This window comes from Pinus tabuliformis, chromosome X (genome assembly GCF_031772625.1).
Source record: "Pinus tabuliformis cultivar Carrire ecotype Pingquan chromosome X, CPIR1, whole genome shotgun sequence".
Taxonomy (NCBI): domain Eukaryota; kingdom Viridiplantae; phylum Streptophyta; class Pinopsida; order Pinales; family Pinaceae; genus Pinus; species Pinus tabuliformis.
This window is the reverse complement of record NC_142308.1, coordinates 56,573,243-56,645,331: the sequence shown is the minus strand read 5'-3', so window position 1 is coordinate 56,645,331 and position 72,089 is coordinate 56,573,243. Positions and strand designations below refer to the sequence as shown.

The 72,089-nt window shown below is 38.2% G+C and overlaps 1 long non-coding RNA gene across 2 annotated transcripts; it reads left to right on the top strand.

Moving 5' to 3' along the window:
• Positions 1–15,299: 15,299 nt before the first annotated feature.
• Positions 15,300–41,929, top strand: LOC149138313 (uncharacterized). 2 transcript variants are annotated; one of them, XR_016264516.1, is made up of 5 exons: positions 15,300–15,445; positions 40,819–40,943; positions 41,135–41,221; positions 41,315–41,407; positions 41,580–41,719. It is a non-coding gene; the product is annotated as an uncharacterized LOC149138313 (long non-coding RNA). The 2 variants fall into 2 exon arrangements; XR_016264515.1 differs by lacking the exon at positions 15,300–15,445 and having other exon boundaries at positions 40,428–40,943; positions 41,580–41,929.
• Positions 41,930–72,089: the final 30,160 nt, after the last annotated feature.

Below are 72,089 nucleotides of genomic sequence, written 5' to 3'. Positions count from 1 at the left end.
ACCCTGTGGTCAGTCATAAATTGGTCGTTCATTTATCTCGAGTGGTCCTTTTATGGTTTGTTTGCAGGTCTTATGTGGAAATGCCTCCTCGACGATGGCCCCCCAGTCGCAGGGATGATGGTATGGGGGCATCCTCTTCCATACATTGATGGCTATTTGGTTGGGAATCGGTGGGAAACTTTTTCGATTCGGCTCCCTTGGAGGTTAGAAAGAAGATTTTGCATTTAGAAGCAAGGGATTTTGGGGATCACACATATCATTTTCATTCATAAATTGGTGGTAGAAACCTCAAATGGGTTCTGGATCCAGGGAAGTTTAGGAAGAGAACACTGTATTTCCTCCACTCTATAACATTACATTATCAAATATAAATGCTAATCAACATGGTAATTTGTGACAAACACGTTGAAAACTATAAGATCTTTATAGGAAATAAGGGGATTAAGAGAATATCGAGAGAAATTAGGTATGATTTGGATGATATAGTGGTCAGATTAGATCGAGTGGAATGTTTCATGGTCTCAGACTTAGAGACAGACTCCAATTACCATCAAAACACGGTTGTAGTAATCAATGTCCCACCTCTTATCATTGCACATGCAAACTCTTCTCCTCACTCATCAGTTATCATTTTGTACAAACACGTACACCTTGTATGCTTTCTAGTTCTAGTTGTTGGATGCTACTCGATGTTTTTGTAACCACTATTTGTTAGTAATGTTAATGGTTCCTGGGTCTTCATTTTGTTGAAAATGCAACAAGATGATGGAGCTTAGTGAAAAGAAGTCGCCTTCACTAAGTGGGCCCGCAGGCTATTTTTGGCGCAAAGTCTATTTTTAGACTACGTCTATTTTTAGACATATGGACCATGGTCTATGAGTTGCAGGATGCTATTTATGGATGATTGGTCATGTTGGTAAAAATAGATGGACTTCTATTTTTAGACATATGGGCGGAGTCTATTTTTAGACTGCCAGTCTAAAAATAGAGCAGTCGAATATTATTAGCTCTTAATAATATTTGGACTATAAACATTATCTTATCCTCTTGCAACACTTCAGTTCAAGCTACGGATGTGGCACATGCAACTACCAGAAGGAAATACGCTTTTCCTATGGGTTATTTGAGCTATTGCATGATGGACTTCAGTTAGAACTCAAGTGATTGAGTTTGGTGGAGTTGATTGAGGAGTTGATGGAGTTGTGTTCAGTTTGACTTAGTTGAACTAGTTGTATTTAGTGTAACTACCAAATACACTAGTGATGAGTGATGTGAATTAATTATTAATTAATTCACTAGTTATTAACTCATAAATCAACTAAAGAATACATCAGTTAACTCAGTGCATGGACATTTCAGTGGAGACAAGTGTTAGAGGTGGGTGAAAGGGTGAGACTACTATCAGTTGTTACTATAGTTGTGCATGAGATTTGCACAATCATTGATTGAGATTGCCAATGAGGATTGCACAGTACAAGCCAAGGGAATTCGAACTTGGATCTGATCTATTCTCAACTTGGATTGCGCAGTAGAGGCAGGCAAATAGTGGAGGAGATTTGAACCCGTGACTTGTTCAGATCTGAGCTAGTTTGTGTGTAGCAGGTGGAGATAGTACTGAGTACTTGTGAGGAGTATTGTACTATGTATTGTTACATGTTCTCTATCATTATAATATACAGATAATGGGGGGTTTTCAGCTGTATGCTTTCCCCATTACATACTGTGTTGATATGTGTGATTGATGTTTCAATGTGGGCATGCGATTGTTTTTAATTCCGAAAATTGATGATCAACGTAGAGGAGGTTATGTATTATGCATACATTCCGCATATAGTGTATAATCAGTATAATCTCTGTGAATAAGTGTTATATTATTCAAAATTTCTACATGGTATCAGAGCAAAGTTGATCATCAAATCTATTATTCAAAAAGTGATTACATTTTATTTCTTCAGGCAGAGTCTGTAATCGGGCCAGGTAGGCTCTGGATTCATCCTTCTTTTGGAAGGTGAGATATCTGTTAAATGCCGATACAACCAATCTATGTACGTGAAATACTTTGTTCTCGCGAATTTTAGATCAGAAGTGGTTGAGTTTTGAGCTGGTGGAATTCGAATTTGCAGCAGTGTTTTCTTGGTGTCGAAGTTGAAATGTCTGTCAACGGATTGCGATTGGAGTATGCCCTTGAAGGCAGCTCGAATTATATTGCATGGAAAGATAGGATGGAGGCGGTGTTAGATGACAATGGGTTGAAGGATTTCATAGATGCTGAGGTCCCAAAGAATACTGATGCTGCTCACGTTGAGGCTTGGCAAAAGAAGACAACAAAGTGTCGAAGGATTCTGTTGGAGGGCGTGAAAGATCACATTGTATCCACCCTGCATGGAAAGGCTTCTCCATACTTGATGTGGAAAGAGTTGACAGATTTATTCCAAAGCAAGAGCGACCAGAGGAAGTTGGCGCTTAAGGATAAACTCAGAAACATTAAGTGTGAGAAAGGAGACAGTATGCCCAAGTATCTCACGAAGTTCACCCAATGCCGGGACGAGTTGGGAAGTGTGGGGGTGACTGTCGATGATGAGGACTTGGTGAGCTTTGCTCTCCTTGGTCTTCCAAAGAGTTTTCATTCCTATTAGGACTCTGTCAATGGTCGGGATAAATTTCTAGGATGGGAGAGACTTTGGTCAGATCTTGTGCAAGAGGAGATCAGGTGGAATACTAGGGATGGATCTTCATCAAAGGCATCTGATGAAGAAAATTGTGCTTTGGCTACCAAAGCAAAGAAGGGGAAGAACAAGAAAGCTTCTCATTCCGGTGCGAAAGGCAAGAAGCAGGACATGTCCAAAGTGAAGTTATTTCACTGTCACCAGCACGGACATTATGCCACAAACTGTCCGCAAAAGAAGAAAAATAAGCAAGCTGCTGGATCTGCAGCGGGAGAGGCCTTAGCCTCGCAGTTTGAGCTGGAATTTTTGCTGATTGCATGCTTGGTTGGTTCGAAACGCGTCGACAAAAGATTGGTTATGTGATTTTTCCGAAGACTATCTTAACAATGCATGCTTGGTATCAAGTGTGATGGGATCGGTATGGTTCTTGTACAGTGGTTCGTCTTTTCACATGACAGGAGATCGAGATTTTTTTTCTGATCTGGACGAGAAAGATCTTGGAGTGCACATCGAGATGGGTGATGATGGTAGATACAGTGCGACTAGTGTCGGTACCATTTCCTTTGAGAGGGAGTCTGGTAAACCCTTCGTATTGAAGGAAGTGATGCATGTTCCAAGATTGAAGAAGAATCTTATCTCTGTGGCGATGTTAGAAGACAAGGGATATAATGTTGTCTTCAGTGAGGGAAAGGCTTTCCTGCGTAGTAAGACAACTGGAGAAACCCGGAAGATAGGGGTTCGAGTCAAGAACCTTTATCAATTGCATATAGATGGCTGCGCAGCAATGACATGCAAGGTAGGAGGATTGGTGAGCCGGGATGATGGTGAGCTGTGGCACTGGAGATTGGTCCACCTTCACCATGGAGCCTTGAATATACTGCAGCAGATTTCTATTGGGCTTCCTAAAGGCACTATTGCGCAGTCAGATCAGTGCAAGGGGTGTACTTTGGGAAAATTTGTGAAAGCCACCTTTCACGAGAAGGATAGTCACGCCACGACGATCATTGAGAGAATTCACATAGACGTGTGTGGACCTTTCTCAGTAGCTTCGATAGCAAAGCACAAGTATTATGTGATCTTTTTTGATGATTTCTCTTGAAAGTGCTGGATCTTCTTCATGCAGAAGAAGAGCGAGACATACTCAAAGTTCTGTGAGTTCAAAGCACTGGTCGAGAAGGAATCGGGGAAGAAGGTGAAGGCTCTTAGGAGTGACAATGGTGGTGAATTCATCTCTGGCGACTCCAAGGACTTCTGTAGCGTAGAAGGGATTCGAAGAGAACTCATAGCTCCCCATAACCCACAGCAAAACGGGGTTGCTGAGCGGAAGAATAGAACGATCGTGTGTGCTACACGGGCGATGTTGCATGATCAGGGTCTACCCCTTCACTTGTGGGCAGAGGCATGCAATACTGCAGTATATGTGCAGAACCATTGTCCTCACAAGATACTTGGCATGTGTACACCCAAGGAGGCTTATTCTGGTAAGAGGTATGATATTTCCCATTTGAGGATTTTTGGTTCTCCTGTTTACATGCATGTGACGAAGGATGCCAGGAAGAAGCTAGAGCCGACCGCAGAGGTTGGGATATTTGTGGGGTACATTGATATGCCCCACAACTATCGTGTGTATTTGCCAGACAGTCACAAGACTGTTGTGCGACGGGATATCAAATTTCAGGAGGAGAAAGCCATGAAGTGTTCGCTTGAGAGGGAGCCACACTTGCATGCAGATGAGGAGCTATTAGTTCCTAAGGATGAGCTTCAGAACGTGGATCAGCCACAAGATGAAGTTCATGGAGTGGAAGAGACCACTCATGCAGCACCAACCATCAGAGGGCGAAAGCGCACTACAAAAGCTGAGCGATTGGCTCAAGATGCAGAGAAGGTTGTAGGACCACCTACAACACAACACATATAGAGACAGTCACCTGATTGGTACACTGGATACATGGCTCTTGTGAGAAAATGTGTCATGACTGAGCCATCCTCTTTCAAGGAAGTTGTGGAGGATCCCGCATGGGTAGATGCCATGGTGGAAGAGTATGATTCGATTGTTAGAAACAATGCATGGGAGATTGTCCCAAGATCGGAGGGGAAATCAGTGGTGGGTTCGAGATGGATCTACAAAGTGAAGCAGGCAGCTGACAGGAGTGTGGAGAAGTACAAGGCAAGATTTGTTGCCCGAGGCTTCTCACAGATAGAGGGGATCGATTATGAGGAGACCTTTGCACTTGTCACAAGGTAGTCTTCCATACGGACGATTCTTGCTCTCTCAGCGCAGATGCAGTGGCACATTCATCAGATGGATGTGAAGACTGCATTCCTTAATGAAGTCATTGAGGAGGAGGTGTACATAGAGCAGCCCAAAGGTTTCGAGATCTTTAGCAGCGAGTTGCATGTGTGTAGGCTCAAGAGAGCGCTGTATGGGTTGAAACAAGCACCTCGTGCTTGGTACACACGGATAGACAATTATTTCCCTAGACTTGGATTCTCCAAGAGTGAGGCGGATCCTAACCTATACCAGATTGTGGTGGAGGGTAAGTTGCTGATCATTGTACATTATGTAAATGATTTGATTTTGACGGGAGATGAGTTGTTGATACTTTCATGCAAGGAGGATCTTGCTAGAGAGTTTGAGATGAATGACTTGGGCCTCATTCATTATTTCTTGGGATTGGAAATTTGGCAGTGCAGTGATGGACTATTTGTTTCTCAGGGTAAGTATGCCCGGGAGATACTGGAGAAGTTCAACATGCGTGGCTGCAAGCTTGTTGATACTCCTCTTCTTGGAGGTTGGAGGAAGGAGGATGCCACTTCAACGGAGGTAGTGGATGCCACTGTTTATCAACAGTTGGTGGGGTCGCTTATGTATCTGGTCAATACACAACCCGATATATGTTATGCTGTTAACCAGCTTTCACAAGATATGGTTAAGCCAACCAAGCTATTCTGGAAGGCAGGCAAGCATGTATTGCGTTATCTCAGAGGCACATCGGGATATGGATTGTGGTACAGACAAGAGGATGAGGTGAAGCTATGTGGCTTCACGGATGCAGATTGGATAGGGAGCCCAACAGAAAGAAAGAGCACATCTGGAGGGATCTTCAGTATCGGGTCGACAACAGTTTCTTGGTACAGCAGGAAGTAGAGATCCATGGCACTCAGTTCAGCAGAGGCCGAGTATATGGCAGCAAGTTTGGCTGCATGCGAGGCTATATGGATGAAGAAGATCCTGGTCGGGTTGTTTAGGTCACACTTGGAGCCTACTGTGATTTATTGTCATAACCAAAGTTGCATTAAACTCTCAGCTAATCCAGTATTTCATGATAGATCCAAGCACATCGACATCAAGTACCATCATATCAGAGATTGTGTGCAGTGTAGAATCATGTTACTTTCATACATTCCCACGGAGGATCAGGATGCTGATATCTTGACGAAGGCGCTCACCAGGAGAAAATTCGAATACCACAGAGGCAGGATAGGGGTTGCAGATAATCCATATCTTGTTGAGAGGGAGTGTTGAAAATGCAACAAGATGATGGAGCTTAGTGAAAAGAAGTCGCCTTCACTAAGTGGGCCCGCAGGCTATTTTTGGCGCAAAGTCTATTTTTAGACTATGTCTATTTTTAGACATATGGATCATGGTCTATGAGTTGCAGGATGCTATTTATGGATGATTGGTCATGTTGGTAAAAATAGATGGACTTCTATTTTTAGACATATTGGTGGAGTCTATTTTTAGACTGCCAGTCTAAAAATAGAACAGTCGAATATTATTAGCTCTTAATAATATTTGGACTATAAACATTATCTTCTTCTCTTGCAGCACTTCAGTTCAAGCTACAGATGTGGCACATGCAACTACCAGAAGGAAATACGCTTTTCCTATGGGTTAGTTGAGCTATTGCATGATGGACTTCAGTTAGAACTCAAGTGATTGAGTTTGGTGGAGTTGATTGAGGAGTTGATTGAGGAGTTGATGGAGTTGTGTTCAGTTTGACTTAGTTGAACTAGTTGTATTTTAGTCTAACTGCCAAATACACTAGTGATGAGTGATGTGAATTAATTATTAATTAATTCACTAGTTATTAACTCATAAATCAACTAAATAATACATCAGTTAACTCAGTGCATGGACAGTTCAATGGAGACAAGTGTTAGAGGTGGGTGAAAGGGTGAGACTACTATCAATTGTGACTATAGCTCTGCATGAGATTTGCACAATCATTGATTGAGATTGCCAATGAGGATTGCACAGTACAAGCCAAGGGAATCCGAACCTGGATCTAATCTATTCTCAACTTGGATTGTGCAGTAGAGGCAGGAAAACAGTGGAGGAGATTTGAACCCGTGACTTGTTCAGATCTGAGCTAGTTTGTGTATAGCAGGTGGAGATAGTATTGAGTACTTTTGAGGAGTATTGTACTATGTATTGTTACATGTTCTCTATCATTATAATATACATATAGTTGGGGGTTTTCAGCTGTATGCTTTCCCCATTACATACTGTGTTGATATGTGCGATTGATTTTTCAATGTGCACATGCGATTGTTTTTAATTCCGCAAATTGATGATCAACGTAGAGGAGGTTATGTATTATGCATGCATTCTGTAGATAGTGTATAATCAGGATAATCTCTGTGAATAAGTGTTATATTATTCAAAATTTCTACACATTTTGTTATGTCAATTATAGTACGCTGTTTACTTTAGTCAAGCAAAGGTATTTACATATGTAATCCTTTGGCTATGTGTGGTCTCAATGTTGTTTTGATCAATTTTGTTTTGGCTATCCTGGAAGGTAGTCCTGATCCTCCAGGTGTGTTGTGGGCATGCAAGATTACCAATATAATATTTTTTATATCAATAAAAATCAATTGACGAAATTTACAAAAAAAAGAGCTTGAAGTTAACCCAAAATTCATGTTGAAGGCTTTTTAAAGTTTATATCAATCTTTATGTTGAACTCTTAGTGAAATTAAATTTTAGAGTAAGTCAAATAATTAGGAAACTAAACCTTAGATTTTTTGTTAGAAGTTTTAGTTCTATCCATTTTCCTTATGATTTTTTATTATTTTAAAAATAAACTACTAAACATTTTGACAAAAATAATAAATTAAAACATAACTTTTCTTTAAAAAATCAAATTTATCCACTTTTCACTTAATACTCAAACATTACCTCAATATTCATGAAAAAACTTTAATATTAAAACTATGTTAAAATTTCCATGGACTGTTATGTGCATTCTTATTGCAATTAATATTTATAAAATTCATGTTGGATCCTCATAGAAATTTATATCAAATTTATATTGATAAATTTTATCTCAAATCCTATGTCAAAGTTTTATTGCAAACAAAACTTACCCCAAAATCCATAATATAATTAATCTAAAAAATTATATTTATAGTTGAGTTTTTATTGCAATTGATATTTATCTTAATATTTATATTGGAATTTTATATAAATTTACAGTAAACTTTATTTCAAATTTTATATCAAATTATTATAATTAAAATCTATACCAAATTTTATAATAAATTTATTTTTAAAATTCATACTAAATTCCCTGATGGGTTGAACCGCAACCGTAAGCCTGTGAAAAATGGCATGATTTCAATGCCAAGCTAGAGACTGGTGTGAGGGTTTGTAGTCACAGATCGCAAGACTATTCCTACCACTTGGCCCTTTAAGATTCCCATGTGGTGACTATCGGGAACCAAGGTTACAGGACTCTCAAAGGAGTCTATTTATTATAAATGCAGACAGATGGTTGCTGTTATGGTGGTGTACAATAACACATTTCACCTCAGGTTTTCTTATGAAATTGTAGGTATGTCTTGTATCCTATTGGATCGATTGGTGGATCATCCAAGAACTCCTGACATCACAATTTTTGAGCTCATTGAACAACACATGATGTCTGTGTGGTTTGGAGGTTTTGAAGGGTGTGTCAATATGCCAAATTTCCCTTCTGTGACCCCACAACCACTAGTAACATCTTTCAGGTGCTAGTATTTGTATTATCACTAGGCCTTTACATCGACATGAGGTATTCTTGCGGGTGGAGAAACCTTTATGTCAGTTGGGGTGGAAAAGAGGGTCTCACCAAATTCTGTGACCCCTAGTATACACCTTTCCCCTACTTCATTTCAATGGGTATCTTGCTTTCTTATGGTGCATCTTTGGTTTTTATGTTTTATGGTTCTGGTACGCTTACTCTCTCCTGGACCTCAACTCTTTGCTCCAAAAATATACTGGTGGGTCAATGTTTTTCGTGCTTTTTCTCCATAACATTGGAATGGGTCCTTCCTTTGAAGTGGTTATAGTCTTGTCATAATTTTCGCTCCAAGGCTTAGACCCTAAAAATATATCCAACATTTGTATGGTCGTGGTATGTGGGGTTTGGTACCAAGGTTCATTTTATATCTGGTTTTAATAAGGTGAGTTGGTCGTTGGCCCTAGTTGGATCTAGTGATACCCATACCACCTTCTTTCTTAGTCTATTTCTCAAATTATAATCAGGTTTTCTAAAAAGTCTGTGGAGGTGTTGAGTTTTAGGGGTCCCTTATGGTTCTAGTCGATTGTCATATATTTATGGTCAATTACCCTCGCTTTTTCTTTTTTCTTGTTGGATGACACCTTTGTAGTTGGGTTCTCGGTCCCTGACTATTTCACTGGTGGTAAACCTTGGCTTGGTTCGTATCATTTCTGGTTTCATTCCTCTAGTCAGTTTTACGTTTTCACATCCCCTCGTATGGCTCCTAAACAACAAATGCCAAGTCTTAGAGGAGGAATGACAAGCTCTTCCTCCTCTCCATATCGACTCTTTCACTACAACAAAACCAGCGATTAGCGTCCCTTTTTACTTCTTTTTTTGCATCTAGAGCCCATTTTTGGTGCTATTTTCATCCATTTATCAAATATGGTGCAAAACTTGACACAAAATTTGCATCAAGTTTTGCACCAAATCTTACACCAAGTTTAGCACCAGGTATTGCAATAGGTTTTGCACCACGTTTTGCACCAAATTTTATGCCAAGTTTTGTTTCATCCTTTACACCAGGTTTTGTTCCAGGTTTTGCATCAAGTTTGGCACCTAATTTTGTTTGACATAATTTTGCATCCTCATTTGCATCCACTTTTTGCACCTACACTTGCATCAACTTTTGCATCGACTTTTGCATCCTTTTTTGCATCCTTTTTTAAATCATTTTTTGCATCCATTTGTGCATCCCTTTTGCGCCAAGTTTTACATCGTGTTTTGTGTCTAGTTTTTCATAAAATGTTGCATCTACTTTTGTTGCATCCACTTTTCCCTCTTGTTTGGCATCCATATTTACATCCTCTTTTGCATCTATTATTGTACCCACTATTGCATCTAATATTTTTGTGCCACAATTAGCGCCTAGTTTGGCACCTCCTTTTGCACCCACTTTTGATTATAATTTTGCATCCATGTTTGCATCCTCATTTGCGTCTAGGTTTTCATCAACTACTACATCTATTTTTGCATCCCTTTTTGTATCCAATTTTGGACCGGGATTTGCATCGGGTTTTGTGTCTCGTTTTGCATCTACTTTTGCATCGACTTCTATTGCATCCACTTTTGCACACAATTTTGCATCCACTGTTGCACCCATTTTAAATTTCACTTTTTTCATCCCTTTTTACATCTTCATTTGCATCATACTTTGATTCTTTTTTTGCATCTATCATTACATCCACTTTTGTTATGCCACAATTTGCACCATGTTTTGCACTCACTGTTGTATCCACGTTTGCTTCCAATTTTGCATCCATGTTCACATCCTCTTTTGCATCAAATATTGCATCTATTTTTGCATCCACCTTTATGTCAGGTTTATGCATTGGGTTTTGCATCTCGTTTTGTATCTACTTTTGCATCTACTTACATTATATCCATTTTTTGCATCCAATTTTGTTTTGCTTGTTGCATCAATGTTTGCTTCCACTTTTACATCCATTTTTGCATCTTATTTTGCATATTTTTTGTCTATTGTTACATCCACTTTTGTTGCACCATATCTTGCGCCTACCATTGCAACCACATTTGCTTCCATGTTTGCATCCCCTATTGCATCCACTTTTGTTTCATCCATTTTTGCATATACTTTTGTTTCCGTTGTTGCATCCACATTTGTTTCACCACAATTTGTGCCAAGTTTTACACCTACCATTGGACCCATGTTTGCTTCCACTTTTTCCTTCATGTTTGCATCCAAGTTTGCATTGACAATTGCATCCACTTTTGTGTCAGGTTTTTCATGTTGTTGTGCATCTACTTATGTTGTATCCACTTTTCATCCAATTTTACTTCTATTGTTGCCCCCATTTCTATGTTCGCTTTTGCATCCCTTTTCCAACACTCATCATATTTTCTGCATTGATGATATTCCTTATGGCATTGACAATTATGAACAATTGATGACAATGTCAATAATATTGACAATGATGAAAATGAAGATGATGGTGATGACATGAATTGTGATTATGATGATAAAGATGATAATGGTTACAATGACAATGATGATGATGGCAATGATTATGATGATGACGATGCTAATGACGTTGGCGAATCTTCCCAATTTTAGATGTTGTCATTGTCATAATCATAAGCATTATCTTTGTGTCATGATCATCATTTTCATCTAGGTCATCATCAAAAACAATAATGGCATGAATGATGATGATGCATGATTACAACAATGTCGATAGAAATTACATTAATGATGATGATGGGGATGATAAAAATGACAATGACAATGATAATGGTGGTGATGATGATCATCATCGATCATCTGTCAAAAATAGAGTTGTTATTTCTCTTACGTATATCAATGTGTCCTAAACAACCCTTTTCTAGCACTGATCACATTTTTTGGGTTGATGATATTTCTTACAACATCTACAATTATGAACAATTGCAAACAATGTCCATAATGATGATGATGATGGCATGAATGGTGATTATGATGATAATGTAATGATGGCAATAACAATGACAAGGATGATGGTGATGACGATGACAATGATTATGATAATGAGAATGACCTTACAATCTTATGGATTCGTGAACAATTACTAGTTTCAATACCATCTTCTGGATATGTATTACTATCATACTTTTTAAATTTTCTGTCTCTCTTGAGGTATCTTACTATAATGGTGTTGTCAACACTAGAAAGATATCTTGTTGTAATGGTGGTTCTAATGTTAGCACTAGCAAAGTTTAGTAGGGAGGATGCTACTACAAGAGGAATTCCTTCTAAGTGACTATGGCATTCAAAATGAGGCTTTATGGGCTGCTTGTTAACACATGTTCTCATGCTCATATAAAATTAATGTGAAAAGTTGCTTTAATTGGTTCCCATGCATAATTGATATTGATAATGGGGTGGTATAAAATTGTAATGGGCATATCCGTTAGTTAGTTATGATGGGTCAACAACATTGAAACCATCCAAGTGACATTTCACCTTGGAACAATCGCCGCTCGTGCGAAAACACGAAGTTTATGTAAATTAAAGTTGTGATTGTAGTGGAATTAAAACCATCGAGAAATATCAAAGAAGACGCTGCCTACCAGTTTTGAAAGACAACCAAGGCATTGAACAACTATTTGCGTTACGATGTAGTGAGGGAATCGAAGGAAATTTGGCAGCCCTAAGTTGCCATTACTATTGCCAATCACACATTCAATAGTAACCATAAAAGGTAGCCACATATAAACAGAACCTCGAGGTGTTGACAGTCAGAATCTATTGTAATAGCTTTGACGTATATATATTTTTGTGTTTAGATGAGAATGAAGTGGGCTTCATCCAGGGTTCGGCTCAATCCTCGTCCATTCCATGCAGTGGTGTTTAATTCGCCAAGCAAGAGAATATTACGTGAGTGTTCAGAGTTAAATCAACAGAAATCAAGGACGTGTGATTGTCAAATTATTGCTCCTCCCTTATGATTGAGCGCTTGATGCGATGGTCATTATCCTTTGGTGATACTTTTATTCCCCATTTTCTATTGAAAAAGTAGTGTTTTTCTGTTCGATTATGATAGGATTGGATGAACGCCGGTTTGGGTGGATGTAGACCCATGTTTTTTGTGGTGATCTTCAAATGTCTTGAGGATAAGAAAAAAATCCTTGACCAAGGTCCATGGTTTTGGGGATGAGTTGGTCTTCTAGTGAAGCCATGGTTTCCCAACTTCAATCCTCTCACTATGTTGCCGATGACTACTCTAGTATGGGTAAGATTCCCAGTTTTCCCATTCACTTTAACCATCTAGATCTCTTAGAAAAAGTGGGCAATTTTATTGGAAGATTCGTCAAAGTAGACAGGGAAAGACTTTTGAAAGGCATTTTCACCTATGTTTGCATATGTGTTTAGGTAGATCCCAATGAAGTTTTGCGAGATAAAATTGAGCTCAAGTGGATGGGAATTGTGTATTCCCAACCCCTGGACTATGAAAATACAACTTATAGATACACGTATAGATACACCAATAAATTTCAACCACAAACCTGTAAATTTCATTTTCCTTCACACCATGCATCTAATTTGTATTCTGTATGAGAATTAACAAAGGAATGATGCTCTTTTTCCTATATTTTGACTCCCAGAGAATACTATGATAAACGTGGATAGACATAGGGTCCTGTATGGTCCATTTACATCCCATGGATGGGAAATCAGAAGTAAATAAAATAACATCCATTACATAGGCACTCATGTAAAATGGGGGAACAATGTTTTCTAGAATAAAAAAACTACAGTTCTTCCTATAATCTAGGATTTGGATACTTAAATTATTAGATAGAACAGTCCCCCAGTCCATAACATAGCTGCATCAATCAAGGGTACCCACTGGTCTGAAAATTTTGGGTATTGACATAACCAAATAATCTACATATCATAGTGGCAACATAACAATATGGACCGACAAGAGAAGCTATAGAATGCATACCCATATTTTCTCGCTTGTGCTTGCTGGCATCTCTTCTCCATCCTTTGATGACTTCAGATTGATCATGATTTTCCTTCATGAATTTCTCAATGAAGTCATTATCATATTTCTTCTGAGCTGTTGACAACTGGTACATTCGAGTCGAATCTTTGTTGGTGAAAGAGCCGATGATTGTGTTCCTCTTGGTCATAAAGTTTTTGTCAGCGATGTTTAGATGGTCAACAACACATGTGATCATATCCATGTAAGGAAGGATGTTCAGCTGAGCAACAATTCTGTGGAGGAATGAATTGGCCAGATCACTATATGTAGTATCAGAAACCAGGTATGAATCTTCGGCTATGACTACTCTTTCTGTGACTCTCGGCTCTTCATCTTCGAAAAGTTGATATGTGGCCTCCCAGGTAGATGTTCCAGTGTTTGAGGTGCATGTGGTATCGGTAAATAATGCAAGCAATTCTGCAAACTCAGAGGGAAGAGCAACTGATTGTTGTTGAACAACAGGTTTCTTCATGGGTTTGGTCGACCAAGACATTTTTGTTGAATTATGCTTGTTGGGACTGACTTGTCAAGAGAAACACAAGGGTGAGAGTAACTAACATTCAGAGCGAATAACTTAGCAAATAATCGATTACATAATAATCCAAGACTTTTATGAGCGAAATCTCAAGAAACCGTTAGTAATAATGAATGTGTTTATTCTATCGAAAACCATTAATTCTCCACATTTGGCCATTAATATCGCATCCGCCATATCTCAACTTTTGAAGCCTTGTCACTTTGAAACCTCCGATTGCAATACGTGTTGCAGACTCGACTGCTCCATCATAGCACACCTTAATATAATATCACAGTTGCCATGTCACGCCTTTCATATCACAAGTTTTAAAGACGTGTGTCTGGTCATGGACATTAAAAGTTGCAATGGTTATGGTGTAAATAATTAAATTGAATGGATATGGTGTAAATAAAGTCGCAAGTTAGAGGCTTCGGAAGTTTGGTCATGGACAATAAAACAAAAACGCCACTCGCGAGATCCCAATATGCAACGTGGCAGTTTTATGGAGTCGACATCTTTATTACTATTTACATATATATGTCGGCTTTTATTATATTTATGCTTTAAACCTTTAAAATTTATTTGGAAAAGGTTTTAATCGCCATTTTTCTTAAAAGACTTTTTAGGATGTTCTAATATAATCCTTTCGCATTGAGGCTTTAGAATTAAACCTAAAATTTATCGCTCTTTTTAATTAATTTTTTTTTTTATCTTAAAACTAATATTTCCTCTCAATTTTTTTTTTATAATTATATCCTAAATTTTAAAATAATAACCCTTCTCTATTAATTCTTTTATTAATTATATAATAAAATTATTAATTCATACAACACATATTTAACATTTTACTAAAATATTACTTTTACTTACTTCCATATCCCACTACTTCTATGACGTTGCACCGGTTTGTGCAAATGCTAGTTCTATATACGATGTAGGGTTTCAGGGTCGGCGACAATGCTCTTTAACTTTTTAAAACATTTATATCTTAAAATGGGTTGTTATATCAGATGCAGGGTTTCAGGTCCGCAGATATATCCTTCTCCGAGGGGTTTCAGGAGGGCCTCTTATTCCGTGCCCCCTTTTCAGGTAGACGCATTTGCAAATATTTGCATTGTGCTATTTTTCTTTCCAGGCGGCGGATTGACTTGATCGGTGCATGGACAAAGGTGCATTTTTGGATAACCGATGCGGCTGGTTCAGATCCTCATATGCAATCGGATAGAGGTGAGTCTAAGCCTTGATTTCTTTTGTCCCTCTCAACCCATATTCTCTTATCACGATGTCTTTTTTGTTTTGTATTTCCGCTTCACATTTTCCAGAAGAGGTGCTGCTTATATTTGCTTTCACAGACTCACAGCAGGCATATTTTTTCAATCTGTGTTTTTTTTGGCAGATTTATTGGCTTACATATCGATTGATATTGATATATTTTCCCTCAATTTTTCTAATCTTTTATTTCATCCGAGTATAAAGAGATACATTCTGTAAATGCTTTAAGCTTCGAGAAATATCAGAACGAAAATATACATTCTTTGCTAAGCCTGAAGAAGGCATTGATATTGATTGAAGGGTCTTGTATCTTCTCTAAAATTCAGAATTCTTCTTTTGAGGCACTTGGATCATCTTCAGAATACTGACTGTCATAAGAATCCCCATTCGAGGATGCAGAAATATGTTCGTGTAAGATATGACAATCCTTGATTTCACTTCATAACCTTGAACCCTCAGCCAACTGTAGTCCTTCCTTCCTCAAGGTGTCTGCTTCACCATTTAATTCTTTGTAGACATGTTCAAAGCACTCTGAAATAAAAACGGACAGAACGTTTGATTTCATCTTCTACTACTGCCATTCATCCAATTAATTACTAATAACTGATGAATTTAGTAACACTTGTTTAACAGATTCTTCTCCTACAGGAAAGTAGCACAGTCTGAATTTAAAGGCTAATCGAAACTGTAATCTGAATGTCGTTTGAGCCTATAAACGGACACAGTTAGAAAACATGCACAGAACATGTAGATCACTGTCGAGAACCCCTGTTAATGCTATTCCATTATCATTGAATAAAAAGCTGCATCACTAACATATCTCAGTGCAAAATGCACTGCCCCCTTCCAAGTATTAGAACTTGTGTTTTGTGGCAACCTGATGAACTTGCCTAGGCTGCACCATGTACTGAAAGTGTCGACTGCAAAACAAATGTTAGGCCTTGTGTTAACTAAGTACATGAGGAAACCTATCAATTCCCTTTATACATATGTTCATCAAATCTGAATTAGAATCAGCAAAGTACAATGGATTTACTACCACAGGGGAGTAGCCATGGGTTTGCAGTACATCATTTGAAATCTCATCAGAATTTCAATTGCATACACTGGAGTAGCCATGGGTTTGCAGTCCATCATTTGAAATCTTCTAAGAATTTCAATTACATACTTTTTTTGTCCAAGGAACACTTCACCTGCACTTTGCTACACCCCTAGAGCCAGCAAGTAGTGCTTCAAGTCATGACAAATTCTCTTGTCAATTTTTCCCTGCACCAGTTTGTGGATTCCTTTTAACTTCCTGTGAGTGTAAGATTGTCTACATATGGGACTAAAACAAGCAGATTAGAATGATCTACCAAATTGTAAAAATTAGAATCTGCATCTGTCTTAGTGAAACCCAAATCTGAAAGTTACTCATCGATATTGGAGTGCCATGCAAATGGTGCCTGTTTCAACTCATAAAGGGCCTACTTCAACTTGTAAACATGGGTCTCAAGCCTATTCACCTAAAAGCCTCTTGGTTGGTTTATTCATATAACTCCTTAATCAACCTATTAAGAAATGTTGTCTTTACATAAATTTGATATAAAATCCAATGGAAGATTGTTGTGAAAGACATAGTAAATCTGATAGAGGTATATTTAGTAACAAGAGCAAAAGTCTCCTCATAGTCAACTCCTTTTTAATGGGAGAACCGTCCAGCCATAAACTGAGCTTTGCAGTTTTATATGCTGCTATCTGGTGCATGCTTAACCATGCATGATTGTTGTAAGAAAAACTAGAGTCAAATATTGACTTCTCCACTATTCTAGGCACTATCTCCTACCCATCATTCTTTAGGAGGAGATGTATTCCTCCATCATGGCATTTTGCAGTACTTGCTTCCTTACTGCCGTTACTAGAAGGTTTTGTTTCAATAATGAAAGATATCAGTGCAACATAACTAGGGAACTTTTTAGGAGGGTCTCTTATTTGAAGGGAAGTAGTTGGAGCACCAACTTACTCTGTTGCCTCTTTTAATGTCTAGATTAGCCATCTAGGCTTTCTAGCTGAACTTGAAGGTAAAGAGGCACCCCTTGCACTTCCAAAAGCTTGCTGATCTAAGTATGCGTTTCATGATCTTTTTGATTTCTGCAGATCTGTTTTTGGGATACCAAGCTCTTCTGCCTCCATTGTCACTATTGGAGGTTCTTGAGACTTAGAGGACCATGCATTTTCTTCAAACTTGGTATCTCTGCTCACAACTACTTTATGTTGAGATGGAATGTATATTCTATAAGCTTTTGAGGTTTCACTCTAACCTACAAAAATGCCCTTCAAACTAGAAGGTTCCAACTTGGTCCTTTTCCCATCTGGAATATGAATGTAGATAGGACAACTGAAAAACTCAAAGATGTGTTGCTTGAGGCTTTTGAATTCCTCCAGTCTTATCCTTCAAAATTTTGTGAGGATACCTATTCAAAATATAGACAATGATGAGACATGTTTATACACAGAGACACATGAGCAGAACTAGATCATGAATCAAGGCCCCAAACTACTGAGGGTTGTAGGGAACTATCAACATTTTCTTGATTCTTGATTTCATGCAAAAGGTATCAAACTCCTTTGGTTTTTGTGAATTAAGTCTAGGACTTCCTAGAAGAATCATCAATAAAATATTCATAGTAAATGTTACTTGATAAGGAAGTTGAAGAGATGGGCCCACATACATTTGAGTTGATTAGGTCAGAAACCTAAGTTACCAGAAAACAGATACGGGAACGGATACGGGTACGGGGTTTGAAACGGATACGGTAAATTTTCAAAAAATCTGGATACGATACGGCAGGAAACGACACATAATATATATATATATATATATATATATATATATATATATATTAAAAATAAAAAATTCATATTTCCATTCATATTTCAGAATCTAGATTATCTGTATCATCTATGATCTATCATGATTCATGATTGATCATCATCAATTCAAGTTTCAACATATGCCATATTGAAGCAACGTTTCAGTGTTCACTCTCCAAAGAGGCAGAGATTACCTTCTCATATCAAGCCAAGGGTTCCTTTTTTGCTGGCTAAATATATCTTGTTATCTGGGCCGAGTTTACCTCTTATTACTTGCTAGTCGAGTTTGCTGCTTTGTGGGCTGAGTTCTGCCATTTTAAATGGGCTGAGTTTTGTCCTTTTGAGGACCCAGTTCCAGTCTATTTCCGGAGTTCAAGATGATACTAAAAAGGGGGTTTAGTCCCCTCTTGTTGTGCCATTCAAGCTGCCCAAGACCTCTGTTATTGGTGGCTGAAGATTTGTTTGGAAGAACTGTGGGTAATATTTGATATCAGTCTTGCGTTTTTTGAATCTATCTTGTGCTAGACCAAAACAGTTCCAGTAAAAACTTAAAAGCCAAGGGAGGCAGTCTTGCTTGTGTCTGCCTGTATCATGTCAACTATGTTCCAACTTCCAAGATGAAGATAATGTTCCAACTTGCCGAAAATGCTTTTTTTTCACCAAAAATGTTTCACGATTTTTGAAAAACCTTTTAAATTTTCTAAATACTTCTCAAAATTTCCTGAAAACGTTTTCATTTTTTTAAAACTGCAAGTTTTTTCGACAAAAACGCCTAAAAAACGGCTGTGAAAAAAAACTTCCCGTTTCCAGAAAAAAAAAAAAAAACGGTAAAAAAACGTTTTTCCGACGTTTTTCCGGCGTTTCGTACGTGGATCCGAATCCGAAACGGGAAAACGCCGTTTTGGGGTTGGAGGTAGCTGTTTCCGGCAACTTAGTCAGAAACCCCTCTTGACCTATGTTTACTGCCAGGAAAACATCCTTTACATGCTGGCCAAGTGCACAACCTTTGCACACTCCTTTCTTCTCAGCCTTGAAGATTGGCAATGCCCACACCATGTTTTTCAAGATTGGCAACATTCACTAGTGCAAGTGACCTAGTCTCTTTTGTCAAAGCTCACACATGTTGTCACTATCATACCCTAAAGTTCTTATAGGATTCCCTTGCAATTTAGGATGAGGACTTGTTGATCTTCAAAGTTAGCCATATATGTAGGATCTATCATCACTGAAATTGGAAAGAGATTTTTAGTTAAGCTAGGTACATACAAAACATCATTAACTTAGTAAGCTTAAGGATATCACTTGATGGATCCCACTCTTGCAACTGGATATGTGGCATCATCACCAAGTTCTACTAAAGGTACTCTTGTTAGAGGTTGTATGTTTGCAGGCTCCACTGTCCACATACCAGTCCACATCAGACATGATGTCAGATGACAAGCATGAGACCATTGAGAAGTGTATCTCGAGATTGGATGAAAGCTCATCCACTTGAGCTGATGCTTTTGTACTCTTTACAAGTTGCTTTCCCTTCCCCTTCTTTTGATGACATTGGAAGCGAAGTGCCCAAACATTTGACACTTGAAGCACTTGATGTGGCTCAAGTCCTTCCTTCCCTGCTTACAAGAACCTGGCTTCTATTTCTTCCCTTTTTAACCCTTCTTAGTTCCTCTTTTCTTGTTGCCCTTCTTCATCTTACTAATGGGGACAACATTCTGCTCCTTCTAGTTGAAGTCATTCCATAGCCTCTTCAAAATGGGAAGTTTTAACTTTTTTTTGGCCTAGATGTCATAGCCAAAAGTTTCCAAAAAGAACAGGACCTATTTAATGCAATGAGTACTAGCTTTTCACCCTTCACCTCCTCTCAATTGCTGCAAGCTGATCATGGAGATCAATAATCTTCATTAAGTAGGAAACTACAATATCCTTTTACTCATTTGTAGGGATTAAGCTTATTTCTTAGCAATGTCTTCTGTTTGTTGTTCTCACTCTGATAGAGTGACTAGAGCATCAAACATGTACTTTATTGTGGTCTTTTTGGTGATGTGAGGGATCTAATGATCCTTCATAGATTCAAGTATGACTCACTTGACCTTGGCCATCTTCTTTTTATGATTTACTAATTACACAGGTTTGGGAGGCTCTACAACCAGTTTCTCAATGAAGTTAGACAAATCCTACTCCAACAATATCTTTGTGCCTAGAGGCGCTCACCAGCCTGGTATGGAAGAGATGTTGTAATGTCGTGTCTTGATATGTAAACATTTTGACTCAGTCAAATTGCATAAAATGGAAATGAAATAAAATTAAAAAAAAATAAAATAAAAAATAAAATTAATAATTAAAATAAACTTGAGGTAAAATAGTCAATTTATTGTTGGTGGTTTTGACAACCCATGGTTTTGCTAATGGTATTCTTATGTAAGAATAATTTCTCACTCTAGATCCATCTTAACTCTAGATCTATCGAGTGTCGAGAGGGATCAAATCTATTGAGGTGCAAACCTCTTTTAGAGTGAAAAGAAATCTGATCCCGCCAAATGCTTGGAAGATCTGTAGTTAAGATGGATGCAGGCTGGTTACCTGAGACTTCCCTGGGATGAAGTTAAGAGGGACCTTCCAATCTGTCCATGTATTTGAGATTGACTGTAGCCATACTACTGCATTGGAATATCGCCTAAACGAAAGTTAAGACAAATCAGCAGCCTAACAAAGAACCCGACAACTTGAAACTTCACTGTGCTTTTCTCAAGCATGGATCACAGCATCTGATCCCTGGAGCCTCCTGATAGCTCCCTTTCATAGGTAGCATTCCTACTATCTATTCAAGGATTTTTAGAATGTTTCAACAAACCTTTCTCTGATACCATTATGAATTTTTGTCTAACTCATTGTAAACAGATTCTTCTTCTAGTGGAAACTAACACTGTCTAAATTTAAAGGCTAATCAAAACTGCAATCTGAATCTCACTAAAATCTACAAACACAGTTGGAATACATACATTGGAACACACAGATCAATGTCAAAAACACCTGTTACTGCTATTCCAATACTGCTGAATAAAAATCTGCTAGAAAGGATTTTGTGTAAGAACTGAAACTAACCCTATTACAGATCCATACTCTCACTCTTTCTTATAAGTGACACCTAGGGTTTATAAAAATAGATGTATTACTTAGATCTCTGGATCTGTGCTCTATCTAACTGATAAAAAATGAATTTAGAAAGACTTAAAAATAAAACAGAACTGACTCATCTAACTTTAGCACTTTATCTTTAACCTGAAGTATAATGATAAAATTATCTTATTCTTTTTATGGCTGGTCCATACATGCATGTGTGTGCCCTTATTGCTGGAATAGTAAAATTTGTGATGTGCTCCTACTGTCTATTGATTGCTGCATTCTCACCAACAGATCATTATGCTGTTTGGAATTTAATGCTGCATGGATTTGTGTAATGCTGCTGTAATATAAGGTGCCCAGATCTGCCATGTGTGCTCCAACCTAGTAGAAGATGGTCTGGGGTACACTATCTAACAACAATGAGCCAACAAACACTGGTATTTTTTTAAATGCCACTGTGGGCTGCTAGCTTTTAGAGTATTGTTAGGGAAATAAGCTCGGTGTAGTTATTTGATCCTCACCTAAATCTGTTTTAAATATGATACAGTGAGAGTTATTGAGATAGAGAACACGTATGGCTTCCCTTTTTTGGGGGGTACCTTGACTAGCTCCATCAAAGTAATCCCCATGTTCCAGATTTGTCCATAGGAGCACGAATCAACTTTTTTTGTGTTGGGGTTGATGAAAAAGCTTTGAAGTTTGAGAAGATTGACTGACCTTGGAAGGCACATTGAAAGAGTTATATACCTGTCTTCAAAGATTTCAACATTTCTATCTTTCTAGATTCCCCATGATACTATTAGAGGAAGGTCTTTGAGGACTGAGTTTTGCTACCACTTTTTAGAGCACTCTTCAGCATAACCTCCTTGTCCACAGTCCTTTATCCTTGTCAAACCATCCAGATTTCCTTTATTAAGGACAAAATATCAGTAAGTGGTCTATGTTCTTTTCAACTCTTTTACACATGATACATTTGCTTGGACTTGATCCATTTCTTCTCTTAAGAACTTCCTATGTGGGTGCTCTATTTAAGATTGCCAACTGCATGTAAATAATGAACTTTTGAAAGGTTCTTATCCAGATGCGCTTCCACCATGAGAGTGTGCATTCTGGTCTGTCCAGGGTACACGATTCTTATCCTAACTTTGGAGTGTAAATCCCCAAGGCTGGATTTTAGACCAGACATGTTCATCATCAGAGTCTTTTATATAGGCATGGCACACTTTTGATTTGTTTATAAATCCTTTTGATTGAATATTTTCTTGGCCTTTGAGTCATCTCTCTGTTCAGGGCTATTCCAATCCTGCTGGCAAATGGAGGAGTTTCCTGGTCCAGCTGCCTGGTCTAGATTGAAGAGAGTTTATCACTGCTTCTGGCAGCTTGTACTCAGCTCCACTGCTTATCCATGGGTCTATACTGATCTTCGCCTTAGCCTCATTGCAAACCTTCCATGCCAGCAATCTGCCTATTAAAGGGAATGTTATAGTCAGTACTTTCAATAATATGGATGCATTGTTGATTGACTTGTTTGGGTTTCCAATCCAGTCTTCTGCTGAATTGGGCTCAATATATCTCTGAATGTGAATCTGATTCCAGAGGTCCTCTTTTGATATTAGTCTCCACATACACTTGGCTTTTAGGGCTTTCCCGAAGGAATGATATTCGATATGTAATGCATGTGGGCTTTTTTGAATACCTTTGTTTTCTTAGCAAAATATAGTCTTATATTATAAAAAACAGATCAAGTACTGTAATTGCTTTCTCTTTGCATCCATGCTAGAAGAGCCAACATATCAGATTGGGCATCATATTTGGAATGTCTCATGTCATTCTAAGGACAAAATCCACAACAGTGATAAGATTCAATGTTCGATTTTATTTTTATTGTGCTCTTTCCAGCTTTGTGGCTGGAATGTGTTGTAGGTCCAATTGAATCTGTATTGAGTTCAACCTGATTGTACAATGTATTTTTCTAACTTTCTACAAACGTGTTGTTTATATCTAGTATAAGCAGATGGGGGATAGACTCATGGAGTACTAGGCTTGTGCAGTTACATCCTGTAATTAATCTATTAAGATTGGTTCTGGTCTCCTTAAGTCCATATCCAGATGGGTCATGAGGGGAATGCAGAAGTTGATTTTGTATTCTTATCGACACTGGGACATAGATCCCACGATCCTTCATTTAATGTCTAGTTTTTGTCAATAATTAGGTTCTGTTCTTTAGATACTCCAATCTTTAGTTTTAACTTTTAATGTTTAGTGTTCTTTTATGGTGATTATTTTTTAGTATTTAGATCCTGTAATGATCCTTCTACTATGATTGGTTCTTTTAAAATTCTTTTCTAAATCCTTGATGTCAAAGGAACACAATTTCGTTATCGAGTCAGGCAAGTCTTTGTTCATTGGAATTAAAAACATTTTACGCAAATGAGAGTGCTACCAGGAAAAAATTTAGATAATACAGTTCTGTAGTTTGATGCTACAACAAATTTTGTTTGGGAGTAGTCTACCTAGGCGGTAGAATGGCCCGGTTTCCGGTGCCGCCCGGAAAAATCTCCGACTCCGGCCACCGGTAATTTCTCCGCTCCGCCCAGCTCCGCCACCCTTAGCGACCTCCGCCCAGCTCGGCCACCGTCGAACACTGACAGGTTCTGACATACATTCTGATTTCCATAGCGTCTTGCCGCCGGGAAGTGGAATTTGAATTTGGAAACAACCCGCCTTCTGCTCCCTCACCAATTCGACCCAGCATCCCTTGCAGTTCACCAGGTAACCAGATCATTTTGGAAAACCGGCTCCGCTTTCTGCCCTATGCTTTCTACGCTGTAGGGATCAGTTGCGTGCTCAACGTTTGGGGTTTAGAAAATTTACTCGCGGGACAATTTGCATTCGATTCTCTTGAAAAATGTACTCTGCGTTGTAATAGCTCTCTCCATCGATAAATGTTTGCAATCGGAACATACACAAACATGACATCGGCCAATATGTGCAGACGATATGTTCAATTGCTTATCCCCTTCCTCGCGCAGGGTACTCTTCTTATTTGGAAATAAGGCGCGCAACTACCTACTCAACCAAAAATTGCTTCACAGAGACTGCAGGCAGCGAGAAAGGATGCTACTTTTCTCGGGCATACGATCTCGCAAGGTTACTTTGCCATTACAAATGTGCACTCCGCTACAGTTATGGCTAAAACATTTGCATCCAGGGTGATGGGATTTGGATTCACTGAAATGGCGAAATCTTCGAGATTTGAAGTGAAAAATTTGAGTACCGGGTTTAGTGGTTCTCAGCATGAACATGAGTCTAACCCAGCAACTCAGCGAGAGGATGGAGCTGCCAGAAACAAAGTCACTAGCTAGACAGAGCACGGAAAAACAATCAGAGGGAAGCCAGAGTGAATCCAAGGTCAAAATAGGCTCAGAAACTGGAGGGCTTTCTGCAATAACCAATTGCAAACAACAAGAAGTAGAATGGAATAAAGTCATGAGAATGTGGGAGGCCCATTTGGAGGGACACATTAGGTTATCCAATGAACAGATGACAGTTCTGAATGCCGATTCAAGAGGGGGAATATGTGTTTCTTACAGGCTGTTGAGTGGGTTAATGGGCCAGATTGTTGATTTTGTTAGGGATGATATGCAGTTGAGAGCTATTAGTCCAACAGGGTTCTGGCCAAAGGTGAGATTTCTATATGGGGTCGAAAGGATTATCACATCAGAATCCTGACATGTTTATGAAGGTGAAGTGAAAGTGGCTACCCGAACACAGGTGCCATTAATTTTAGGATGGACTATTACTGTGCACAAGTGCCAAGGGATGACATTGGAGAGGTTGGAGACAAATCTTCAGGCATTTGATTATGGCATGGGATATGTAGCTCTTTCCCGCGTGAAGAGTTTAGATCGGCCGAGGTTTACAAGATTTAAACCATCTAAGATCAAAGCACACCCAAAGGTGCTTGATTTCTATCAGAAACTTACCAGCAGTGGGGGGCTACATCGATGATAAAGAAACGAAACGAATCCCCTACCCAGACTTCACAGTTTTGGTGACATTATTAGCCTTCACACATCTCCAGTAATTTGACTTGGGTTTCAATATTTATTTGTGATAGGGAGATGGTAGTATTATAGGAGCTATCTACTTGAATCTGGTTGAACATCCTACTGTATATCGATCTCAATTTGACAGAGAAGTTGTTTTCTTAAAACCTGAGAAGTACAGTAATGACTGAGTTATCAAGAAGATAAACTTTTGCAATCTGGTAATGTTATTATGGATTTTGGTTCGATGTTCAAACACTATGTTAAAGATATATATCAGTTATAATTAATCTTAGAGTATTAAGTTTCTAGTCCAACGATCAGAAAGTAGGAAGGCAGGAATGTTACTGTCCCCTATTTTTGGTTATATGCGAGAGTATTTGATATTATGTTACATTTTGTTTACATAGGCGTATGGCATTGTCACTAGACCTGATTATTGCACCATATTAACTAATTACCACACCTTATTATTGCATCATATTAACTTATTTTTCATAAATATACAAGGTAGAACGACTTTTTTCGGAGGAAAAAAACACTGATTTTATTATAAAATAAAAACCAGTACATGTGCATTGTATCTTCATGCAATTAGCAGAAATTAGTTCACTATGTAATAATTGCCATATATGTCATTTGTCAAAACTATGAAACAGAAATCCCCTTCAAATATCATTGATTTTTATATTCTCTCTTCTGATATGCATAATAAGTTTCTAAGATTATCTATCCATATACTTTCATTAGCATATATTTGTGTTGTCTGAAAATACCAAAAAACATAAAGGGTATGTTGCTCTGACCAAAAGTGTCACGGAAGGCTGAGCAGTCCCTCATCCCATGTAGTGTTGTCCACTGTGTATCTGTATTTCATGATTCCATAGGGCTCTCCAATGTAATCATTTGACAATTTATCTACCCCATGTTGACTTCTATATAGATGTGAGTGATAGTATATACTGTGAATGATCCCAATATGTGCTTGATCCTCTTTATCCAACCAGATAGTATGAGGATCAAAATCTGAATGTCCCATAATTCCATGACCTGATTTTGCCTAACTGTTCTTGTATGGGCTAATGTCGGTACGGTTTACCATTCTCTCTGTCTTCTATCTCAAAGCAAATTTCTAAGAGAGAGTGATTAAGAGAGTGCCCTGTATTACAATGACTCCAATAAATGAATTCCCATAAGCAATTGGAGCAGACCTTCCAAGACATGGTGAAAATGTTGGTGACTCATGAACATGGAGTTACGCCTTTACCAAACACTTCACAAACTCAAAATAAACAATGTGAATGTTGTTATTTGAAAACACCTGTTATGATTTTTGACAAACGTGAAAAGCATCTTCATCAATATATCAATTAGAATTGGTAATATAGAATAGACTAATTACCCCAATTTTTTTGTCTGTTGCACCATGATCTTGGGGTTGAGATTTGAGATTTGTCATTGCTATAATGATGACCCAGTTTCAAATCCCAACAATCATAGAGCCATGGAAATTGATAGGTAACATTCATTCAAAACATGTTTATCCCTTTGTATATTGGTAACCATAAGGTCCAATAGCATTATGAATCTAAATCAAATAACGAGGTCCAAAGTCATCAAATGTCGGGTTATCCATTGTTGGCAGGGTGCCAATAAGCATTACCACTCTCTGTTTATGTATGTGTGACTATGAGGTAGTATGTTGATTATGAGGTATGTAGCTTTATGATTCCATGTCTAGGAAATTACTTTCATTCATTCAGGAAGAGACCGTCCAATAGCATTATGAATCTAAATCAAACAACGAGGTCCAAAGTCATCAACTGTCGGGTTATCCATTGTTGGCATGGTGCCAATAAGCATTACCACTCTGTTTATGTATGTGTGACTATGAGGCAGTAAGTAGTTTTATGGTTGTTCATGTATGTGTGATTATGAGGTATGTAGCGTTATGATTCCATGTCTAGGAAATAACTTTATTTCATTCAGGAAGAGACCGGTCCAAAGTCATCAAATGTCAGGTTATCCATTGTTGGCATGGTGTCAATAAGCATTACCACTCTGTTTATGTATGTGTGACTATGAGGTAGTATGTAGCTTTATGGTTGTTCATGTATGTGTTGTTGGATACCTATACCAATAGGATTCATATTTCATGATTGGCAAGAGAAAGTCCAAATATGCTCTGCTTTGATATCACAAAGATCCCATATTTCCTAGAGAACAAGAGGTGTGTAAAATGTTTCAATGTTGATGACCTTATTTCAATTTTGATGGATGATCCAACAGTTTAATCTGGGTCATGCCATGTTTTCAATTTTCTGCTATAGACTAGAGAAAGAAGTCTGTCCAAACTGCTTAATCTTGGCAGACAACTAGTTCAGGTAGAGAAGAAAAGGCTCCCAACAGCTTAATCTGGGACCTTGGAAGAGATAAGGGTAGAAGTAGATAGAAAAGGCAATAGAAAAAGCAAAAGAAAAAGCCGAAGAAAAGAAAAGGCAAGTAAGGGTTTGCAAGTCCAAATGCACCCTCCAAGAAGAAAAAATGCTAGGCAGGTAGTTGGGTAAGTAGTTGGGGTTGCAGAAAGGTTATCCCTACCACTGCAGAGATGGTAACTGTGGGTATCAAAGCAAAGTCAATTAATTGATTAAGGTGTTCTTCTTCATCAAATTGCAACAGGAAGCATGACTAACTTCCCTCATTCCCCTCCAATTTCATTTCTAACATTCCCCATCAGCTAAGATTCATGGAAAAAGACTAAGCTTTCATGGTGGTTCATAACCTTCAAAAGCCACATTTCTTGTCTAAAAATCTTTTCGTTTTGATCTACTCTCAAAACCAAGTTGTTTCATATAAACTTAAATGGTTTCCCCTCCACTCATCCTCTATCCATATTAACTCTAATTCTACTATGTAAATCCCCTATATTACCTTTTCCCCTATTATTACTAACACCATGGTGTATAAACCCCAAGCATTATGTAAATACCCACCCCTTGGTATTTTAGCCAATAAGTCTTGAGTCAGGGATCGAATGACACCTGGTCATGTTGATGAACCTAAGCCAAGTACCTCTGCCCCTCATGAGCTAATTCCTTCATTTTGACCCCTTTTGCACATAAAAACCCCTAAAAAAGCCTAATCTCTACCCTCACCCGCCTCAAATGGCCAAAACCATAAAAAATCGACATTTTCTCTTTATGCTAAGTCTAAAAGGGTGGAGCTATTTCCAAATAAGACGTGAAAACCCACTTTTACATAGTCTCCGTCAGCGCGCAAATTCCCAGAAAAAACATTAGTTTAATCCCCCCTTTCCCCGTACTTGGTTGTCATCTCAGTTGTCCCGACGACCGTCCGATCAAATACCTCCCATCCAACGGCCCTGATCGCGTCGGAGTCCTTCCGACGTCCGAGAAATAAGCGTGCTATCTCCCTGTCACATCAATCATCCGATCACCGTCCGATTTGGCTCCTCCAGATCTGACGGCCACCATAGCGTCGGAGCTCATCCGATGCCCGAAGGTTACCTCCCGACGTCCGTATTTTGGGTACGTCACTCCGCTGCCACGCGCCCTCACCACAGCGCGTCGGAGGTACAACTGCGGCAAACCACCACCGTACCGTAAGCGGTGCGATATGAAACCGCTGCCGGTTTCCAGTTTTCCCATTCCGCTTACATTACGTCCTCGCCGCGTCAGCTCCCCGTCGCCTTACGTCACCGCCACCTATGCCGCCACGTCAACTGTCGCCCCAGTCATTGGCCGATCTATCCCGCCACCTCATCACCCCCGTGGGCCAGTCGGGGCTCGCCACGTCACCCGATGACGTCAGCATGACGTCATCCGACCTTGACCCCACCAATGACGTCATGCTGACGTCATCACAAAAAGGCGCCAAATTGCTAAAAGTCTATATTATGGCCAAAAATCACGTTTTTACGTTCTTTTCATTCATTTTTCCGTTCTTGCTGCTGCATGCGTTCACGTCCGAGCTTGCTGTCAACCTGCTAAATCGACCAGGAGACCTCCAGCGTACGAGTCCAACCTGCATATACATCCTTTGCTCACTGTTTTACCAGGTATTCTTCATCATTTGTCCTCTGTGCGCCTGCAATTCTCTATAAATCACTTCGAAGGCTTAAAGAACGTTAAAACTTATGAATTCACCACTGGATTCCTCTGCATAGCTTTTAATTTCCAACTACCACCTCGAAAAACACCAGCCGAGCTTTGTTCTACCTACATTCTGTTAAAAAACTAGGTTCTGTCTGCGCAATCGCGGCAGGCTCATTTAAACCAAATTTCACCATTGAGAAAGACAAGGAAAAGCCAAACATTGGTCCTAGTTGCTATAAATAGTATTTAAACTGCTGTAGACTCTGCATTCACCCTTTTCCTCAGACATTTTCATTCTTTGCAAAGAGAACTCTGGTTGTGTTACTCTGCATAGTAACACAGTCCTTGAAGAAACAGAAATCCTAAAGGAGAACAATGGACCCCCCTGTAGCTCCTATAGCCCTCAATGTAGCTCCCCTGAATGCCCCTAATAGAACATTGGACACAAGAGCATTAGCAGACTTGGACTACAAGATATCAGAGGAAATGTTGAGCAAAAGCAGGTTCCATTTACAAATCCTAAATGAAATAAAGATCAAACATGAGAGGGGGACAGACATCCTGGGAATTTGGGATTCATTTCTCCCAATATTCAAGCTTCCTCAGGTTAATCAATTCCCTGAGCTTGTCCACTTAGTTGCTGACTACTATGATGCATCCCAGAGGGCAGTGCTGGACTCTTCAGGCTCAATTCTGTTCCTCATTACCCCTGAAGCCATCAGGGAGATGTTGCAGTTCAAGACAGATCAAAAGCTGGTCCCTCTATCATTAGCTGATTTAATAGTACAGGGAGCCAGGATAACAGAGGCACAAATCACAAAGCTTAATCAGATTTTCATCAAAGCTGATACTGTGCAAACTCCTCCCATCAATTTTGCCTACCTTAACCAGTTGGGCTTAGACCTTTCAGACATGATCAGTCCCATCTTGGGATATGATTCAGTGGAGTATGTGGATGAAACTGTTCTACAAATGATGCTTATGTTTTCCCCAGGAAAGAAACCAATCTACTATGATTATGCCACATACATATCAGATAAGATGCATGAGCAGTTGATGAATCTGTCAAGAGAAAGGGTATTTAAATACACCTCTTACCTATATCATCTGCTCCTATACTTCCAGCATGATAAGTTCTCCTTCCCAAAGAAGAGAGTAGATGCACAGGGCAATCTGAGATCAGTAGTGTATTGGACATCCGTTTTTCACATAGTAAGCTGTTCTCCATACACCTACTGCGAATTTATTGATCTTTTCATCCATCCAGCCTTGACTCTACTGTTGGGTTCACCTCCTCCCAGATTGACAGACGAAATGCAAAGACTCCTGCATTTATCAAAAGCATACAGTATTGGGGATTGGTATTTCTACCAACACCACACCGTTATCAGACTATATGGGTGTGAGTTGCCCCCATTTAAACTACCTAAATTTGTGCCTATGAGGCTACTTGCCTTGGAATACTTCAGGCAGTTTGGTTATGTGGATATGCTCCACTTTTCAGGAAAAGGTAAGAAGGCACAGTTAAAAGTCAGAAATCAACTTGGCCATTTCCTTCTCAATGAAAGGGATGAAGGGTGGAGAGAGGCAGATAGAATGCTTGTGGGCCTTGGTCTCAAATACAGCTTCATATGGAAACCCTATGACCCCAACAACTTCATTACAATGAGGAGGCTCAAATACAAATTATCTGCTTATGGTCATTATAGCCTTCCTCACTTAGAAAAATATGCCAACCAAAGCAAGTGGAGAAGAGGAACTTTAGAAGAAAATGTGACCCAAGAAGAGCTTAATCAAAGAGCTCTAAGAAACCTTAAGAAGATGGCTGACCTTGAGTTTTATTCACAGGTCACCTCACTGCCAAGCACACAAATTGGAGCAGCAGCGTCTTCCTCAACTGCCCAACATCAAGCTACAAGAACTGGTGAAAACATCTCAGAAAAGGGCAAAGGCAAAGAGATGGAGCAGGAACAGCAACAAAAACAACAACAGCAAGAAGAAGGGCTGCAGCAAGGGCAGCAAGAAGAACCAGAACAGCAAGAGCAACAACATCAAGAAGAACAAAGGCAGGAGCAGTCTGCCCAGCAAAAAGAAACAGTGGAGACTCCTCAGACCACTGAAAAAACGGTGCCTACAAGACAAGACACTACCTTTGATGCCTCGGTCCTCCAAACCCCTCAAAAGGAGGATACATTTGTCTTTAGAAAAAGAGACAGAGAGACTCCCCTGACATCCTCTATAGACCAGGGAGAGAAAAGGCAGAGACTCAATGATTTTCCAGAGGAGGATATAGTAATAAGAGAGGCATTGGGCATGGGCCCACCCAGCAGAGAAGCTTCAGCAAGTTCCTTCCAGTAGGAACAGGACAGGACCATGGGAGGGGAGGTCAGCTCCTCCAGCCAGCAGAAAGAGGGACAAGTAAGCATCAAGCAGCAATTTATAGACATCAAGAGGAGGAGTGATCCTATCAAAGTACAACTGTACAATCACCTGCTAAACATGGCTCCTTCCAATCAGTAGAGACTTATGTCTGCTTTTGATGTAAGTGAAGGAAAAATGATAATGAGTCACTTTATGCCTACGGCACTCCAGCCACAATCCACTGCTGACTATCTTAGGACTAACCTGGAGGTCCTCGCCAAGGACATACACCCTATGGACAAAATTGAGCTGCATAAGCAAACTGGCGAAATGGTGTATGCTTCATTGGCCGACAAGACTTTGGAGAATTACAAATTAACAAGCAGTCTGAATGCTACAGCTTCCCAGCTAGAACTGGAGAGGGCCTCTTCTCAGGCCAAAGACAACAGGATAAGATCCCTGGAGGAAATCATTGTAGAAATTGGGCACAATCCTAATGACATCAAAGGGATACAAGAGATCCTGAAACTTAGAGATGCTGACATGGCTGCACTAAGAAAGAAGATCAAAATTCCAGCCACTATCCATCCACAGACTGATGAGGTAGCAAAGCAAAGGTATGAGCAGGATTCTACTGCCCTACTAGTTTCCATTTACAAAGAGCTTGTGAAGGCACAAGAAAAATTGGGGCAATATGAAGCTACACAAGCACCTCTACAAGCATCATTAAAACAAGCACAAGAAGGGCAGACATCTCAGCCCTCTCCTCAAGTCATCAATCTTGAGGAGACTATTCCTACTACTGTGCCTCCACCTCAGCAGGCTGAACAAACAGCCACATCTACTTCAGCAGCACCCATCAGCACAGATCAGAGCCTAGATATGCAGAAGCTAAAGAATGAAATACAAATTTTGGAAGCCCAGATGACAGAGCTGAATGAAACTAAGGAAAAGCTGGCCAAGGTAAATGAAAGGCATGATAGGACAAAAAGAGAGGTGGGAGAAAAGGCCAGGGAAATCAAGGCCCTTAAAGACAGGATCAAAGAGCTTGAGAATGAGCTCAAGCTAGATAAAATCATATCTGAGATCAGAGCAATGATATGGTCCAATATTGGTCAATCCATCAACAACCAATGGCCATATATCGAGACAATCCATGAGCAACTAGAGCTCATCCCAAAGGCACAGAAGGAAATCCGAACATCAAGGGCCTTATTAGGAAATATGCCTGAAGTTGCTACAAGAATGATCAGTGTGCTTAACCACAAAACAAGTTCTCAGTTAGCCACCATTGGAATCACAAATAGAACTGAGACCATTCAAATGATCAAAAGGGTTCTTACTCTTAGAAATCTAGTGCAGACATTGGACAGGAGAACCCAGGATATGCAGACAGAGGTAAATAAGTTCATGGAGAAATTTCAGGTGTTGCAGAGTAGAGGACTCCCTAGCTTACTGAACAGCGGAGGGAAATTATTCACCCATGAACAGTATGCTAAAAGAGTAAATGTTTTTGCCTCAGCACAGGTCAATGAGAAGGCCAGCACTTCAGAAGACACAGGGCCTATTACAGGATAGATTTTCTATAGTAAGATAGAAAATCTACTTTTTATAATGAATGAAATTAATCACTTGTTTGATGTAGCCCCAACTTTTTTCAAATATACAGAAGCTGAAGAGACAATGGAGGCCATCCTCAAGCATCAGCTCCCTACACAGGAATGGTGGACAGACGCAATACACAGAATTTTGTAATCAGTAAGGCATTCACCAAATCTCTGTTTTATTGCAATTTTTTGTAAAAAGCACAGTTCAGCAAAGTCAGCATGCAGCGTAAATCAAAGCTGAGCCAACTCAGCAGATGTAGCGGCCAACAAAGCAGAAAAAGAGAACCACAGCTGGCAGACCCAAGAACGCACTGCGCAGCCAAAAGTAAATGCGTATCTCTAGAATTAAAACAGAGTAATGCAACCGACTCAGTGACACTCAAAAGTCAAAACAATCCTCTGACAGACATAAAGGGCATTTACGCTGCATTTAAGATTGTAATAACTCCTTGCCTACTTTCTGAACGTAACAATGTAGATATTTTCTCTCTCAGATGACTCAATGCCTGAGATATTTTGTATACGCATTTCTATAAAGTCCCCTTGGCATAAGATTGCAAGGGTTGTTGTTGATTTCTCCTGAAGAAGTTCTTATGCTGTAATCCTTTTCAGAAGTTAATAGAGCAAAGCAATGGAATTTCTTGGATTTCTGAGGTGTTGGATGCATTCTGGTGGCTGTTGATAACTACTGGATCCCTGTGTATTTCATCATACAATAAGTCTCTGTATCTCTCTCTGTTAATTAGCTGTTTTTGTTAAAATCCGTATATGTTATCTGTTTTCAATACTAAGCAACAAGGAAAAAGAATAGCTTTCAGGATTTATTCACTGAGTAACCTGAGTTCAATCTGCGTTGTTTATCAATGTTTTCTTCAGTTGTAATCTAGTTAAGTGTAATTCTTAAATGCTGCACTTTCTGGAATACATCTATCACAGTGACCTTTGTCACAGGAATTCAAAGTTTTGCTCCTGTGCAGTGTGCTCACTTTCACCCACCAGCTCAATAGGAAATTCTTAATTGCTTTCTGTTGAATCAACGTACATCACCATTTGATCTAGTTTGTCTGTTTAAAATACTCAATAGGCCCTGCAGTTAGAACAACACCAAACCAGCATATCCGATCATTTCACAACTCCAGACTCCATTGCCCAATGGTATTATACTGTCTAAACACTGCCTCATAAGACCTGAAAGAAATCCTTCAACCAAACACAAAACAAAGCCTGAGCATAATAGCTAGCCTAAAACATCATCATAACAGAGACAAATCATAAAGAGAGAGCCCTCTCTGGTTGCAGTTAGGCTAGGAACTGTAACCCAAAGATTGGTTAGTGGTTACCCCGGCCGTATTCCCTTGGGAGTCATAGGGAACAACCTGGGTGTTAACATGTGTCATTATGAGGTGTGTAGCTTTATGATTCCATGTCTAGTTAGGAAATTACTTTCCTTCCCTCAGGAAGGAGGTCTGTGCCAATTTTGTGACTATGAGGTAGTATGTAGCTTTATGGTTGTTCATGTATGCATGATTATGAGGTATGTAGCTTTATGATTCCATGTCTAATTAGAAATTTCTTTCATTCACTCAGGAAGGAGGTCTCTGTCAATTTTGTGACACTATGAGGTAGTATGTAGCTTTATGGTTGTTCATGTATGTGTGATTATGAGGTATGTAGCTTTATGATTCCATGTCTAGTTAGGAAATTTCTTTCATTCACTCAGGAAGGAGGTCTCTGTCAATTTTGTGACTATAAGGTATTATGTAGCTTTATGGTTGTTCATGTATGTGTGATTATGAGGTATGTAGCTTTATGATTCCATGTCTAGTTAGGAAATTTCTTTCATTCACTCAAGATGGAGGTCTCTGTCAATTTTGTGACTATGAGTTAGTACGTAGCTTTATGGTTGTTCATGTATGTGTGATTATGAGGTATGTAGCTTTATGATTCCATGTCTAGTTATGAAAGCATGCATTTTTTACTATAAATATCCGGCAAGACCTGGTACAAAGCATAAAATAACACACATTTGTGCTGGAAGCCCTGGTTTTGTAGCAGAACTGAATTCATTCATTGGAAAGAAACAAAATGAAAATTAATAAAGTAGCTGCTGTCACAATTCAGTCCGTCCTTATTTGTATCTTGAGAAAAGAATTGGAGGTGCAGTTGGGCTTTTAATGGATGGATATCTTCTCTGAGAAACTTTCCCATCAATTTGACTCTTCTTTTGAGATCCATAATTACAGAAACAACGAACCTCTACATCATAATAGTAATGCTCATTGCATCAACCCAAGAAAGAGATTAACAATTTTCCATTGAGGACACCTGTATTGGGTATTTACAAGGAAGAAGAAACATAATTATAATAAATCAGATCTCTTTATCACTCACACACAACACACCAACACCATCAAAAGTTAGCCTGAGGCTGCTGATGCCCAAAAGAGACACACTTCCATTTCAGAAGATTGTAGCCCTGAAAGATTTTCAACCTTTTCAAGCCTTCAATTCCAGACTGGTAACATCAGATGAGATCCCAATTTCAGCATTGAAGAAGAAATTTCAAGCCATGTGACAAGATCTTCACACTTAAAGACAAAGGGAAAGCCAGAAGGCTACTGTACATCTCATCTAAGCTCTGTGCAATTTCTTCAGACTCTCATATACAGCTGTAATTGGCAGCAACCTCATATGAGGCCCAATTTTTCAATGGTAAATATGCTGCTCACCCCAAGAGGGGTATTAGGGATCATAAGAAACCTTGTGGGTAGTAATGGATCTCTGTGAGGAACTTTTGGCACAATGAATTCATTGCACCCAAAAGTAGAGAGTCCCTAAAAAAGGCCAAACCACCTGTTGTTTTTCCTTAGAGCTCACATAATCTTCTTGTCTTCTAAACCACCAAATAAAATTGAAATTAAAATTGAGCTTCCAATGCTCTGATCTAACAATCAACTCAATCCATCAGAGAGCAGCAACCTCAGAAATACTCTCCAAATGGGGTCTCCACACACCGACGCGGCTCATCCTCCTGCTATGCCTACCAGACCTGCTGCTCTCATGGTGGGCCTTCTCAGACAACACATCTGCCAAATAATGCTCAGAGATTACAAGCTTTGTGACCGACCCACATTGCTTGATCCAGATTGAAGCACCATCCCCTTTTTTAGACTCACTTGGATTTGCATCTCCATCTGGGGCAACAGCAGATGCAGATTGTTCCCTTCTGCCCCTCCTACTTGACGCCCTTTTGCTTGATGAAGGGCATCTCCCTCTCTCCTAGTGTATATCTACTCCTATTTTTCTAGACCACCTATTTTTCTCTCCATAGTACACAACCCTATGTTTGACGAAATGCCTGAGAAGATTTCACTGCCTTTTCTTTGTTCTAAGGCAATGAAATCTTCTCAGGCATTTCGTCAAACATTTCGTCAGTATATATATGAAAAATAAGTTATATGATGCAATAATAAGGTGTGGTAATTAGTTAATATGATGCAATAATCAGGTCTGGTGACAATGCCATACGCCTATGTAAACAAAATGTAACATAATATCAAATACTCTCGCATATAACCAAAAATAGGGGACAGTAACATTTCTGCCTTCCTACTTTCTGATCGTTGGACTAGAAACTTAATACTCTAAGATTAATTATAACTGATATATATCTTTAACATAGTGTTTGAACATCGAACCAAAATCCATAATAACATTACCAGATTGCAAAAGTTTATCTTCTTGATAACTCAGTCATTACTGTACTTCTCAGGTTTTAAGAAAACAACTTCTCTGTCAAATTGAGATCGATATACAGTAGGATGTTCAACCAGATTCAAGTAGATAGCTTCTATAATACTACCATCTCCCTATCACAAATAAATATTGAAACCCAAGTCAAATTACTGGAGATGTGTGAAGGCTAATAATTTCACCAAAACTGTGAAGTCTGGGTAGGGGATTCGTTTCGTTTCTTTATCATCGATGTAGGCCCCCACTGCTGGTAAGTTTCTGATAGAAATCAAGCACCTTTGGGTGTGCTTTGATCTTAGATGGTTTAAATCTTGTAAACCTCGGCCGATCTAAACTCTTCACGCGGGAAAGAGCTACATATCCCATGCCATAATCAAATGCCTGAAGATTTGTCTCCAACCTCTCCAATGTCATCCCTTGGCACTTGTGCACAGTAATAGTCCATCCTAAAATTAATGGCACCTGTGTTCGGGTAGCCACTTTCACTTCACCTTCATAAACATGCCAGGATTCTGATGTGATAATCCTTTCGACCCCATATAGAAATCTCACCTTTGGCCAGAACCCTGTTGGACTAATAGCTCTCAACTGCATATCATCCCTAACAAAATCAACAATCTGGCCCATTAACCCACTCAACAGCCTGTAAGAAACACATATTCCCCTCTTGAAACGGCATTCAGAACTGTCATCTGTTCATTGGATAACCTAATGTGTCCCTCCGAATGGGCCTCCCACATTCTCATGACTTTATTCCATTCTACTTCTTGTTGTTTGCAATTGGTTATTGCAGAAAGCCCTCCAGTTTCTGAGCCTATTTTGACCTTGGATTCACTCTGGCTTCCCTCTGATTGTTTTTCCGTGCTCTGTCTAGCTAGTGACTTTGTTTCTGGCAGCTCCATCCTCTCGCTGAGTTGCTGGGTTAGACTCATGTTCATGCTGAGAACCACTAAACCCGGTACCTAATTTTTCACTTCAAATCTCGAAGATTTCGCCATTTCAGTGAATCCAAACCCCATCACCCTGGATGCAAATGTTTTAGCCATAACTGTAGCAGAGTGCACATTTGTAACCCCAAACGTTGAGCACGCAACTGATCCCTACAGCGTAGAAAGCATAGGGCAGAAAGCGGAGCCGGTTTTCCAAAATGATCTGGTTACCTGGTGAACTGCAAGGGATGCTGGGTCGAATTGGTGAGGGAGCAGAAGGCGGGTTGTTTCCAAATTCAAATTCCACTTCCAGGCGGCAAGACGCTATGGAAATCAGAATGTATGTCAGAACCTGTCAGTGTTCGACGGTGGCCGAGCTGGGCGGAGGTCGCTAAGGGTGGTAGAGCTGGGCGGAGCGGAGAAATTGCCGGTGGCCAGAGTCGGAGATTTTTCCGGGCGGTACCGGAAACCGGGCCATTCTACCGCCTAGGTAGACTACTCCATTTTGTTTGTGCTGTCACTGCCTTGTTTGGTTATTGGTATCAATTCTACTTTGGTACTGCATTTAGATACTTCAAGCTACATCATTTCCACATAAGATTGATAGGAATTCGACTATGTAGTGATTATAAAAAACACTGCTGTTTATCTATCCTATTTTAGTAATACCACACGACTTGCAATTGTGCTAAACATAAAATACGAAATAGTTAAAATTTTGATCCATTTTTTTCTTTTTTAAGAAAACAATAGTTTATTTTAACCAGTGTTCCATGAGGATGTGTCCCCTATGGTGGGGTGCACGTATCCACGCTTCCCACACACCTAGGATGGGAAGATGCTCAGGGACACGTTTCCCCACGCCCCCTTTTAGGGAGACACAGGGAGACGCAGGGGGAAACGTTTCCCTACTGTGGGGATGTGTTTCCCCAAAAGGGGTGCTTCTGGGCAGCTCCCCTAAAAAAGGGCTAGGTGCTCCCCCTTAATTTTGCTTGAAACAATAATTTATGAGTGCGAAAGCTCAACATTCAACCCTAGGGCCCTATTAATTGACTTAGGATGTTTGAGAGTGGTTCTGACCTCATTTTATTTCATATGGAGAAAGTAAATTTCAGATTCCACTCAAAATGCATCAGACATAACAATTTTTAGGATTTCAGGAATGAGCGAATTGCGATGTTTCCATTGGGCTCTATTATATATAAGGGTTTGGAACTACCATTTAATCAAGAGCACCAAGCCCAAAAGCACCCCTTTTGAGGGGGGCCATGTTCTGCTTAATTTTTTTTCTAGTAACTGTTGTAATATAGAAATTAAAAAAAATTATAAAACAACCATAAAAAAAAAATTAAAATTAAAAAGAACAACACATAACAAATATCAAAACCTAAACTAATTTGCAATCTCTAACTCACTCATTCGAGTTACCAAGCTTACGTCTACTCAGCTTGCTACGCAGCACTATTTGACTTACCAGTTAACTGTTGCACCTCCTCCATGGCACTCCTAAAATGCTCATTGGCCATTTTTAATCGTCAATTTTAACTTTCGAGTCTTGACTTTAGATATGGATGACCTTAGACTGATTCTTTGACTTTCACTCTTTACTTTTTTTGAGTTTGAGTTATATCAATTTACTATTCCAATCTTCAGGCTTAAGTATCTACTATAGTCTATTTTGGTTAGTACTAATTAGATTCTAGAATCATGAATTTAAATTTTAAATCAATTTAGAATCTAGAATGATGAATGATGAATTTAATTTTTAAATCAATTTAGATTCTAGAATGTTGAATAATGAATGATGAATATGGATCAATCTAGTTCATTATTGAATCTCGTGGTGTATGAATGAATGATGTATGTATTAGTATGAATGATGAGTATGGATCAGTGTATTTCATTATTTAATTCAATCATGTACGGATCAATGTATTTATGCTTTCATTATTGAATATATATATATATATATATATATATATATATATATATATATATATATATATATATATAAAAAAAATTATATACCCCCATATCCCCCTGCCCCCTAATTTTACCTAAAATTTGAGGGTACTCTCACATGCCCCCCCTGTGCATCACCCCAGACATGCATCTCCCTATCCCGGAGTCTTGGTGGAACATTAGAATTAACTTGCCAACATAGAAGGGTTGAAAATATAGTATGACTTCATATTGAAATATGACCATGCCCTTCAAATTTGATGCCAGGTTGAAGAAGTATTTTAGGAAAAGTATTTTGAAGTGTGTTCTAGTGTTTTCCTTTTAGAAAATGTTAATCTTTTTTCAAGCTTTCTTTTCAGTTCTTATAACTGATTTGTTTGTTTTACTTTAGTGGTTTATTTATAATAGTTAAAAAGGCTTACGAGATTTAATGGAAACCTTTTATACCCACACCAGATATGCCAAAAAGACCTTAGACGTGTGAATGCCAATTTTGATGCACCGTTCATATTGTGCAGTTGTGATGTTTTTTGTTAACGATTGTGCTGAATAGCTTTGTGTCGAATGATGCAGGTACCTTCAAGACAATTTATACCACATACGGGAATCACATGAGATGGATCTAGATTTGAAGATAGAATTCTTCAAACATGTTAACTAATGCATTCAACTGTCCAATGTTCTTAGGTAGCGGTCTTGTAAGATTTCTTCTGACAATATCTGGTAACAAGAGTATTATTGTAATCATTAAAATGTTATAAATAAGATATATGAAATAAAAATTCAGGTATTGAATTTTTCATTAAACATTATTTAGAATGTATTAATACTTATAAGTATCTTAGACATGTATTTGTGTGAAAATAAATTGAATTGGTTTATGTTTAAGGACAAGGCATCCAAGGCGAGGTTAACCAAGACAAAAGTCACTCATCGTAGTGGCTAGAAAGGTTTAAAAGCACTGATAACAACCTTTGTAAGTATATTAAACATGTGATATTTTTTTAATAAATTTTGTACTAGAAGAAAGTCATTGTTATCTAATTTCTCCCTATTTACTGATTGATAGGAACTAAAATATGGAAGACCTCCAAATCATTTGGAAAAGGAGGTGCTGCAGCAAAAGAGATGGGTTGAATTTGTTGTTTGGATGGACTCTACGGTATGTAATCTTAGTTGGATTTCCAATATACTTTTAAACCATATTTTCATTTTATTTTTTAGTACTATTAGATATTATATCTTACCTCATTTTATGGTTAACATTGTATAACAAAAACATGTGTTGTGTTATGTAATTAATACTAACATGTAATATTGATTTTTTTTGTCAGAATGCTATAGGTAATGATTGCCAAGACGATGATCCAAATTATGTTCAACATATATCAGGAGATGATGAGGATGAGGATGAGGATGATGGTGGTGAAGGAGGAGATGATGATGATAGTTGCGGTGTTGGTGATGATGTGGATCAGAGTAATGAGGATGGTCAAGATGATCATGAGGATGATCTTGGTGGTGGTAGCTAGGCATGCACATGCATTGTTTTTTATGAAGAAATTATTGTGTAGAATGACATTGTTATGTTTAGATGGGTGTTGTGAATTTACCCTATATCAATGAGACATTTTGATTTTGTAATCATACGATGAGTTTGATTTATGTATGTTGTTAATTTATCGTAGAATAACGATATTCATGAAATATTTTGATTTGTTAATCATATTTGAATTTTACTTGTTTTGATTAAAAATAATACTGATTTTATTAGTATTATGTTGCTATTTTATACATGTTTTGAAAATTGTTAATGACACATTGTTATTTTTTTGGATGGATGTTGTCAATTTCTCTTAAATTTCTTTACAAATGATTTTGAATTGTGATATCTGCTTTAATGATATTTAGAAACTATCATATATTTCACTATGAATCTATAAAGGGGGTCATATATGTAAAGAAAAATATACTCTATATAAGAAGTCAAATGCGGATGTAACCATGGATGCAAAATTGAAAGTAAAATTGGATGTTAAACTAGGAATTAATACAAAATGCAAACAATTGACATACAAAGTGTTTTAAATTAGAAGTGAAAAATTGTGCAATAGTTGACACAAAGAAGGGAACAAAACATGGCATACAAAAGGATATCAAATTGGGAAAAAACAAGGACACATAAATGGGCACCAAATTAGATGCAAAAAAAGACAACAACTAGATGTAAAATAAGATGCAAAGTTGAGCGTTAAAAAGAAGCAAAAAACGTTACAAATTAATATGCCAAATGATGATGCAAATAATGGTGTAAATTTGAGATGCAAACTTGGGTGCAAAAAAGGAAAAAAAAAAGATGTAAGAAAAGACATAAAACAAGATGCAAAATGGGGCTGAAAAAAGGTGAAACCAAGGATGCCATATTGGATGTAAAAAATGATTCCTAATCACATGCAAATTTAGGCTCGAACTCAGACACAAAATTATATGCAAATGTGGACACAAAATGAGGCAAAAAAAGATGCAAATTTGGATGGTGAAAACGATGTAAAACTAGACACCAAAAAAATGCAAAATTGGATGAAAAAGTCGGTGTAAATAATGGTGCAACATTGGACACAAGTAGACACAAAAAAATGATGCAAAAAGGGGCATAAAATAGCTTAAAATTGGATGCAAAACTTGGTGCAAAAACAAATACAAAAGTAGACGTAAAAAATGGCTCTAAATTAAATGTACCATTAGACACAAAATAAGATGCAAAGGTGGACACAACACATGACTCAACATAAGATGCAAATATAAATGCAAATTTGGATGCTCAAAATGATGTAACATTAGATGCAAGAGATGGTGTTAAAAATGATGCAAAATTGGATGAAACAAATGACGCAAAATATGGTGCAAAATGAGATGGAAAAAATGGAGACAAATCAAACGTAAATGTGGATGTAAAAAATGGTCCAAAAAAAGATGCAAAAATGGGCACAAAAATGGATGCAAAATTTGGTGCTAAATCAAATTCAACACATGGTGCAAAGATAGGCACCAAAGCTGGTGCAAAAATAGAAGCAAAAACTAGTGTAAGACTAGATACAAAACCTGGCGTAAGACTAGATGCAAAAACTGACACAAAATGGATGCATAAAAAGACGTTAAATTGGATTCAAAATACAGTGTAAACTTGATGCAAATGATGGTGCAAAAATGGAAGCAAAGAATGACACAAAATAGGAAGCAAAAGAGAATGAAAAATAGATGCAAAAAATGACACAAAACTAGAAGCAAAACCTGTCATAAAATAAGATGCAAATCTTGGTTCAAAATTTGACGCAAAAAATGATGCATAGTTTGGTGTAAAAAATGATGCAAAATCTAGCGTGAAAAAGGATGCAAAATCAGGTGCAAAAAAGGACTCTTTAAAAATTGTACAATAGAACCAGATTTAGCGCCAGGTTGCTCATCACAATTACAAAAAAATGCACTAAAATCTGGCACTAAATCTGGCGCAAATCGCTGGTTTTGTTGTAGTGTTTGGATGGGAATCAGTGGTGAATTATTTCGACTCCATCCCTCCGAATGTAAGGAAATATATTATTCTCCTATAGGCGAAATAATTTGGTGAAGGGTCCTATTTCTCTGACTTAGAGGTTGCAAGGGACCAACTAAATTGGATTCCTGAACTAGGGCATTTCAAGAAATGTCGCCTACATTTCTTACACTCTATAACTTTGCATCAGTAGTTGGAGACCTTATTTCACCTGGTTCTAAGGGATCAGTAGGTTGAAAAATACAAATTGTTTGCAGGTCAAGAAGATATCAAAGGGATTCTTCACAACATTTGGTTTAGCTTTGATGACATTGGGACCAAACTAGAAAGAGTGGAGAAATTTGTAGTCTCTGATTCGAAGACCAAGTTAGTAGAGGAGCAGGAATCCATAGCTATCATCAATGTTTTGCCCCTGATTGTCGCTCCACCGATACCTATCTCTCCGCATGGAAACTCATCGCCCCTCTCATCGGTTATCATATCCAACTAAAGGCTCAATGTTTCTTACTACTCCCGCATGGATGCGATCATGATGGTATGGTCTCCTTGGTTCTCTCGTCTCCTTGAATCTCGCTTCAAGCCTTCAAATGTATTTGGTTTTGTTCTCACCTATCAAAGTCACATTTTGTATCAACTCTACTAGGGTTTCTCTACTTTCTTTGAGGTTTACTCTACTAGTTTTTTTGTTCATAGTCAATGGCCATGCAAAGATTCAATGTTAGTGGTGATTATAACTAAAAGGTATGTAATTATGCATCTGATCATGTTATGAGGACTATCACATTGTTCATATTTAATTTTGAGTTTATGAGTAAACCTGATATGAAGAATTAGCCGTAGCAATGGAGAATCCTTGTATGGTAATGATATCAGTGTAATATTTCTCTCTTTTTTAATAGAAATCACTTGCAGTAATTTAAAAAAAAAATCATAACAATTTTTTTAAATGTTTATTTCAAATTCTATACCTTAAATTTATTACAAAATTATATATAAACTTTTTAATTTGTTGATAAAAGGATAGTAGAGAAAAATAAAATTGAATACAAATAAAACAAGTTAACTCATAAAAGTTACTTTACTAGATACATAGTTTACATGGAAAATATATTTGAGAAAAACCACGGTGAAAGCATTAGAGATTTTATTAAAATAACAATAGATCCATTACCGCTATTTTATATCTATAAAAATAAAATTTATTACAATACCATGGGTGGGTGTAGACAACTTACTTGACTCCCTCTGTAATATTTCAGAAGCATGAAGAAGTGAAAATATTTTATATTTTATTTACTTTTATTTTTTATCACACCTAACAATCTCCCACTTGAGACCAAATAGAAGCTTGATTGAATCATTTGACATTCCTTTTCTCTCCTTGCTAGTAATCATTTCCCAAGATGCCTTGCATCACATTTTTATTACTGGATCTAAGGTTCTACAAACCTCCTACTTATCTCTTGGAAAAATATTTGTTAACATATCAGCTCGATTGTCTTCAGTGTGTATTTTATCCAACTATAGAAACCCATCATCTAAAACTTGACAAATCCAATGATATCAAACATCAATGTGCTTTGTATTAGAATTATACACTAGGATTTTCGCTAAATGAATGACATTGTGACTATCACAACGCACAATATCTCTTTGCAAGCTTATGTTACAACTATGTATTATACATATGTTACGGATAGGGATACTACTTTATGCAGTCTAGACATCCAAGACATTGTTGCACCTGCAAAATAATATAAATAACCAGTGGTGGAATTTCTAGTGTTTACATCTCCAACCATAATTGCATCTATATAACCTTTAAAACAAAAATTATTATTACCAAAACATAAGCAATAATTACTAGTACACTTGATATGCCTCAAAATCCACTTTACTGCTTGTCAATGTTTGTCTGGATTTTCAAGGAACCTGTTCACTACTCCCATTAAATGTGAAATATTTGGACGAGTACATACCATGACATACATCAAGATACCAACCGCTGAAGCATAAGGTATTTTTCTCATTTCCTCCTTCTTTTCATCATAAGGGCATAAATCAACAGTAAGTTTGGAGTGTGATGCTAGGGGTGTACCAATTGGTTTGACATTAACACCTTCTCACTATTTTTTTCATGTAATAGCCACAACTTTTTGTTCTTTCTATCACGTATGATGCTCATGCCCAATATTTTTTGTGTTGGACCTAAAAACTTCATTGCAAATTGACTACATAAATATTTCTTCAACATATTATTCATGTTCTTATAATGTCCAACAATTGGCATATCATCCACATACAATAGTAGTATAATATACTTTTCTTGGTCATACCTCTTAATGTAGTCAAAATGATTAACCTACAATATCTTGAAGCCATGCTCCAACGTAAATTAATCAAATTTCTTGTACCATTGGTGAGGTGCATGTTTGAACCCATAAAGGCTCTTCTTCAACCTGCATATAAGGTTCTCATTACCTTTTATCTTGAATCCTTTCGATTGCTCTATATGAATTTCCTCTAATTCTCCGTGAAAGAAAATTTTATTTACATCTAATTGTTCACATTCCAAGTCTAAAGCAGTTGCAAGACCAAGGACAACTCTTATTGGTGACATTTTAACAAGTGATTTTTTTGAAAAGTCAATACCTTCCTTTTGGTAAAATCCTCTCACCACCAACCTTTCTTTGTATATATCCTTCTTCTCTTCGCCCTTATGTTGAATCTTATATAGCCATTTGTTTTATAATAAATTTCTTCCTTTTGGAAGCTTTACTAACTCCTAAGTTTAGTTTTCCAACAAGGAGTTCATTTCTTCCTCCTTTGATTTCTTCCACTTTTTGCTAGTTTCCACTTCACAAGCTTCTTCAAATCAATGAGGTTCACCTTCATTAGTTATCAAAATATTATTTTAGGATGAGTACCTTTGTGAGGACTTATGAGGCCTAGTAGACTTATGAACCAACTGTGTTGGTGTATTTTTTGATTGAATCTATTGTAAAGGTTTGGTTAAGTTTTCTTCAATTTGTTTTCCATCATTTGACAGTTGTTGTCCATCCTATTCTTGAATTAGCTACCCATATTCTTGCAATAGTGTGATATTTTTTCATTTTTCTATAAACCTATCAACAATTTTCTTGACCTCCATATCACCTGTAGGTATTTTATACATATCTAATTAATTAAATATTACATCTAGGATTTTAACTATCTTGTGCTTAACTGGATCCCATAGACGGTAACCAAACTCACCATCTGCATATCCTAGAAAAATACATTTAATTATTTGATCATATAATTTGGTTCTTTACTCTTTGGAAATATGCATAAATGCTTCAAATCCAAAAAAAATTAGGTGTATATAATTTACCTTCTTACTGATCCAAACTTCTTCAGAAATACCACCATCGAGGGCTGTAGAAGGTGAGTGATTGATGAGGTAACAAGCTATCCTTATAACTTCTACCCAAAATTGTTCTTCTAATTCATAATTTGATAGCATACTCCTCAACTTCTCCATCATAGTGTGATTCATCCTTTCTATAGTACCATTTGGTTGGGGAGTACCGGAAATAGTCTCCTCATGTTTAATTACAAACCTATTATAGTAATTCTTGAACGAATTGGAGCAATACTCTCCATCATTAATAATCCTCAAACACAAAAAAAAAAAAAACAGTATATCTTTTAACAACAATATGTTTTTTTTTAAATATCTCAAACACGTCATATTTACTTATCATAAGGTAGGCCCAAACCTTCCTAGATGCACCCTTTATGAACATGACAAAATATGATGCTCCTCGTAAAAACTTAACATTCACTGGCCCAAACACATCAGGGTGTATTAATTATAGTAAAATTTCTTTTCTTTCATGGCCACCTCTCATAAAAGAAACTCTTTGTTGCCTACCATAAATACAATGCTCATAAAGATCAAGTTCATATGATTTTGAAACCTCGAAGTGGGTTTTTACCAACAATATTTTTTAGGGCCTTTTCACTCATGTGGCCCAAGCACTTATTCCATAACTCTGCTAAGTTTCCTTTTTTTGCATCAACATCTAGATCTCATATCTTTGATCCTTCATAATTAGTATATCCTCCCTTTCTTATTTCCATTGGTTGAAAATGACCCCATTCAACTTCTCCATGTCACTCATTGTAGTAGTCTCCATATTGCTAAGTAGATCTAGCTTACACCATTAATGATAGAACATGTGACTTTGATACCAGCTACTAATAGTTAGTGAAACCATATAAATTAAATGGTTGGTAAATATTGATAGACTTTAATCCATAACAAGCATTAAAACACTTATTTCACTGTAAAAAACAAGTTGCTAAGATTACTTCCTTCTTCCTAACCCACAACCATATAAATTAAATGGTTGGTAAATATTGATAGACATTAATCCATAACAAGCATTAAAACACTTATTTCACTGTAAAAAACAAGTTGCTAAGATTACTTCCTTCTTCCTAACCCATTCCCAAGACCCTCAAAACATAAAAGCGAAGAACAACATACAGACAAGAAGAAGACCATGAAAAACCAATAACAATACGACACCATAAAAAAAGTGGTATGACCATACACTAGACATAAAACAAAAATTCAAATGAAGTGAAAACAAAGCACAAACCACTGAAATCACAAGACTATCAACAGATACCATGACTCAATCCCATGTCTTACTAGTGCTTCCAAAGGAAATATCAACCTGAGCCTTCTCCAATATTTCATGGCAATCTCTTTACCATGCAATCCCCTATATCATACTGCCATACACACATAATTGTCAACGCATAAATAAATATACCAATATACTAGTTATCTTACCTTGTTGTGCCAAGCATGTTTCCTTGTAGTTGAACACATTTGTGCCATCTCTCAAGGGACTCCAATTCCTTGACATATTTGGCTACAACTTGAAACCAATGATTAGCTATATAAACAAATCAACCATTACCTTGGCATACTAATACCAAGCATGTTTCCCGCAATTGTTCACACATGTCAATCACATGTTCCAAAGATCAAGACAACATATCTATTAATTTAAACTCAACCTTTACCAAGACAAATAAACATGTCATAATAAACAATCAACTCACATTCATCGATCATAATACATAATGTTACATGTATCACCTACTTACACTCAAGTACATATCATTTATCTCACTCATATGTATTATTAAAATCATATTAAAATAATATCATTCATTCATGCACTCTTATATACACATACTCATATCATGCAAGTAATAAAAAATTCAGACAATAGATAGATGACATAATTGACACCAAATAAATTGTAGAACCAAAAGTTCAAAGACAAAACAAATGATATAAGCAAACTCATACCTTAATCTATCTCATGGGAGGCTATCTTGTATGCACAATCAATCAATCAATCTAGATTAGCACAATATAAATTCACAAGCACATCAACTCATACATACATAAGGTCATGATATCTATTGTAACCACCCTCCTCCCACATTTACCGAAGTAACTATCCAATTGGGGTAAACATGCGATGAGAGGCTACTATGATTAGATTCAACCTCCTATGTGACCTTAAGGAAATGGAATCGATGGAAACACAACATCCAAACCTTACACATCAGCTACAGGATCCATGAGAACCATCCCAACTCTTCAAGTAGCTAGGCCCCGGGTCCCAGTGATGTTTTTTACCACTTAACCTCTTGACGTTCTCATGGTATAGGCATGCCAGCGTCTAGGAGGCTCTGGTAGCTCTCATGCTATAGGCATGCCAGCGTCTAGGGACTATTTTGTCCAGTGTTGTTCCAGCGTCCCTGGGTTTCGAGCCACTTTTTCAGGCCCAGAGCCTAGGTCACTACCTAGAATTGAATGACATCTTCAAAAAAATAAAAGAATAGGGAAACAATGATGCAAAAACAAATAGTTGGACAATCCCTTAACCAGACCCCTACTAGCCATGATAGGCTTTTCATCAAACATATCACAAATATGTAATCTACAGGTGTGAATAACATATTTAAGCGTAGCATTCTCATACTTATCTGAGAATTGCTAAGAACCATTGTTCCCTCATATCATTTGCTGCATTATCATCTATTACGTCATAGATACATTGTCCATTCATTTACAAGTAAAAACATGATGAGAGCCATACATAGCCACTGTCATAAAACACATACATAACCAAATAATAGCATCAGAAATACCAATGAAATCAGAACCATATGATCCACATATAAATCAGTATAATACTCATAGAATGTTAGGGTCCCACCCTAACCCCCTTATTTATGTAATGGGATCACGTCATAGTCAAGAGTCAATAAAGCCCATATTAATAATTGTAAGTGGTTAATCCGCAATTAATGACGGAACCACAGTTAGTTGCAAATGGGCCGTAGTATTAGATAGATGGTATTAATAAAACCCACGGTATTGGTCCGTGGTATTGCATGTATGAGTCATATATAAAGGATAGAGACTCCCTGCGAGGAGCATTGTGTCTTATTTTATAATCGAGCTCTGCTCTATTGGAGGTTGCCCCCTCGAAGAGGCAAGTGAACATTACTCTCTGAATAATAAAATCATTTCTATTCTGTGTTCTGGGTATCTTTTCTTTGCATATTCTGTATTTGGGTATCATTTTGTAGGTTAAGAGCATAACATAGAAATACAAGGAGAAATAACCTCTCATTAATGATGAAAAATCCAAACCTGGGATGGGACTACCACGTTCCTCTCGACGATAGAATGGTTGAGCCAAATCTCTCTTCAGCCATTCACCCTCGTGCCATATTCCAAGCATGAATGTGGGACTCAAACCAAAGAACCAACCAAGGCATCTTGAGGCTAAACCACCTCACCCTCATCAATAGAAACCAGGATTTACCGTAATTCATCTCGGATCACTAGGGCAACACAATAAACATGTAATAATAGGATTTACCATGATCTACACTTGATCACTAGGCATAAAAATCATGGATGCCACCGGATTTCTCCACCTACAACACGAGAAATTTTCCTGCCTCATAGTCTCTGAGGCTTTACTGCAATGCAAACCTGGATCACTAGGCCCTAAACCGAGACCCACTCTCCAGGCTTTATCGCATATCCAAAACCTAGGATTACTAGGCCCAACGGAGAGAAAACCACCTCTTGGCTTTACCATATATCCTGTCATTCACCGGAAAGGATTCCTAGGCTCACCAAGGCAACAAAATCCTAGCTTTACCGCAACCCATAGTCTGGCTCAAGGGTCACTAGACCAGTGGCCTAACCGTGATCCACGGTTCAGTTTAGGGACCACTAGGCCATGTGCTCTATCATTTAGATATCCACCTCACTCAGCTTCGAATCCATCCGGCAACCCAACTCAACCAAAACATGAGAACCCCGTCGCACCATCGCTATCTGGAAATGGAAAGGCTAGGATGAAAACATTGACACACCTGTAAAAACCCATGCCATAACAGCAAAAGAAACACATGAAATACCATTCATGCTAAATCTAGGAAGGAAAATACACATGCAAATCGATACCTATAAAGAATAATGTTGTAGCTGCTTGATCTTGCACTTCCTTGCTTGATTTGTGCATCCTCTTGCCTTCTTTTCCCTTGATCCAATGCCACAATTCTCCAAGAAAACTCTAAGCGTCTAAAAGTGAGAGAGAGAGAGAGAATAATGAGAGAGCTCCCAAACTGAACTGACAAAAGGTTACCAACTGATCCTCAGAATCCTTTATATTAATGAGGTCTCTATTTTCTTCATTTTCCATTATTTTCCTTCATTTTCCTCCTCACATGCAACCTATGACCTTTCACCTCCTTTTTGTCCTATTTTCCATTATTTTCATAAATAAATGTGCCAAAAATTCCATTTTTCCTTTCCAAAGCCTTAGTCATTTCCTTTGCCAATTTCCTTAGCCATAATAAACCGACGAACACCCACAATAGAATTTTTTTCCCAACATTTAGCTTGGAATAAGTGTCCCATCAACGTGGTTATTATTTTTTCCTTTATTAACTTTTATTACATGGAATTTTCACTAGGGTTGTTATAGAACCCTCCCTCTTGGGAGACATTGTCCTCGGTGTTCAACTACACCTATAACTCAGTAAAACCACTAAAAAATAAACATACTATCCATGGAGCTTTATAACATAGCTCGATGCAATGTTTACAATGATCACCCTGCTGAAAATAAAACCAACATGACGACATAAAAAGCATAACATCATAATGACATGACATTCACACCGCTTATTGGAGCTTTATAACATAGCTCATGATGGTATTTACATCCATACATATATGTACCTATACCAAAACATCACCAAACATATACCAAACACATATACCAAAACACCATACGAAAACTTCTTTGCCTCAACCGGAAATCAATGAAGGATACATAGCCCGCATTTGATCCACCATGTCCTATGTAGCTTCATTGGGCCCAAAGTGCTTCCACTGCACTTTAAATTACTCGATTGTTGTGTTCCAAAGCATGAGCACCTTTTTCTGAAATATACATTGAGGCTTTGACTGGAATTATCCATCTGGTTCCACCTGCAATATAGACCAGTCAATCACATCATCAACATCTTTAACATACTTCTTAAGAAATGACACGTGGAAAACATCATGGAATTTCACTATCGGAGGTAGTGCAAGTCAATAGGCTACTAGCCCAATCCTCTCAATAATATTGAAGGGTCCATAGAACTGTGGTGCCAACTTGGCACACGTTCCAATCCAAAAGGAGATCTTCTTTGGTTTGATGCGTAAGTTCACCTATTCCCCAATCTGGAACTCCTTGAACAACCTGTTTTGATCTACATAGTTCTTATTTCTATCCTGTGCTGCCTTTAGATTCTTCTTTACAACCTGCATTTTTTTTTCATGTCTACTAGCGTGCTTGGTCCAATCAACACCCTGTTAACTAGATCACTCCAACTGATAGGAGTATTGCAACTCCACCCATACAATGCCTTAAACAGACTCATTCTCAAATATTTATGCTACCCATTGTTGTACGTGAACTCTGCCAGTGGAAAGTACTCGTCCCACTTTCGTTGTTGATGCATCACATACATCCTCAACATGTCTTCCAATATCCTATTTACCCTTTCTATCCGTCTATCTGTCTGTGGATGATAAGCTGTACTGAAGGTTAACTCTATGCCCAAACTTGCAAACAACTCCTTCCAAAACTTGGAAGTGAAATTTTCATCCCTGTCTGACAAAATTTTCTTCAAAACACCATGGAACCTGACCACATCCCTAATGAATACCTATGTTACATCACCTGCTAAGAATGTAGACTTCACTGGAATTAAATGTGCAAAATTTGTCAACCTATCCACAACAACCATGATGGAATCATGTTGTCTCATTGCCCTTGGAAAACCTATGATAAATTCCATGGAAATGACCTCCCATTTCCATTCTGGAATCGTAATCGGCTATAGCAATCCACCTAGATGCTTATACTCTACCTTCACACGCTGAAAATAAAAACACCTAGCCACATACTCTGCTACATCTTTTTTCAGATTCGTCCAATAATAAAATATCTTCACTGCAGCCAATGTATTTTGATAACCTGGGTGACCCAAATATGGTTTCAGATGAAACTCCCTCAATATCACCTTCTTGAGCTCACCACTATCTGGAACAGATATTTTGTCTCTAAACCTAACCAATCCATTCACTGTAAGACAATAATCCACATCCTATACACTTGCACATGTACATGTACCAATACCTATACTACTATTTGTACCTGTACTACTACTTGTGCTTGTACTCTGTTGTAACCTGTGCACAATCTCTATATACCTGAGATCCTGCTGAACTACCTGCAAGAACTTATCATGTAAGTCTGTCCCATAGGAGCTCATAGTTGCTATGTGATTTACCTATATCCATCTGCTAAGAGCATCTGCCACTTTGTTCTCTTTACCTTTGATATACTTGATCATCAAATCAAACTCGCTGATCGTGGCCAACCATCTAACCTATCAGACATTTAGATTTGGTTGTTCAAACAAATACCTTAGCCCAATGTGATCACTCATAGGTGAAAATCTCTTGCCAAGAAGATAGTGCATCCACATCTTCAATGCATGTATGATCGTTGCTAACTCCAAATCATGTGTTGAGTAGTTCTGCTCATGCTCGTTTAGTTTTCGTGACTCATAGCATACCACCTGTCCATCCTGCATAAGGACTCCACCAATTTCTCTCTTGAAAGCATCTATGCACACTACAAACTCTTTGTCAACAACTGCTTAAGCTTCTCTAAACTAGCCTCACACTCTTCTGTCTATTCAAACTTCTTACCTTTCCCTTGCAGTGATGTAATAGGATAATAAATTTGTGAGAAGCTCATGATAAACCTCATGTAATAGACTTCCAATCCCATGAAATATCTCACCTCATCCACATTCCTGGGAGCTACCCACTCCATCATGGCTCTTATCTTTTCTGGATCTACTGCAATGCCCTCCTGTGGGACAACATATCCAAAGTAATGTACCTCAGTCTGAAAGAAACTACACTTGCTGATCTTAACATACAATTGATGCTCTCTCAACAAGCACAAAATTGTTGCTAAATTTTTGACATGGTCTTCCTCATTTTCAGAATATACCAATATGCCATCAATGAACACAACAAAAAACTTATCCAAATACGGATGTGTTGTGGCCACCAACAAACCCCCTCCTTATTTAGTATTAGCAATAACACTAGATAAGTGGGGACCCTTAGTAAAAAATTCAAAAGATTTAATTAAAACTCATGTATTATACTCCTTAAGAAAATATCGCATCGCGCAAAAAAGATAGGACATTTCCTTGTGAGTAGATGATAAATTGCGAGAATGCGACGCGAAATCCATCACATCGCATGCATTCAGAAACACTCATAAACGAAAACTTTAAGAAATCACCGACGGCCGATATGCGACATCGCATATCGCAACATCGCAAAAACAACACATAACTATTTAACAAATTGTAATAATCTGCAATCTTGCGATAATGCGATAATGCGATCGACGATCTTGCGATCGCGCGAAACAAAAATCTGCGATAATGCGATAAACGTGATCGGCTAACCCTGCGACAACACATATTGATAAAATGCGATAACGCGATGATGCGATGCTGCGATGCAAATCGCAGAAATCGTCCATCGCAGATTTTCCCCGGCTCAACATTCAAGAAAAATTGAATACGAGCGTTAATAAAAATTAATGAATGTACGCCAAGTGTTAATGAAAGACAGTTTTGTGTTTTTTGAAGAGTTAGTTCACGTCAAGTGGCATGTTTTTGTACATCCGTAGAGCTCAGAGCTTTCTTGTCAAATTTTATTATCATTACGCTCTTCTTATGTGTGAACTGCAGGAAGGAAAGACAGAAACAGTATGAAGCAATGTGCAGGGAGCGATTAAGGAAAAGGGTAAAGCTCCAATGCTCGGAAGCAGAGAAGAAATTCCCTCAGGAACAGATGTCACATGCAACAGAGCCGCAAATTTCAGAACACTACTGAGCTATTCATTTACAGATCTATCAGTCAGAGCCATGGTTCAATGAATGGTTGAACAATGCTGATATCAACAGGCGATTTAACGCTCAAGGGTAGAAGTTCACAAAAGCACATGTTTGCAAAATTTTAAAGCTTATACCCGGTGAAGGAAAGGCGCTAAAGGCGAAAAACGCACCAGAAAGGCCCGAATCAACTGAGAAAATTGCTCAAAAAGAAAAGTCCTTAACTGCTTAGTCACTCGTAAGCCCGGAAACGCAAGAAAGCAAAGGTAGAGGCAATTTAAGGGTTAACCAAGTGGAATTTGGGTTATTACTGAGCATACATAGTAAATCCACATAGCCAGAGATGATTCTAAAGCATATCTACTATTTTGCTGGAAAAAATGGTGCCAGCACTTGCTGTTTCGGTTTGTTTAGCTCAACCAAAAGCGGAAGACAGTCAGCCGACTCTACCCAGGCAAATATTGAATGCTTGCAACATTAAGGAGCAAATACAAAAATAGTTAGATATTAGATTTAATTTTTAGAAATAATTTTTCTTAGAAAAATGGCGGTCATTTAAACCGTATCATGAATATGTGTAATTAAGTTATTTAGTTAGTAGTATTTAAACCCTTCTCATGCATTTAGAGAAGGGTCCAGAAATTTATCAAAAACTTGTCCTCAGAACATGCACTTTTGCACCCTCCGAGGAGGTTTTGGTGAATGAATAGATCAATATTTGTTGATGTTTGCATTTGATATCTGCTACTGATGTTGCACTTCTGTACTCTTAGTAGATGTTAGAGCAAGTAGAAATAAATCATTATTGCTTGAAGCTTATGAGTAGGACCAGTCATAAATGGTACTTTTATCTCTTGACCATTTCTGCTTATATGTTAAAGTGATATACAGATTTTAGTTGTTTATATGTTATTACATGAATGCTTGAGTTACCATTTGGCACTTTTGTACGGTGGAACTATTTATTTATGTTTAATGTATGAATAGCTTATTATGCAATATGTTGTTCACAACTGTTTTGCCTAACTTCTTATGCAAAATAGTTCATCTTAATTGATTTCCTTTCTTATAATCGTTGAATGATCTTTATTACCAGTTGTTATATGAAATTTCTTTAGATCACATAATAGAAGAGTTACATCCCGGGTTAGCATAGATTAGATGTGTTGTTTTTATTAGATTATCATAGCATAGAATTAGATTAAAAGTTTGAATTAGGATAGCTTAGATAGTTACTATTAGATCAACAACATCCAATTCTACACACACACACCCATAGATTGGGAAACTGGTCCCATTATCCCCAGTCGAACCCGCTATACCAAATGGATAAGGAGCTACCAACCAAGGTCCGGACCGGGCGGGTGTCCCCCTTGTTGTTGACCCGATTTTCGGGGCTTCAACATATTTGGCGCTAGAATGAGGGCCTGAACTATGAATGGCAAGTAAATCCAAATATGAATACCATTCTGAGAGTAAATCACCCTCATCATCTCCCCCGACTTCCCCATTACATTTAAATCCAGAGTCAAAAGTCGCTCGAGTATCAACCGCTGCTACGCACCCTGATATTTCAGACCAATCTACCATTGAACCTCCTGAAGTCGAATCCCTGATTCACAAACTTCAGCGATTTTCCATCTCCCCTCAGAGGTCTGATAAATCCCAAGGCAGCGTGACTTCATAGTACAACCCTGCTCATCCCCTGACTAGGCTAAAGAGTGAAAAGTTTGGCGTTAAGCCAACCGAATTACCTCTTCCCACCAGGAAAAGAGCAAGGAAATCACCGCAAGAGTCTGACATCTTTCGTCTGCATCATCCATCTCAAATACTTCACCGTGAAGTCAACCATCCACACCTCCACTCCATATCATTGTTCATCCGTCCACTGGAACTCCCACAACCCCTCTTCAATCATCTACGATCATAGTATCCTCATCCTCCCAGCCACAGGCATCATCTTCTGCACTTTCCTCTATTAGCAGTTCAACGATGGCCCAGTCTCCATGGAACAACCCTGGGGCAGTCTTAATGCCTGCACCCTTGAGTCAAATACTGGCCCATCCTGAGAAATGGCTGCCCAAATTCAATCCCGAGGCAGGTATGCTAGCAGAAGAGCACATAAATAACTTCATGCTTTCCATTAATCTCAATGGGGTTACTAATGAAGATGTTGTTGTTCGGCTTTTTCCCTATACACTGCAAGGGACAGCCGGGTCATGGTACTTTTCATTACCCTCCAGATCCATTACAAGTTGGGATATCTTCCAGGACCAATTCCTAACCAAGTTTGGCGATGACAGATCAACAACAACGTTAATCAATGACCTATCCAATATTAAAGCCGAAGCTAGAGAGCCTATTAAGGATTTCAATTTACGGTTCAACAAAATTTTCAACAAAATTCCTACTGCTTCTCAGCCCAGCGAAGAACTACGATGCGAATGGTATATTACTGCTCTGCCGTCGAACATATCCATCTTCGTGGACAGGGAAAATAAAACAACCTTAGGTGAAAACATGAAAGAGGTGATAGCAGTAGAAAAACGAATAATAACCCTAGAAAAGAGATCCGCGATAGAGGAACATAAGTCCAAAAAAGTCACCTTCAAGGAAGAGTCCAAGAAGAAACAGCCAAAAGATCCTTTTGATTTAGAAGGATTGCAGAAAGTTCTAAAAACCATGTCCAATGAGATGGTCGACATAAAAACGCAAGTAGCGGAAACTTCTTTGAAAAATCCCTACAGAGCTTTTAAAAGAGGTCCTTCAACGGATGCAAAGCCACCCAATGCCATTTCAAATGCTGAATCTGAGGAAGAGAAAGAGGAAATTGCCACTGAAGGGCAGACCGACGACGAAGAAGTTGTGGAATTACAAGGAATGTGGGACTTCATCCTCGAACAAGAGGAAGATCAAGAAGTATTTCCAGTTAGCACACGAAGTAAAAATCAGTTTGATCCTCCCCAAACTACCCCTAAGCAAAAGAGTGCAAGCTCTCCAACAAAAGATAAAGTCGCAACAAAGAAAACAACATCCAAAGCGACTCAAACTAGCCCAGTCCAAGAAGATGAAATGACTCCACCAAAAACACTGATAGTGTCGGATGAAATGGAGTACAATATTATTGATGACATGAAAAAGACTAGGGCTAATATCACCCTTTACGAACTGAGCAAATTGAAACATCAACAGAAGATAATGATGAAAGAATTACATGTTGTGCCAGTTGCACCTTTTCCTGCCGCCGTACTTTCTCAAGCTTCCCACAACATGGGAAGACCTCCAACGAACGCGATCAGTAAGATTGACCCAAATGACATCGCCTTGATTGGAGGAAGATCAAGATCTCACACTCCCCCGTTTCTCCTTACTTATGAAATCTTCAATAAAAATGTGCACAATTGTTTAGTAGATTCTGGTGCTTCATTGAATATTTTACCCAAATCTATATGTGCCAAATTAAATGTTCAACCACAGAAATCCGCAGTGCGCATAGTTCAGCTCAATCGATCTCAAGTCGAAGTGATCGACGAACTAAATCAAGTAACCATAAGATTGTCATCCAACCCGAAGGTATGTCAAGTTATTGACATTCTAGCTGCTGACATCCCAGAATTCTATGGCTTAATCCTTAGCAGGGATTGGTCATAAAAACTCCATGGATACTTCGCAACTGATTGGTCGCACATGTGGCTGCCCTACAACAGTAAACCGAATCAAATAAAAGTTGAATGAGAGCTACACCAGAAGTACATAGTAACGGAGTTAGAGGGAGAAAATGAACCGGTAGCATATAACAGTAGTATCATTGGCAATTACTCAGTAGATTCCTTCCTCGTCAATTTCAATGCTCATGCGTCACCTTATTTAGAAAATTATGTTTTGTCTCAAGTTGAGAATTTTTCTCGAACAGGTAGTTCGAAGTGTATTAATTTTTTAGATAAACCTATAAATACATCTTTGTTTTGGAAATTATTTTTTGATGGCTCCAGATCTAACGAAGGAGCAGGAGCACGATGCGTTCTGATTAGTCCAGAAGGAAAAAAGATCATGCTCACATGCAGACTCGAATTTGATTGCACAAACAATATAGCAAAATGCGAAGCTTTGGTTCAAGGCCTGTACAAGGCAATCGGGTTAGATGTCAAGTACCTTCAATTCTTTGGAGACTCTGAGATTGTGGTTAAGCAGGTACACTATACATTGCTTATCAGGTCACTTAAAACACTATCAATCTTTAGTACAAGATCTGACTGAGCATTTCATAGTGTTTAATATTTCTTCAATCCCCAGACTCCAAAACACAAGTGCAGACCTTTTGGCTAACGTAGCCTCTAAGCTTATTCCCTCCGAAGATTTTAGTCCAGATAGATTCTCAATAGAATTAATCTTTAGACCGTCCATTCCTGACAACATCACAAATTGGAGAGTATTCAATGATGATCCATATATTGTAAATTTCCTCACATCTGAAGGATCCTACTCCAATCAAATAATCGACGAAGACCAGCACGATCGACAATTGCAACAAGATAGCACTAATAATGCTATACCAAAGTTGGTGGTTAGGTTAGAAGACTTATACGATTTGAAAATCGGTTTAAGAGGTCTACCAATTCAAAACTCTACAGTTCAACTTTGAGCTACGAATTAGTAAACCTAGGGACCGATGCTAAACCACAAAACATTAATCTAGGCCTCGGCCTAGCCCCTGAAGAGAAACTAGCGTATATTCGCCTTTTGAGACAATATAAAAATGTTTTTGCCTGGAATTATGATGAGATAAAAACATACGAAACTTCTATCATCCAGCATACTATTCCTATGATAGATAACGAAAAACCTGTCCAACAAAAACTGAGAAAGATCCACCCCAATTTAGAAAATCAGATAAAAACCGAGCTCAACAAGTTACTGAAAGCCAGGATAATCTTCTTCGTCAGACATTCCAAATGGGTCTCCAATATGGTACCCGTTAGAATGAAAAACGAAGACATTAGGATTTGCATTGCCTTTCGAAATCTTAACAAAGCCTGTCAAAAAGACAATTTTCCTCTTCCACCTATGGAGCAAATACTGCAGGCGGTGGCAGGTTCAGAACTAATGTCTTTCTTGGATGGATTTTCAGGGTACAATCAAGTGTTGGTACATCTTGATGATCAGTTGAAAGCCACATTCAGAACTAAATGGGGCACATAAGCATATCGGAAGATGCCATTTGGTTTGATTAATGCTGGTGCTACATTTCAGAGAGCCATGGACATCGCATTCAAAGGTTTAGTCAATAAATCTGTAGTAATTTATTTGGATGATATAACAGTGTATGTTGGCATTATGAGACAAGTATTGTCCTTGATGGCAAATCACACTGATAACAAATCATAGTGCAAAAGGATAGCAGCAAGGAATTGATGATCAGTCTACAAGTATGAAGAAAAATATATACACGTTGGTTCACTATATACCAAGTCGCGTATACAAGCAGGTTCACTATATACCAAGTCGCGTATACGCAGGTTCACTATATACCAAGTCGCGTGTACACGCTTGTTGGCTTCAGTAAAAGCGCGTGTATGTGAAAACGTATCTTTGGTCCACGGCGGTTATTCCTTGGAAGTTGTGCCTATGCTTTTGGACCTTGGTGTCTCGACGGACGTGTTGATCCCTAGTTTTGAAGCTGATGGTATTGGATTTCTATGGTTTTGGCTCTTGGTATTGAACAAGGCCTAAGGCTATATAAGGAGAAGAAGATCATTAGGCAAACGCAGGTGAAAAGTCTTGAATATCTGATGAAGTATTAGATCCAGTATGCAGGTGATGGGTTGATGATGCATTGCTTGATCTGAGCTAAGGAGAGATCTCACCGGTTGATGGAGAACAAGATCTAAGGAGAGATCGGGATCAAATGGTTTGAAATGAACTATCTTTATATGGTTTATTATGCTTATTCTAGATCTGCAGACTGACGCAAATAATGTTCTATAAGTGTTACAGTATGATTGATGTCTGGTACAACTGCAAAGTTATAAGGAAATATTTTTAGATCTGTACGCAGGTTGGCCTTGGAAAAAGGGCGTATACACGCAGGTTGGGTTCATCCAAGTAGCGTGTACATTGTAAAGCTTGATATGTGAAGTTGCAGATGGGTCTGATGGTTATTGCAGAGTTCTGTGTCTGCTCTGTGTTCTGGTGACTGTGTTGTTGACAGTGTTTCAGTGTTTCAGTGATCAATGATGCAAGTTGTACTACAATGATGATTGTCTTATGGATCCAGTATGAAAATGTATGAAATGTGGTCTCGGGTAGATCGTAGGCCGGCACCTACGTACTGGTAAACATATCAGCCAGTACAAGAGCAAGGGGAGTAAAGGTTGGAGCATTCTGTAGGTAGGCACCTACGTACTAGTAAATGGATCGGCTAGTACAAGAGCTAAGAGGATTGTAGCCCTCTGCAGGTTGTAGCCTGCGTACTGGTATAAGGCTGCACCAGTACAAAAGATTGTAAACTGAAGTTCTTATTAAAGAAAGATAGAGACGACTTGCAGCAGGTGGTTTTCACCCACATTGGGTTTCCACCTTATATCATGGTGTTCATGTGTGTGGCTTTTGTGTGATGATCTGTTCTGCTATACTGCATCTGTTTACTCTTAATATGATGAATAATGTCCTGATGCATTTAACTGAAGATAAACTAACTGAATTATAAGATTTATGGTTATACGCTGGTTTCTTTAAACACAGTAGCGTGTACACGCTGTTTCACTTAACTGAAGTAGCATATATGTTTCTGAGCATTGAAAAAGTTTTATTGATCTGATAATACTGATTCACCCCCCCTCTCAGTATTATTTCCAACAATTGGTATCAGAGCAGGTCCTTTGGTAGAAGCTTGATCGCTTGAAGGAGATCCGTGGAACAATGGGAAAGAAGCTTAAGAAGAAAGCTCATAAGAAGAAGAAGACATCTCAGAAGATCTATGACAGTGGGAGAGTCGATTGGGGATTAGGTATAAGAAATTCTTCAGATTCAGATTCAGAATCATTATCAGGTATGAATGTGTTATCCTCTGATGTTCCTGCTATATTTCCTTGTGAAAGTGATGGAAGTGATAGTGAAACTACTGAACATGCTTTTATGGGTGAGCAAGAAAAGTATCAAATAGAGGCAGTATTTAGAAGGCTTGCAGACAAAGTTAAAGATCAACAAGATCTATTGAACAAAAGGGAATGTGCTTTCAAAGAAGAAGTTACCAAACTAAAGGTCCAACTAGAAGAAGGAAACAAGGTAAGAAAGCTTCTCAAGGACAAGGAAGACCAATGTCAAAAATTGCAGCATGAAGTGACATCATTAAGAAAAGAAGTCAACGAAAGAAGCACAACCATCAAGAAACTCAAAGATAGATCCAGCTACTATGAAAATCTTGAAGCTACAATCCTCACTCTAAAAGGAGATCTTGAAGAATCAAAGAAGCAGAATACAGATCTACTCCAAGCCATTGCAAAACAAGAAAACGAAGTCATCAGCTTAAAATCTCAACTAGAATGTGCCTTCCGAGTTCGTCAAATGCAGCAGGATCTGAATGAAGAACAAGAAAAGGAGATTCTCAAACTAAGGGAACAAATGGAAGAAGGAAGGAAACTTGAAGAAGATTTGAAAAGGAAATCTCTTGAAAAGGAAGAACAACTTCAGGTTGAGGTAAATATATTGAAAGGTAAACTAGAAGAAAAGGATAAGCTTTTACGATTTCAAGATAGTTCTAAAGTCTTGGATGATATTCTCAGTAGTCAAAGATCTCCTGCTATAAAGACTGGTCTTGGTTTCCATGAATCTATTGAAGGTGAATCTAGTTCACAAGGTGAGGCAAGGAACTCTAAAGAGAAATCTAAAATGATCAACAAGGAGATGAAAGGTCAACCCCATCAACAATCAAGGAAAGAGACTCCTCAAAGAAAATCTTTTACTCCTCCTATGAATAATGTTGAATGTTATGTATGTCATAATCTTGGACATGTTGCAGCTAGATGTAGAAGAAGAAGGGTTCAAGACCATCATGCAGAAAGATCATCACACTCAAGGTACTTTAATGGATATTGCTTTGCTTGCAATATGTTTGGTCACAAAGCTGCTGATTGCTACAGGAGGAATATGAAACATGTAAGATGTTATGCATGTAACAAGCTTGGACATATAGCAAAGGAATGCAGGAACAAAGGATGGACATCACACCAAAAGGAGAAAACCTCATCACACTTGAAGATATGGAGGAAGAAGGAAGTACAGTCAGCACAATGTACTGAGACACAGCACATCACAGACATATCAGACTCAGGGGGAGCTGAAAGTGTAAAACTCCAGCGTTTTGAATCTCATACGCAAGTTCCTTAAAGGGAAGTCGCGTACATACGCGAGTTAGACACTGCAAAGTTGCGTATATGTCAGTCTGAGGAAAAGCAGTGGGGATAGGATCAGAAAAAGGATATGATATGATTCAGTCTATTATTTGCTCTATTGGTTACAGTCTGCTGAGGATGTGTGGAAATTTTTTGTTACTTGTATGATGTCTAGAAGTGTTTTGATCCTAACTTGAGGATGAGGATGTTTTGATGCTTATTGCTGATATATGCATGATCAGATCTAACAGATGGCACTGGTTGAGGGGGAGCATATGCTTTTAGTAATTCATTGTTGGAATTATGGTTAATAATCCTTGGTGATGATTCTTATATGGCTAAATGATATATCTTGCTATGATGTGGTTGTGAGTTGTCTATGATAAACTCTCATATGATTCTTGAAGTTACATAGAAGATGTTCAGATCAGATTTATGGTTGATTCTTTGATGATGCATATATGGTGATCTTCATAAGGACAAGGAGAAATACAAAGCTTGAATACACATCTTCCTCACTTGATGATGAGTCACTTATATACTGTTGTTGTCATATGCATAAATATCATACAGTTATGATGCAGGCACTCATGTGGATAAGGATTGTTGCTGATGATAATATCAAGAAGTTTTGAGCTCAAGATACATAGTGCTGATACATGGATGACTACTCAAAGTTTCTTTGTTGGAGACATGGTGATGAGTTCTTATCCATATGATGATAGGTTGATACTTACATATGTTGATTGATGCAGATGTTCCCAAGTAATGATACTTGGATCATGTAGATCTTGACGTTGATGTAATGGCTATGGTGGTTTCACATGTAATGTGAATGACTTCATGATGATGTTTAAAAGGAGGAGTTGACATCTATGTTCAGACATACCTTACTGCAGGACATTTACAGGTTGTTGATATGAAAATGGTATACGCAAGTTACGTAAGGGATATCCGCGTATATACGCCGATCTATGATGGGAAAGTCGTGTGTATGGTGTACGCGTGTTGCAGAAAGCATATCCGCGTGCATACGCTGTTTTATGCAGGAGAAACCGCGTATATGGAGTTCTGAACAGCAAGGGCAGACTCTGGTTGGAGAAGGTCTGAGATGGGTATGCCAGAATGCAGCAGGCACAGATTCAGGGGGAGCAGCTTAAAGTCTCATAAAGCATTGTTGGCATTTAGATGCTTTTGGTTCTAGTACACAACTGTTGCTGGTTTCAGGAGAAGGAGCTCAGAAGGAAATCTTGGTTGCTGATCTAAAAAGATGTTTATCAGATGCTGCTTGTGACCTTCATAAGTCTTGGTCTAGATCTATTGTCTCTATGTCATGTATTTTTTTTTTTGTGATATCTCTTTTATGGTGTCAAGGTCATGTAACGGCCTATGTTGGTTTCCCCACTATGCCTGGGATGAATGATGTAATATAATTGGTTGTTTCTGTTGTATCCCCTCTTGGTTGGGAGTATGGATTGAGTCTCTTGGTGATAGGAAGGTCCCTTATGGTGTATAAGTCTTGGTTCTTTTGAAGAACATCTTTTGCAGATCTTGCCTACAGTCAGGGGGAGCATGTTTCAGCACAGCCAAGCAAAGATATCAGCATGTACTCAGGGGGAGCACAGCCCTTTGCCCTTGATGACAAAGGGGGAGAGTGATTTGATTTGGTGTTGTTGCCATCAAGTCCAAAGGGGGAGATTGTTGGCATTATGAGACAAGTATTGTCCTTGATGGCAAATCACACTGATAACAAATCATAGTGCAGAAGGATAGCAGCAAGGAATTGATGATCAGTCTACAAGTATGAAGAAAAATATATACACGCTGGTTCACTATATACCAAGTCGCGTATACAAGCAGGTTCACTATATACCAAGTCGCGTATAGATAGGTTCGCTATATACCAAGTCGCGTGTACACGCTGGTTGGCTTCAGTAAAAGCGCGTGTATGTGAAAACGTATCTTTGGTCCACGGCAGTTATTCCTTGGAAGTTGTGCCTATGGTTTTGGACCTTGGTGTCTCGACGGACGTGTTGATCCCTAGTTTTGAAGCTGATGGTATTGGATTTCTATGGTTTTGGCTCTTGGTATTGAACAAGGCCTAAGGCTATATAAGGAGAAGAAGATCATTAGGCAAACGCAGGTGAAAAGTCTTGAATATCTGATGAAGTATTAGATCCAGTATGCAGGTGATGGGTTGATGATGCATTGCTTGATCTGAGCTAAGGAGAGATCTCACCGGTTGATGGAGAACAAGATCTAAGGAGAGATCGGGATCAAATGGTTTGAAATGAACTATCTTTATATGGTTGATTATGCTTATTCTAGATCTGCAGACTGACGCAAATAATGTTCTATAAGTGTTACAGTATGATTGATGTCTGGTACAACTGCAAAGTTATAAGGAAATATTTTTAGATCTGTACGCAGGTTGGCCTTGGAAAAAGGGCGTATACACGCAGGTTGGGTTCATCCAAGTAGCGTGTACATTGTAAAGCTTGATATGTGAAGTTGCAGATGGGTCTGATGGTTATTGCAGAGTTCTGTGTCTGCTCTGTGTTCTGGTGACTGTGTTGTTGACAGTGTTTCAGTGTTTCAGTGATCAATGATGCAAGTTGTACTACAATGATGATTGTCTTATGGATCCAGTATGAAAATGTATGAAACGTGGTCTCGGGTAGATCGTAGGCCGGCACCTATGTACTGGTAAACATATCAGCCAGTACAAGAGCAAGGGGAGTAAAGGTTGGAGCATTCTGTAGGTAGGCACCTACGTACTAGTAAATGGATCGGCTAGTACAAGAGCTAAGAGGATTGTAGCCCTCTGCAGGTTGTAGCCTGCGTACTGGTATAAGGCTGCACCAGTACAAAAGATTGTAAACTGAAGTTCTTATTAAAGAAAGATAGAGACGACTTGCAGCAGGTGGTTTTCACCCACATTGGGTTTCCACCTTATATCATGGTGTTCATGTGTGTGGCTTTTGTGTGATGATCTGTTCTGCTATACTGCATCTGTTTACTCTTAATATGATGAATAATGTCCTGATGCATTTAACTGAAGATAAACTAACTGAATTATAAGATTTATGGTTATACGCTGGTTTCTTTAGACACAGTAGCGTGTACACGCTGTTTCACTTAACTGAAGTAGCGTATATGTTTCTGAGCATTGAAAAAGTTTTATTGATCTGATAATACTGATTCACCCCCCCTCTCAGTATTATTTCCAACAGTGTACTCCAAGAAGCGAAGCGACCATCTCAAAGACCTGAAACAAATCTTTCAATGATGTTTAAGGTATGGAATTTCACTTAACCCAAAGAAATCTTTTTTCGCATTAAGTGAAGGGAAACTTCTAGGATTCATAGTGTCAAAGTCCGGTATTCACATTGATCCTGACAGAATCAAAGAAATTTCTGAAATATCCCGACCCCATAACAAAAAAGCCATGCAATCTTTCCTTGGTCAAATCAATTTTGTAAAGAGATTCGTTCTAGATTTTTCGCAAATCGTGTCTCCTTTGCAGACCATTATTAAAAAGAATTCAAATTTTAAATGGGGTCAAGATGAACATGAAGCATTCAACCTGATTAAGCAAGCTATTATTAATGCTCCATCTTTAGCAACCCCGAATTTTTCAGAATCTTTTATTTTATACACATTTGCCTAAGATAAGTCATATGCCGCGATACTAACTCAAGCGAATCAAGTAAAAGCGCAAGCTCCAATTGAGTTTGTTAGCTCAAATTTACAAGGTGTTGAACTCAATTATTCTGACGTAGAGAAACGGGCTTATGCTGTTTTCAAAGCGGTCAAATACTTCAGACCTTTCTTACTTAAAACCCATACTAAGATCATAGTACCGTTTCCAGCGGTAAGGAATCTTCTAGTGCAGAAGAATGTGGGTGAGAAAAGGGCCAATTGGGTTACTGCCTTACAGGAATACGACCTTGAGATAAAACCAGCAAACATTGTAAGAGGTCAAGGCTTCTGCAAAATGCTAGCCGGAGCATCACAAATTTCTGAAACTCCATCTGAAGAGGTACAAATGGGTGAGGTAAGCCTAAATGAAGCATAATCATTATATGCTGATATCATTTATTGTCTTAAGCACGGGTATGCTCCTTCGCACCTTGATCATACTAAGAAAAGAGCTCTAAGATTGAAAGCTAAACAATATCAGCTCATAAGTGATATTCTTTTCAGGAAAAATTATGATTCTGTTCTTCTTAGGTGTCTTGAAAAAACTGAAGTTGAAAAAGTTTTGCAGGAACTCCATGATGGGCGAGCAGGCGGACACTATGGTGGGGATGCTACTGCACATAAAATATTACACGCAGGATATTACTGGCCCACGTTGTTCAAAGACTCACACAGTTATGTGAGAAGATGTCAAGTCTACCAAACTACTGCTGGGAGACAAAAGAAGCTGTCCCTGCCACTATAGTTGGTAAACATCGAGCAACCTTTCAATCAATGGGGCTTGGACATAATAGGTGAGATCATTCCTCACTCTTCTAAGCAGCATAGATACATCCTCACGGCAATAGATTATTTCACAAAATGGGTAGAAGCAGTTCCACTCAAGACAACTAATTCTGAAAATATTATTGAATTCATAGATCAATTTATAATCACTAGGCTTGGATTGCCATCTGCTTTAATGTTTGAGAATGCATCATACTTTTCTGGAAATGCAATGAATGATTTTGCACTTAAAAGAGGATTCAAACTTAAATATTTGGCCAATTACTATCCACAAGGTAATGGGTTAGCTGAGTCAACAAATAAAAACCTAATTAGGATTATTAAAAGAACAGTTGACCATAATCAAAAGAATTGGCACAAAGCTTTGATATATGCTTTATGGGCAGATAGGATAACGCAAAAAGCTTCAATCGGCACTTCTCCCTTTAATTTAGTTTATGGGAAAGAAGTGGTTCTTCCAACTCACTTAGCCATTCCTTCTTTGTCTTTAGTACAATACATTGATGAAGTACCCACTTCCTCCTTACAGCTGAGACAAATGGAAATAATTAAATTAGTAGAATAATGAGAACAAGCTAAGAAAACGCATGCTCATCATCAAGCGCTTGTAAAATCCTCTTTTGATTCAAACATAATGACCAGAAAATATTTTCAAATGGGAGATTTAGTTTTAAAGTGGGACAAGGCTCATGAAGAAAAGGGCAAACACACAAAATTTCAAAGGATGTGGCTTGGTCCTTTTAAGATTGTTGAAGTCATAGGTCCATCAACATTTGTGTTACAGGATTTAGCAGGTAGGAGGGATCCTTTGCCTGTTAATGGACAAATTCTCAAGAAATATTTTCCATAGAAGATTATTCTTCTATTTTTTGTAGAATAGTTTTTATTTTCATAATAAAACTAGTTGTGAGAGGTTACATTAGGTATTTACAAAAAAAACACCTATTCTCTTTCAGATTTTGAGCTTTTCGCTTGTATAAATAGCAAAACTTTTGGAAAATTGATCTTTATTATTGACAGATACAGTTAAAAAAATTTAGCCTAGATATGATACGAGTTTCAACTTCAAAGAATTTGATGAAAGCAACCTTTAGTGAAGAAATTGTTTTATATCAGCGTAATGAAAGGTATCAATAACAAAATGAAGATTCTCTGTAGAACAGCTGTTTCCAAAAACTCTATTATTTTCATCCAGAGCCATCTTAAGGAAACGATGACTTCCTCCCTGCTAAAGGAAAATCGCAGCTTTTAGAGGGATAATCCAAGGATACACTATATCTTGAAGAATAAGAGGTCTCATCACGAGCCAGCTTATCATGATCACAGATATCATAACTTGCTGACTTTGCCAATACTGTCCACCACAACAGGGCAATGACTCAAGATTTTTACAATCAAAAGACAAGGGGTCTCATCAAGAGCCAGCTTGTTCAGCAAAGTTATGAATCAAGTGGGTGACTGTGTCATAATTTGGCTACCAAACCAAGACATTGTTCTTTAAGAATGAAAAGAAAATCAAAGCAATAAGTGTAAATACGGAATTTTCTTTGAAAGTTGTAGGTCACCTTAAGTAGGATACAGGATAATTGTTGGGTAACAGGTAACCCTGTCGAGGCTATAAACGCCTGCTGGCAGCAGAGGCTCTACCTACGACAAATGAGCATATTTAAAAAACTGGTTTACTGTTAGGCCCCTATGCTACTAGTGTAACCCCTTATTGTTATTAGTAAAACCCACTTATTATATTGATGTACCCATGTAGTGCCCATATTGTTACTAATGTACCCCATAGAAGCCCACTATTGTTATTATTGTGCCCTTACATTATTATTGTTATGTCGACTCTGATTATGTTATGACCCCTTAGACTCCTATATATAGAAAGGAGGTCTTTTCATTTGTATCATCCAAGAATTGTTCATTTATGTAATGTAAAGGAGGTTGACCCCTCGAAGAGGCTGAATTATAAGGCGTTGATCTATCTTTTCTATCTTTTCTTGAGCTGGTTTCATAACATTTGGTATCAGAGCTTTGGATTCTAGGGTTTCGCTGCTCCAAACAGGTTGTCGTGGAATTTTCGCTATAACTTTTTTTCTCTGACGTTTCAGAAGTCTAAAAAAAAACCCATTTTAGAAGAAATCGCGCTAAACCTCGGGTCCAAATTTCAGAGCGTTTCGCGCAATATTTGCAGAGATATGATCTGAGGAAGTTGGTCTTTTGCAGACTCCTGAATTACATTCCAAACCGGTGACCTGGGGAACATAGTCATAACTTTCTCTCTGAGCATTAGATTGAAATTTCGTAAGAAGGTACAGAAAGAGGATGGAATGTAGTTTCTTGTATATCTTTTTTAGAGCCAAAGGTCGAAAAATTGACACGTGGCACTTCATACAAGTTCGCTCTTCTGGAAAGGTCTATAATCAGGTCATCTTGGGAGATTGTGCATAACTCCTTCTTTGAGAATCCAATTTGGATCAGAATGGTGGAATTGGAAAGAGGACACAGAGGGCTACTACAGGTATCAATTTCATAACTTAAATATCCACAAGTACAGAGTTATAGTCATTTCAAGATCGAGGTCCTAAAATCAAGAAAAAGCAAGATGAGGAAGTTTGATGGCAAGGATCTAGTAAATTGGATACTTTAGATGGAGAAATATTTTGATCTATATGGTGTACCACTGTTACAAAAGGTATGTATTGCATCTTCATATTTAGAACCGGATCAATTTTTATGGTATAAAGGGTTTTGTTCTCGTAAACAACTTGTTACATGGTCAATTCTCACAGAGGAAATGATAGCACATTATGAGGATACAAAGAGCAACACCACAACAATTGGAAAGAGTAAAAGGGCTTTGTGACATATTTGGAAGTAAAATTATGGAAAAAAGGAAGTCTACCCCTCACAACTTTAAAGATGGACGTGTTGTTTCTCCTAGCCTTCCACAACCTACAAGGGTTACACCACAACAAATGGAAGAAAAAAGAGAAAAAGGGCTTTGTTACAATTGTGATAGCAAATGCACTAAAGGTCATAAGTGTGATGAGAAGAAATTATTTTACATAGAGTATGAAGAGGAGGAAGAAAATGATCAAGAAACATCAAAAGAAGAGGATATATGCCAGGACACGACCCCAGAGAAAGAAGAAATGAATCAGAACATATCTTGTAAACTATTGGCAAGAATGACCACTCCTCAAACTCTCAAGATAGAAGGACATATCAAGAAGAAAAAGATGCAAGAAGTGAAAGATCACATCAAGAAAGAAGAAATTACCTGGTTGGAATTACCACTCCTCAAACTATCAAGATAGAAGGACATATCAAGAAGAAAAATTTTCAAGAAGTGAAAGATCACATCGAGCGTCAAGAAATGAATCCGACCATATCTTGTAAAGGATTGGAAGAAATTACCACTCCTCAAACTCTAAAGATAGAAGGACATATCAAGAAGAAAAAGGTTCAAGCAGTGAAAGATCACATCGAGCATCAACAACAAGTTCTCCAACTTTTAAAGGATAACGCCACTTCGGTGCAAAATCAAATGAAACAACAGGTAGATCAAGATCATAGTGAAAAATGTTTTGATGTAGGCGACTGGGTATTTTTACTGCTACATCTAAAGCAAGCTATTTATGAGAAGGAAATGTTGGCAATACTACATGCACTTAAAAAATGGCGACCTTACCGAATGGGAAGACTCTTCAAGGATGAGGATGTGGAAGCATTGTTTTGTGCTATTGCTATTATCCAACCAGATTGGATAAACGAAGCAAGGGATCAATGGAAGAAGGACAAAGAAGTATGACCACTTATTCAAAAGTTGCAAAAGA